This window comes from Battus philenor, unplaced genomic scaffold, assembly GCF_028537555.1.
Source record: "Battus philenor isolate CCGP_79_NKW_IND1 unplaced genomic scaffold, ilBatPhil1.0.hap1 SCAF_1, whole genome shotgun sequence".
Classification (NCBI taxonomy): Eukaryota; Metazoa; Arthropoda; class Insecta; order Lepidoptera; family Papilionidae; genus Battus; species Battus philenor.
The window spans coordinates 6,971,508-7,043,596 of record NW_027181661.1 but is presented as its reverse complement, the minus strand read 5'-3'; the positions used below and the strand labels follow the sequence as shown (position 1 = coordinate 7,043,596).

Genomic DNA, 72,089 nt, shown 5'->3' with positions numbered 1-72,089 from the left:
GCTTCATATTGAATATTAAAAATATTGCTTACATTATCAATTTTGTTATAAGAAATTCTAAGAATATGGAAATAAATTTAAGATTTGTAGTTGAACATCATTACAAAAATGTATTTCTTGTGAAACCACATGAAAGGAGTCGTAATTATTTTTTTAAAAGGTTCAAATTGAACTACATCAATTAATTACCGATTTTAAAATTCGAAATTGTAAGGAACGAAACGGTTCTAGAATTTTTCTGAATCTAACACTCTATTATGCACGGTATTAAAAATTTAAGCAAGTCAGTTTTTATTCAAATATTTTAAATAATATTGACCTTTAATTAACTCCCGTAAATTATCAAAATAAAAATAACAATCCAAACGATATCGAAAATGGTAATAAAATTTTAACATCTACAAAAAAATAATAAAAATATCATAAATGATCAAAGATAGACAATGAAAACAATAATGGCGTCGCGGCAATATGGCGGCATTGCCGAGTTTGCGCGATGCAACTGCGCTAAATCGATTGGCAAGCCCCGGGAAACTAAAATGGCTCCTGTTGCGTTGTACATATATAAACACAACACGGAGAACACAAAGGGTAACAATCCTTACCGTAGTTGGTACCATAACCCTTACCGTACTAACCCCATAAACTACAAACATTTATGTTTCATTCATCACTCCATTAAAACTGGAATTTACTAATGATGTTCTGTTTTTCCATCATGGGAAGCACTATCCCTATTTCTTATAGAGGGCCTTTTTCATGGCGGAACCTTCCTCCTCCATCTATATCAAACTGATCGATACGGTACATCCCTAGCCAGAAGAAAATTTGTAGAGAGAACATATGTAATAATATTGGAATTAACTACATATATAGGGTGGAAGTTTACATATATATGTGTGTGTTTGAAAGAGATCAATGTTTATATTTATCAGCAAAAAAAACTTGATTGCTTTTACACCTATTTTCAATCGTCCTAAAAGTGAACTCTCTGGAATATATTGCATCATTTTATATTGGAATTCGACAGTCAAAAAACTTCTGACAGTACAGTCGACAGGTAGTCAAAAAAATTAATTTTTATATGTATTGATGCAAATTTCTAATACACTTTTTCTCAACCATTGATTTTGGGATAGGCTATGCCATATGTTAATTAACATCAAATAAGCTTTTTGATTTACATTCACCCCTTTATAGCTTTTAGACCTATAGCTAATCACTCTATATTGTAACCGTGTTATTATTGTTTACTATTATACTTGGTAACAAAATCAATAAATGCTGTAAAAATTTGTATACATTTTTTAATTCATAAATAATTATTTATAGAAATCGTACTACACACCCCTGCTTTACTTATTTGAACACATATGTTAAATCATCGCTATAGCGATGGCAATTGCATATAATTAGCATTCCCAATATTTTATAACGCTTTATGGTACATCAACTATGCATAACCATTAATACCATGCGCATTAAAATAAAGTTCTGATTTTTCATTATTAAAGCCAATTAATTAAATACTTTCAGTAATTATGGGTTAATTAAATCAATAATCATAAAAATAATTATTTAATTAAATAATTATTCATAAAAAAAAATTCATGATGACATCAATTAAATTATATCAACTGACTTGCCACGCCCATTAATGAAAAAATAATTCCATTTGGTTAATATGAACAATTACTAATCTGTTATATTACAGCTTCCAGCCGATGCTAATGAGGAGGTCCAGCAGTGAACGTCCTGTGACTAAAATGATGATGAATTCTTCATATAATCCCGAAAGTTAAAACTAGCACTAACCTGAAGGCAAAATGTTAACACACACCGGCAACAGAGACTGACTATTTGACGAGATGTTAATCACGTAGCGATGGAGGGACGAATGCAGCGCGAGATCAAATCATTTGCCCTACCCCCGCTCTAGAGCCCCCGCCGCAGGACCCCCGGCCACTCCCTACTCTACCGTCCAACAAGGACCTACATCTAGCAGCTGCGCTAAAATATTGATTCGATCCCAAGCCCTAGGTAACATGAAACATGGAGTGGGTAATATGGAGAATATATAATAATTACGGGCATTATTTCATACTATAAATTTAATTACATATTTATTTAGTAATAATTTTAATACATTAAAAGTTGCCAAATAAATAATTATTCTCTGATTTCTTCCTATATATGTGACACAACATTTAAAATTTACTATATACATACATTATAAAAGGGAAAAAACTACAAGTTAAAAGATAATAACACTAATAATATTAATAACCTATAATATGAGTAAAAAGATACAAAAAGATAAAATTTTATTAGGGGATAAGCTTGGCGATTATGGTATAGTCCCCCATAGATGTCTTTGGGGGAGGCCTGTGCCTTGCATAGAGCGTCTATAGGCTGATACGGTGACGATAGTGTAAAGGATTTTTGCGATAATAAAACTTGTAAAATGATTGCTCTACTATTGTACTAAATGTGAGACTAAAAAAAGATCCCTCTGTAGTTTATTGTGGGCTCTTCGTAGATCATGGCTTGTTTGGAGCCCACAAAGTTTTATGTTGACTGATGCTAATACAGAAGAGCTTAGTCTGATTCTAGGTGGTAATTAAGGTTCTTATAGCATTCTTAGTAGTATAAATAAATGTAATTCAAGCGTAAAAACTCGAGAGACTTTACATCAGATCTCTTTTTAGACAATTTTTTTTTAGCGCTTATCTCTTATACCCATATTTTTGATTAGGTAAATATTTTTTTTTGATGTAGCATCTGGTCGCAAGAAAATAATCGCTTATTTTTAAAAATTATTAAAAATTCTTTGTACGAACTATAGAAACACTTCCGAATTTTGTAGAATTTCTAAAAAGGGTTAATGCATTTTAACAAAAGAAACTAAGTTTAATTTTTGAAAGACGGCTAAATCTTTTGTAAAATAGCACAGCACATTTAACATTTTTATTTATTATTAGTAATTTTTTTATGAAAATCTATATTTGAAGTGAACATGCAAGAATACAGGATTGTATATTAAGACGGTTTTTTTGTGTGAAATTTTGTTGTTGTAAGTTTTTAAATTATGTTTTAAGTTTTGCTAAATGGGAAGAATGTGTCACCATAAGTTAAAGGGATTTGGTATAAGATATTAAAACCGGGGCCACTTCATATGCCATGGTTAGCTGATTTAAAGGGCGGTAGACATATAGTGAAACTTACTTTAAGGCTGAAATCAATCAAATTTTCTTATGTGATGCAAAAGACTTTTCTAATTGTAGCTTATGTGGTTAATTCGTAGGATGTTAACAACTCGAATATATTTTGGCCACAGGTCAAGGACGCTCAGCATCCAGGAGGCTCTTGGGCTAAAGAGCAAGGTAGTAACGCTGTCCGTCAAACAATAGACACCCTTTGGCTTGTATTACAGTGGTAACGATAACACGTCACACAAACACGTGCGTATATCACACGGACGAAACTCAAGATGCGATCGCAAGATTCATCGATAGCAACCGCCACACAAATACTGCCGTACAACCTGAAGATGGCATTAGGAAGAGAGGAAGATGAAGTGGTCGCACGAAACGTAATCTTAAAAACTGATCAATGTTAGGGCGTCTTTGAATTAAATGAAGAGACTTACTTTTTAACTCGACATGAGTAAAAAAACGGAAATAATAAAGGTAAATGTAAAACAGACACACAGACACTAATATCTGTGGAGCTTAACAATAAATAAAAATCTGTTTTGCCGGAACCTAAGTCGGATGCTGCTAATATTATATTTTAGATTGTTGTAATGGCAAATATTCATGATGAGTGCATTGGGCTAAACATTTCCAACATGTCTAAAATTAAAGATAGAAAAAATCTATATTTGCATTAAAAATACGAGTACATGTGTTTGTTTTAACGCAAAATTATGGATCAAATATAACTTTTAGTAAGCAATAACGCTTAATGTCTTTTTATGATTATACATTGGAGATAAACATTTACTAACTCGATGCGCTATGCCTCTTTAAAGTTAATGTCAATGTATATGCAACGAATATTTTTTTACATAAACTATATATATTGATATTATATGACAAAGATACAATATATGTGTATTGAAGTTAGATATAATGGCACACTTACATGACAACACTCCTTATAGTATTTAAGATGCCGGTTGGTTAATTATGATCTGTGTTTGGATTTCTCTAATTTTTTGGTTGAATAATTATTATTATTATTATTCACACAAGTAATTTGTTTTGATTTCAATTTATATAAATTTAAATATTGAAATAATTCGACAATTAATCGGAGTCAAAAATAATCGTTTGAGGAGCCGCATGTGACACGGGAGCCGAAGTTTGGCCACCCCTGTTTTATAGTATGTATACAACTATTTAATGTTACAAAATAATAAAAAATGTTATTAAAAATTTATTCTTTAATCCTATTTTGACTAGCTAAAAATATGAAACATGTAGGACGCGCATTGTTTTAAAATTTTATAAATGTGAGATTCTCTTGTTTAAGGACAGATTTGGGCGTTGCTAGGAGCATTACCTTAAGTTTAGAAGCACGCAGTGTCATTTGTGTACACTGTTTATGGCTCACAATATACTCGAAATATCTTAAATAATCGTTTGTGAAGTTTTAAACTCGTTAGTCATTTGTTGAAAGCCTACAGATAGAAATTTCGTTTTTGCCGCTGTACAACTAAAAAAACTGTGTTGGCCATAACTCTTGATCATTATCACTCATCATCAATCTCAAAGGCGAATAGGTTGCTAAACTTTAATATTAAATTTATCCACTAACCGCAGACACCGCTTTGTATAGTAATCGTCTATTGGTTTATGATTGTGACAGTCGTTACAAGGTTAACCACTCGAAACCCTTGTAAATGATCAACTAAATTTCAATGTCACCAGCCTATTGATAATACGACAATTTTTTGTGTGTAACTTGGTCCCGCAACATAATGTTTGAATGGATGCTCAGAAATGCAAGCTCTTGTGGTGAACTTTGAACGTACAAAGGTTTGGATTGAATGAAACTCTTTCTATAACAGAAGACAAACCCGAAACAGTTAGGGGTAAAATAACGAAAGAACAGTACCGGTATTACAAATTTATTTCACAAAATTTTGATTTAAGAATATTAAATATCAGATAATGAGGTTAAATAAAAACTCGCCGAAAATTTATTTTAAATATTGATTTATTCATTACTTACACTAGCTGTCGCCTCCTCGCTTAGCGAACTTAACGAACGCCCACTTAAGCATACTTTGGGGCGGAATCGAAATATCTTCAAAAAGTTATTTAACTTTAACTTGCTATGAGTAACATTTGTAGCAAATTTCAAGTCTCTATATCTTATGATTTCAGGGATATTATGATGAGTCTTTACATACATAGGTGGAATTTTTTATCTGTATTTTGATTATGATACTCCAATTTCTAGAAATTCTACAAGAGAGTTCACAAACGCGTAAAATACTCATGAAGTTTCCACACATCTCTATAATTGTAAGCCTTTAGTTGTTCACTCTAAGGTTCAATAAGCCTCACAAAAATTCAGAGACATTAGACTGAATCTAGAAGCTGAGATAAAAATTTTTAAAAGCATACTTATATGCAGTGGACAGCCAACATAGCGCGCATTTGCATGAAGATTGCAAGTGTCGAATTGTGTTCACAACTCGTATTTAAAGGTGCAATTACTGTACATATTAAATTGTACATATTTAAAATGTTATTATTAATAAGTTTGCTACGTATACGCGAATATTGATGTTTAATACTTTTAACGAAACTTTAAGCAGATATTTGAAAGGCCGTCTGTTTATTCTAAGTTGAAACATCTTGGGTTAAGCCAGCTATTTGAATGGTGGACATCATATAAAAACTTTACTAGAAGCATGAAATTGTAGCTTACATGGAGTTCTAAGCAAGAATATAATTTTTATTACTGAAAATAAAATAGTTTTTAGCTAAATTGTCAACTTTATATTGCCATCATTAACTATTTGAATATACGTCTTTAATAACATGTTATTTTTACGTCATAATTTAAATACTTATATGATAATAGTGTCGGAGGCATGATAAATAAAAGAAATAATAATAACCTTGCAACTAAGAAATTTTATCTTAAAAACCTTAACAAATCATTGGGTCTGGGTGTACGCATGTATATGTAATTAAGTTCTACAGCGTATTTCAGACCTTTATTTCTTAATTTTAAATGTTAAGTTAAAATTATATTTTCTAATGAATGTTTTTAAAGCATTTAAGTTTTTTAATAACCAAAATGTATGGAATTTGGTTAGTTGACTCGTTTACATTACAGATATTGCAATGTTTACATTAACCCCATGTCAATTTTATTTAAAAAGAACAAATGTTGAGATTTTGGCCGGCTTTTCTCAGCAGATTAGCATTCCGAGCCGGTAGTAGCTTATTAATTATAATGTTAAAATAATTAACGATTCAAACTTTCTTATATAAATGCCTATTTAAATAATACATTTTTTTTACTTTCTTTGATTATGTCTGTTTATAACTGTTTAATTAATAAATGAATATGAACATATTTAATGTCATATTTAAATTAATAATAAGAAATGACTGGCAAAGGTTAAGTCATCGTGGATGGCAATGAAAATCCTCGTTGGGGACGGGGACGTCAAATAACGGGTCGTTAAACATGAACTTGAACTTCCTTGCTATAGCGACCTTCCTCAACGTCGGCTTGCTTGAGTATCATAGGCGCTTTTCATGCTGGTTTTTTCGAATTAAATAGTGCGCTTTTACATAACGTACCCACTAGTTTTTATTTCTTTTAACTATGACATTTATATATTTATCTATCTTATCAGATATAATTAAAAATCTTTACGCGGTTATAACATAATGCTTTTACATCTATAACTTATCACTGTTACTTATCACAATTAATTCCATTTAAATTATGGTAAACTATGTGATTGATCTCAATAGTTTTTCTTGGTAAATGATTGTTTTGTTTTTTATATCATGACATGAAAACGTAAACAAAGTAAGTGATACCCATAGTTATATTGTTTTTAAAACTATAAAAAACGCTGTAGACTGTAAGTTTTGTAAGGTGGAATATATATATATATATATATGATGCCTACTACAAGGCATATATGATATTGTGGTATACAGAGAACTCTGCTGCCCATCCTCTGGTAATTTATTAGCAATCCTATACAATTAATGCACAAACTGCGAAATATGTATATAAGACTGTTATCTAGTTATCTAGTTGTCAAAACGGGCAAAAGTGCGTAAATTTGTTACGAGTGAATTTTCATTTCTTTTTCTTTGTCAAAATGAGTGCATCTAATAGAGACATTCGTTACATTTTAAAATTTAACTACGGAAAAAACATCGCATTCCGCGAAAAAAAAATAAACGTTTATGAATCTAACGCAGTATCAGTAAGAGTGATGCAAAGAATTTAGCATTTTCAATCCGTGAATTTTAATGTCAAAAATGTACCACGCTTTGCTCGCTCAGCAACGAATAAACGCTATTTTAGAAAAATATGTGTCTATATAAAAATCGAATATTCGAGAAATGCGTACCATTCGTCATTCTTTATTGAGACGTAATGGCGTCGAACTGTTTTTGAAGAGATCGATTACTAGTTAATAAAAGTGAAACACGTGTATAACAATAATGTACTAAAAAAGTCGCAGTCGAAGATCGATTAGGCTTCACAGAATGTGACAATAGCCGGGTTTACTCTCAATAAGGAGAAGCAATTATTCAAAGCTAAAAAAGCCTTTAAAGCCACCGTTTCGTCTTTTTACTGCCAACAACTGATAAAACTAGAGTAGCAAATGACTGGAATTAATTATTAGAATGGGTGTGGTCTTTAATACTGAAAACACTAGATCACACATATCTTTAATCTTTCAGTAAAAATTAAAGAGAGTTTGTCTAGGAAGTAATAATGCATCTACCATATAGCCTAGACGTTTCTTCGGGATTCAACAGGCAGTGCCAGATTAACATCAAAAGTGAGCTGGCAAAACTACTTATAAATTTTTATCTATCGAAAGTCCCAAAATTTCTCCTACAACGGTATCACGTCTACTACTATTTGGTCAAAAAGGTCAAACTAAGTGGCACCATATACTAAAGCCAATTGTCTCCAAATTTCATAAAAAATGCAAAAGAGGATAAATACTCTAACTTTGTTATTGAGCTTATCAGGATGGTAGAGATGCGCTATTTTTTAACAATACAACTTACTTGGTATCAAAGCAGAGAGGAGGTCGCCAGGACATGTCCGACCTGGTGCGACGCCGGAACGGAAAAGGAACTTTTATAGGATACCTCTCCCGTCCTAGAGGGGGGATCCCTGTCTGCACCTGCGTGAACTTATTGATCGTATCTCGAAGCAAATACTATAGCTTATATCCTATATCCTATCCAGGAAACCTACAGATAATGAAAAATCTGAGTTACATCTTTTATAGACAAACATTATAGTTTTTTACATTTAATTTTTAAATTTTATAATTTTTATCATAGTGTTATCTATAAAGGAACAAAAAGTACATACTCTTACGGCAACCTGAACGGTATTTTTACTTGTATGTATTAATTACATTTTATTAATTACATACTAATTAATAGAAATTATTAAAGTCGGATTTCAAGACTATGTTATAACCGCTAATTATATATTTAATAATTCCCTGTAATATAGTAATATCAGTTGTGGTCACACATTTCTTAATTTAAGTTATTCAAAGTTATAAAAATTTTAAAAACAGTCAAACACTACTCATTATGATTGTGATTTATTATCGATTATTTGCGCATAAAATCCCTTAGAGGGGGTATTAGTTTTTTAGTTAAATATTGAAATGAAAAATATAATGTGCCAAATATATTGTACTTATTACAATATATATCCTTATTAAAATAACGGGTGTGTCTATCTGAGATTTAGGACAATTTTTCTTAAATGTTCATATTCTGTCCCCTAGGGTTACTGAAAACAAGCCATAAAACGTAAAATTTTATAGGATATATAAGACTGTTAGTAATTATTCGTTGTAAATATTAATTAGCGAATATTAACAATAATAATGTAGTATAAGTCGATTCTTAAATAACCACACTAGCATAAATATAAGATAACATCATATTTAATTGGAATTTCTATTTGTCATGAGTATCCGTTGAGAAAGAAAGATTTATAATTAATATGATGGTTAGAGACTGGACTCAGCGGGCTATGAAAGGCTGAGTGCGCGAGAGTGGAAATAATAATTAGGTAGAATTCATGCTGATTTTACGACGTTTTAAAAAAAAACAGGAAGCATAAATGAAAAGGAATTCAAATACGTGATGTGTAATATGAAATCTACTACTACTGCTGCTATCTAAGATGTGGTTCATTAATTCTGACGGGGTGGGAAGGTTCACGATCTTGTACCAGAACTTGACATTTCCAGTTCTTGTATAAGACCATCCTCAACTGTTCCAGTAGAGTCACTACCCTACTGGAAGAGTTAAGGAGAGTATGAGAAAGATGAGAGAGAAACGGTTTGCGCGATTTAATGTAAAAATCTAATTTTTACAATACAAGAAAACATTGTAACAATATAGTTGTATGATAGTAACATTATTAACAATTTTTTTATATAGGTATAAGTTTTGTAGTTTTGCTATAGGCTATACAATTCATAGTGACAGTTCATACGCCCAAAATATTTAATTCGACAATTTTATTATTAGGGCACTCTTGGACTAAATAAAGTTCTTATTTCAAATTAAAACAACATTTTCCAAATGTCAATTTTTCCGTACATGAATGCAATTTTACATTGTTTTAGTAAAACACAGATAGCACTGGATCGTATTTAGCTTTCACAACTTGGGTAACTCATAGAAAACGTCGCCGTCACATAACAGGTGTATTATCAGCGTTTAATCGCTTTTCGTGCTTTTAGTGACTGTGTATTATAACATTTTGATTTATATTTATATTTCACGCTGGGCATTATAAAAATAAAGGTTTTACACTTGTATAAGGGACCGTCAACGTTGTACAATGATATAAACTATATTGCTTAGAGGATACTAAAAGGTAATTTTAACCCAAAAATAGTCTTATCAAGAATCATTTCTTCTTGCAGTTCAGGATTAGATAAGGAGCACTCAATAATGGCTTCCGTTCTAGGAGTGATAAGGTATGCTGGGTTGTGAAAGTATAATTTTTATGAGAAATTCCTATTAAGCAGTAAATTTTTATCATAATCTATTTTAACAAGTAAGGAAAGCTATGTGGATTTTGTCATGGAGATTGTGTTATAGTACAATTAGGGAGATTCAATTTTAATTGGAAATAGCCACGAGTTTAATAGACTTGATGCTCTTCAATGTGTTTCCTTTATTACCTCTGGTTGCGTCGTTACGCTCGAATGTTTCAATAAACTTACACAGGACCAAGAATCGACTTATAACGATATAGTTATGTCGCATATAAGAGATTGTATAAAAATGTAAGGTAGGAGCATCTTTGTTGGAACTTGAGTTATATTTAAACAGATCAACCGTATTTTATAGTTGCATGACTTTGGTTGGATTATGCAAGTCAGCTTTATTTCTTTTCTGCATGGATTTAGAAGATTTAGGCCTGTTATGTAGGGACTGGATTTTGAATTAATAATGCGACATTCATGTATCGGAGCTAGAATAAAGTGTTTAACTTTTAATGGAAAGTCATAAGTTTTTATGAGTTTTAATAATACAGATAAATATAGTTCAGTCATTCATCCATACTATTTAAATAAAACACCGGATAATTAATACATATATAACAGCCACTTATCGCTTAACACACCCTTTTACACTAACTATAACTTTGACAACATAATACGCGAACGGAATTTTTTACTGAACAGAGAAATACCGGGAATATTTATTTGAAATCGCTTATCGCTGCCACCAAACTAAAAAGATATGAATTTTAAAATAATGGCTTTTTTTAATAAATGAAAGAATTGGAAATAAAAGGGCAACCATTTGGTGCGTATGATGGATAGACACCGCCCAGTGGGGCGGTTGCGTTACCGAGTGGATAGGAAACGCTCAATGCGCAAGAGTATGTGTGAAGTAGATAGGATTTTAGCTGGATGAAACAGTTTCGTGCTTTTCTTCCATTCTTTTTTTTCACGTTGGCGTTAAAATTAAATTACGTGTATATATTCTCTTTTTGGTTCCTTAAAGTTAATGTCGTTAAATCTTTTACATCAATATTTATTATGAAGGATCAATTAAGATTCCAAATTTTATTGATATAAAAAAAACTTTCAGATCTTCGAATTAGTTATTTTATTAATGACGCGTCTTGAACGCCGTTTGTGTAGTCCATCTGCAATTATCTGTGTTCAAGAAATTAAAAAAGTTCATCTAGAAAGCGCACTTGATCTTGAATTTTTATTTCGAAAATCTATTAGCGGGGCCTATGGCCAGCTATTTGCCCCGTTGCACCTGCAATTATGTGATAATGAAATGAACTCATTTTTAATTAACCTTCACAACTTATTGTGTTATTATTGTAAAATAAAATGTATAAATTTTTGTAATTAAAGATTTTTTGCTTTATTTGAACTAAAAAGTTGTGGATCCAGGATTTGGAACCTTATCATAAGAGAATGTAGCTTTCCAAGGTTAAGGGTTTGATCTCAATAAAATGCTTAAATTGTAAAGAAAATCGTTAAGACGAAGCTAGTATATTCGCAAGCAGGCGTGCATCCTAACAATAACTAAATATTAGATTAGAATATTAAAATTTAAAACATTAATGTAAAAATTATTGAAGAAAATTAAAAATTTAGACAAGGTGAAAAAGTAAAACACCATTTTGCACGTACATTTATTAGATAAAAATACCCACAATTCGAAACACAGTAACGTAAAATAGTATCATAAAATAACACGATGTAAAAAGATTTAAATTAAAAAAGTTGAGGTTCCTGTGAGACCATATCATTTCACCTTCCGCCTTTCACCTATCTCTTTGTGCCCTCGAAATATTCTTAGAGAATTGAGAAGGAAAAATCATTAATCCCAGAAGCTCGTCTCGACGCATGGGTATTTCATCCCACGGACTAAATTACCATCGATTATAAGTTATCACAACATCAACTCGGCTTAACAGCGACCATCCTACGCGGTGCGTACATCTTAGCACCTAGACATGTGTTGAGGTGACTGTCAAAAATGCGCTTCGGTGTTTATGTTGTTTTAAAATTTTGTAACCCGCTTATCGCTGCCCGACAGCCGCACACAGAGAAAGGTAGTAGCGCTGTGATGAAGAGATAAATAATATAACGTGTGATGGCCTACCCTCCAAGCTCTGCACTTTTACAAAGTTAGCCAAGTTAAGTAATAAGCCAAATTTCAATAAATTTCTCCAAAAAGTACCCTTTTCTAATACCCCAATTTTTTTTATTCTACCCCTACCCAATTTAAGTGCAGAGCACGGCCCGGGTGGTCTCACCCCCCGGGTCGCCAAACTCGCTATCACACATATTAAAATCTTGTATATCGAATACATATTTACTTAAAGTTTACATAAATTAGCTAATACGAGAAGGACGTTTTATATCTTAAATATACATATTAGGAAATTTGTAAAATACATATCATTGCAGTCTGTGTTAAAAATTGAATTTGATTGATTTATGTGAATACATACATTTTTCATAACAAATTGTCCGAATACATACTGAACATAATATAAACAATTGTAGTATGATAAATAAAATGGCTCGCGATAGATCTGAAGTAGTATACACACAAATAGGAACATTAAATAGTGTTCAATAAGTATACTGCCAGAGCAGGGCCGCGGTAATCTAACACGTATTCTGAGCGCCAACGGACGACGGCATAGAAATTCTCATCTAGAGAGAGAGAGACAAATAAATGATGAAGTGGCTATAGCCGCCACCGAGCTGATCCGCCGTCCATATCAACTAATTCTAAGCTAATTTTTTTTTGTCCCGAAACCATACGTTACACGCGACTATAGTAGGCGTTCAATAAAAACCTGGGCTTCGGGACATTTTTTTCAATTTATTCTTAATCTACAATAATATGACAATAAATGCATTAAAACTACACCATGTAATTAGGCCGACGGCCAATAGTAAATAGGAATAAATATAATTAAATTCTTATCACGTACATTAAATCTAAACATCACATCGAATACCATATAATATATCTTAGAATTAAATTACGATTATATAAAGCCATACTAATTATAGTTAAATAAACAATAGACCATTCAGTGTTCTAAAGTTGAGAGCTGAGATTGTAATTAGATGCCTAAAATTATAAAAGTCTGAGTATAATGAGAAACAAAATCAAAAGATATACAAGAGAGTTCGCATATGACAGCGAGTACCACGCACGCAATGTGTATTATCTTATATTCATGTTTTATATTAAGTTCGGCTAGCGGTGAACGCCCTTGTCTGAAGTAATTCAGACAAAATATATCATCAAAAAAAGTCCGAATCACGACTTACAAACTTCGATTGCTTAATCTATTGAGGCAAGTCATTGATCTTTGTAAGCCATCGATACCGACTATATTAACAAATTCAATCCAATCTAAAAAGGATTATATAGAAGCTATTAACTGTTAATATATATATATCCTTCAGTTTTTATAACAACTTCATAAAAGGTGGTAATAATAAGAGTAAATTAAGAAATGATACATACCAAAATAAATTACTAATGACAAATATATGGAACCAAATCTAACCTTAATGAAAAAAAATACCTAAATTATTTCAAAGGTATAAAAATATTTCCAAATTAAAAACGCTGATGTAAAAAATGGCAATAAATTATATAATCAACGTTTGAAAATTAAATAAATAAGATTGTTACAATATTTAAATTTAGGAGTTTATCTAAAAATCTAAAGAGTAAATTTTTGCTAGAGCCGAATTCCAATTTACTGTAAAATGTCGAAAAATTACAATTTCGAATATTATTTAAATATTTCATTCACAAGTAAAACACGAAATTTAAAAAAAATTTTTTACTCGTATAAATTTAATAATTTGTTAAATAATTAGAGCAATGATTAATGCGACTTTAAATTTACGAATGTAATGGAGAATAATAAACTTTTTTAAAGTGACATGGATTATACAATTTAAAATAATTATTATAGTTTGGGAAGTTGCGAACCATAATTTAAATCAATCGTCTACATCACAAATTAAGAAAGCATTTGTAAATAAAGTTAAAATATTACGATTATGGTTAAAATTATCGGTTTCAACAAATATACGCCGTCAAAAACAGTTCAATGAATGGTCCATACAAAACAACTAAAATGGTAATACTTATAGGAATTTGGATCTGGTTTACGTTAGAATTTATTAATTACATTAATAGTGACGGCACTTCGACCTCCGATCGCGTATAACAACGTCGGTCGTAGTTCGTAGGCCAATGTAAATTTAAATATTCTTAACAGTAACTTCAACTTCAACAATAAACTCTGTAGTATCAAAGATGGAGACTATGAAAACGTTAAACTTAACAACAACGCACAGAACGATGCGGCAAGACTGAACTAGACGGGGCAACAAGATGACAACTTATCGTCTTTTTTATTTAAATTGCGCGCAAAATTTTCGTCTGTAGGTCTGCAGTTTTTTTTTTTTAAAAATGGGGAGATATATCGTGTACTTCTCAAAAATATACATTCAAATGTTTAAAACTGTGGACACATTCTAAAGAAACGGATTGATACTCCTAGATTAGAATAGGCCCTTTAGGCAGAGATCGAAAAACGCTTCAGTTTAAATAAATACGTTAAGGGTAATAAGAATACAATACTTCAATATATAATAATTAGAAATTAAAAAAAAGGGATAACGAAAACGGGTCTCCGGTGACCTCCACTTACCACATAGTTCTCAGCAGCTGCGAACTTCTGAGACCAGTGGTATTCTGTGAAGGCGTGGTCCTTCCCCGGTCGAGCCGACCCATCCGTGATACTGTGGCTCTACCACGTAAAATTTAGATAATTAAAAATAAACATCTTTCATTGAAAAAGGGAAAGGGGGTAGGCAATATAGTTACAAAGTTATCACCTACATTCATTGTTTAACGAAAAGATGGTTGGTATATGTATGTATGTAAAATTCCATTGACATTGATGGAATATTCTAAAAGCTTTTACTGTAGCACCTACGGCCAAATAATACAGTGCGTGATCTACGAAAAATTCTGTGACTTTCAACGTGACTTGAACATGGCATTACCTATTATCATATAATTTTTTTTTTATTAAGCGCGGATTCTTAAATATAAATAATAATATAGCCTAAAAGAAATTGCATAACGATTTTCAAAATGTGAAAAATTAAATAATTTACGCATACAAAAATTGAAAAGGTTTTATAGATAACGATTTTGTACAATAAAACAGTAATATGAACTAAATGAAAATATACTTTAAATTCGGAAAATTAAATATGTGAAAATAGGTGTGATGTTTATTTCCAATTCTTATTTTCGGATATCGAGAAAAACTTAATGAACTGCCAACGTACAAAAAAACTTAAATGTTTTTTTTAAATTTATATAAAATTAAGGAAAATTTGAGATTACATAACTTGAAACCAAAAACAGTTCCAGAAAAAAATATTATACCGGTCTTTTGTTTAACGGAACATTTCATAAAATCCACAGTTGTGCTCGGTAAACATTTTACGTAATTTTTCTCTGCGATAAAAATATTCTTAGGTTATTATTCATGTACATGATAACGTTTAAATCGTTAATTGGTTGACACAAAATCTTTATGTCATTTAGATAGTGTCAATCAAAGGCAAACGAACATTATATCATTTAAAGATGGTGAATAAATATAAATAACATTTATGATAATGAAAGAACAATCTCAGAGAATTTGATTGTAAAATATTTTAGGTCTATAGAAACGAAACAAATCGAAAATTATAAATAACATAATTAGTTGGCTTTAATATATTAATATGCGAATTGACGAACATCAAACTGTTACTACGTATGCAATGATTAAATACGGTTAAATATGTCTTAGTCTACGCAACATACATTAACATTCAAAGCTGTTTATAATACTATGCGAGAGAAGTCCGCCGCGTAATATTTATTATAGATATTATAAAGATGCATTTCCTATAAGCCCCCCTTCCCTTCCATCTTTACAATAATCTGTCCACAAGGTAAAACCAGCTCTCCCCAGGAAGAAATTGAAATGTATATCCAATATACAGGTTGCCCTTTAAATCGCGTCAAGCCAAATCGAGTCATTATCATCTGTAGAATGTTTATTACAGGAAATAGGCCCCTTGTTAGATTTGCAATGGTACCGGATGACAGCGGCTTGCATCTAGGGTGTTTTTTTATAAGGTTGTCTATCCATTTTGAGGGTGGACGTTCCACGCTGCTTTTGCTGGTACGTGGTTTAAGCTCCAGAACCTTAAGACTCCAGCGATCATAGGCTACGTGGCCTGCTGGTAGGCGTATGTGCCATTTCTCCTTACTTGTTCGTGGGCTGTGTCAGTTAACTGTAGTCATCTACGAAACACCTCATTTATAATTCGATCTCGTAGATTAACCCCTAGCATAACTCTCACCATGGCTCTTTGAGTGACTTTGTCTTTGCCAATGAGGCCCGAAGTGAGAGACCATTAGTGCCAGCGTTAACTTCTGCAAATGCATAATTTTCAACCGAAATCGGGCGCTGAAGTGGCTAATTCAATAAAAAAGCGTGCGGTATTTTTTCATGTCTCTTTCCATTTTTTAACACAACAAGGCCAATGAAGTATTATAGAATAATATATAAATTATAGAATAATAAATAAATTATAGAATAGATTTTTATCTGTTTTTTTTTTACGAAATGATTACTAACATAAGACAGAAAAAGTAAAAAAATTACGGGAAAGTGAAGATTCGTAGGTATCGTAACAGAAAAAAACGTTAAGCAATTAATAAAATAAATAATTTTTCATGGCAAACAAATTTTAAAACACCTAACAATGGTTTTTTTATCTTATTTTCTGGAGTTATTAACCTATCATCCGATTTCGGCTCAACGTTGATATATGGGACAACCTGTATATGCGCAGCTAGACAAAAATGTGATCCGTTCGGAATTTTTTTAAACTATAACGCATCAAAAACATGAATTTAATGAGACTCGATTTAGGCAACCGCTTGAGGATGTTCTGCCCTTCCAGGCTGCCGCGATGGTGGGCGGGCGAAATCAGGAGAATCTTTGGAGCCACCAGGTGTTGGAGGATTTTCACGCACGATCTGAAGCTTGGAGTGTATGCGGAACAGCAGACGTGACTCTAGCGAGTAGTTGGAATAGCGCTTTCTGCAAACAACAAATTTCAAATTTAGCTTTCAGCTCATAGAAAATTGGCGGTCATCATACAGATATATCAAAAAAAATGATTTTTTACCTGGTATCTTGCAGAATATTTACTGCACGGTCAACCTCGCCGAGCGAATGGTGGCACATGGCTGCTTCCACGAGAGCGTATGGAACCAGAAACGAGTCCTCTTTGATCTTCTCCTTCAGTCTGAAACAATATTAAAAATATAATCAAATCCATTGAAATCACAGAACTCTCATGGACAGAGTCGTAATGCATTAAATACTACAAGAACGTGGCTATTGATTTTATTGAGTAATTAGTTATGAGTGAAAAAGCTTTATGAGGTTAAACCACGTACAAAATGTGGTTCAACAACATAAAACTGTGTGTATTTTGAAACATGTTAAATTAATTAATTATGTCATTAATTCCTGGTTGTAGGAAGTCTACAGGAGGACTGATATGGAGTTAGCCGAACTTTTTAAACGTTTTTTATTACTATTATTACGTTATTTACCACTTCTGAAACCATTGATTATTGGATAAGGTGTATTATACATTAATTCATTCCTTTAAAGCTTCTAGATTCTAGAAACCAATTACCCTGGATAATTTTAGCAATAAATACATATAAATTTGATTTTTACTTGAGAAAGACAACTATATATTTTTCTTTCCAAGTGCTTTTCCTGGTCACCCAATTTCTCCAAATAATACTGGTTAAATGGAAAAAATTGAAGTTAATATTACTGAATAAATTTTCAGGTTTAATAGTTGCTTCTATTAGAAAAAAAAGTTGCGTGTGTTTCTTTATTTTGCATGTGTTTCTTTTCTTTGTCTTACCTGACGACGTGATCGAGATGGTGCAAAGCTAAGCGCGGCACTCCAAGTACGACTAAACAACATCCGCGCAAGTATGCAAGTAAGGCGCGATTGTCCCCCTCCAATGCTGATGGCCAAAGATTCTCCTCGCGGTCCAGACGTTCGTCTGTGACCTCAATTTGCTAAGCATAAAATACATGATTATTAACAAGCAATACAAAATACAAATTCAAAAATTTGGCAAGCTATTGACCATTTTCTCGCTTCAGCGTTTTTAAGTTTTGTTAGGCTCTTCGTTCTTGGTGAAACTTCAGAGCGGAGTGAGATTGCGAACCCGAAATCGTGGTATGGGACGTCCACACACAAGGTGGACAGATAATCTTGTTAACGTCGTCGTACAATGCCGGATGTAACTTTCTAATTGAAAATATGGAGGAGGCTTATATCCAGAATGGCGTTTTACGGCTAAAATGATGGTGGATAAGTATTGACACACTTTTATCCATTCTTATAGGCCATGATAAAAAATAAACTTATTCCGATTGAACTCATGGCGAAATCTCAATAGAGGTACATTAGGGCTGCGTTTTAATGTGATAATTCTAGCTGTAATTGAGTTTATTATAACATACGAGTACACAAGGAGATAGCTTTAAATTTTGTATCGTTGGCAGTAAGTAACATAATTGAATAGAATCAGTTAATAATCAAAAACGTTTTTATACCTTAAGCATAGAATGTACCGCGGCGGCGTCGCCGGACAGTGCCGGCAACATGTTCCACAGGCACAATAGCTCTATTGCGGGCAGCAGCAGCCGTCCTCCTTGAACGGCGTAGCGCTCGCACCGGCGGCTCACCCATTTCTCCATTGGCAACGATTTGCCTGCGATTCTCTGCCGGTACAGGGGAGCGGCTCTGGAAAACGACACTCGTCAAAACTTGAACGCATATTTTTTTTTCTCTTTACTCCCTTTGCATATGCCTACATGTCTATCTAAATGATCCGAATATATATTAACATCATCCAGGATGACACTACAACGTGCATGTTGTCCGCATCACCGCACATTGCAATAAATAATAATATAACAGTACTTCATACAACAGTGAGTACGGAGTGGGTTCGCAATGCGTGCGCGCGAACTCGTCGTTGATTCCAATCTACGTGAACACGTTCGCCGCTTACTTGAGCAAATCAGCGGCCTGACGGCGTTCGGCGGGGGTTCCCTTCTCCCCGAGTTGCAGAAGCAATGCTGCTTTTGCATAGGAGTACACCGTGCGAGACCATGAACTCTCTTCAATCAGACGACCAGCGAATCCAGCCGCTCCGCGCCAATCCATCATCATGCTACACAAAACGTTTATAAATTAAACACATGCAAGACGAAAACTATAAAAATAAATAATAATAAATTAAATATGAAATTTAAATTAAAGAAATAAAATAACGAACTGAAATAACACAGAGTTTACGATTGACATTTAAATCCCCAATAAGAACACATTGAGAGAAAGAAAAAATTACGAAACACTGAAACTTTAAAACTAACTTTTTGAATAACATTTCTGTAAACAGAAGTATTTTTATACAAATACAATAATATTAATGTTGGGCAGAATATATTATATTTCTTGTCCCTTTTTTACAAGTAGGTGAGTCAGTTATGGTTCAATCCATATGGGTCTTTTCCAAATTTGAATTATGTCTGTCAACTGTTTAATAACGTCAACAATACATTGCACTTTAAACATTGCCCTGGTTTATTTTGCTTTATCACGAAAACTAATGGAAGAGTTTCGATGCCATTTGCTCTGTTGTGATTCGATAAAAAATAAGAAAAAATAATAACAATCGTGCAGTTCACCTTAAAATTAAATTAAATTAAATTGAAAGAACTAAAATTATATACAGACAGACGGAAATCTAAGGTGTTCATTATACAGAAAGCAACAACAATAGCACTGCCAAAGCACATTTTATTACAACATGTCGATTTTATAGTATAAGTTAAGCAGTTACGATGAAATGATTTTGAAATTATGAAAACACGTGCACTTTTTTGTTAAACATAAGCACATAATATAAGAATTCGCATACGCAAAAGATAGTCGATAGTTATGAAAATGTATATAATGATATATAGAAGTGAAACCTAGCCCGTCCTCTTCGACTAAATTATTAGCTTGGTTTTCAATCTTACATTCAAGACAAATACAACAAACAAAGAGAACATCTTGCTTAAATTTTTAGCTTCAAAAAGACTTTGGACAAAATTTATTTATAGTTACAACTTGTAAATATCGTATACGTTGGCAAGTACATATAATATAAATTCGTAGGTATGAGCAATAGTTCCACTTCTATATTTGTGAGCATCGCTAATGCATAAAATGGCGCAGAGATGAAATGAAACAATTGCAGAATCGATTAATGATTACGAAGTGATTGTTATATTATTTTTATTGATATTTTTTTAATTTACGTGCAGTAACAGCGGGAATGTATGCACATAATTTTTTTCTTTTCTTATCGATGAACTACTATCGGTACATGGTTCAATATGTTGTTTAATTATGAATATAAATAATGCATTATGGTTTGTGTATTGTATTAATAATGATTTAATGACATTAAATGCTGCCATTTAACAGTTATAAAGAAACTTGACCTAGTTCTTATAATATCAAGTTACACGAAACAAATAAGGAGGGTATGTATACTATATTAAACTTTTTTAATCTGTGGTTTGATATTTAATAATAAAAAAGGTCTTATAATCTAAGTAAGAGTAATAACTGAATTTCTGTGTTAGTTATTAATCTAATTAGTTCGTTTTAAAACATGTATCGTTAGCTGTACAAATTCTACGGTACTATAATAAATTTGAACGTTGTATATAAAGTTTAATACATAAATAATTATCATACGTGGGACAAATAATGGTGCGTAGAGATTCAATAAATAGGAAATACAATAAAATGCATATCTATGATTTTTATCATCTCCGCACTATTTAATTTCTATCATCACCTGTAAGAATAGTTTTATTCCATTCCTGCAAATACCTTAAGTACATAAAGAATAATTATTAAACTAAAATATATTAAATACGGCCTTCTCGTCCGTTGTTTTTGTACCTTGCTTACCCAGGAAAAACTTTTCACCAGACCATCGGAATATAATAAGTCTATTTACTAAAAGAAAGCGTAATCCTATTATAGTCAAGAAGCGTCGCAATGTGCGATCGTAAAATACATAAGCTATGTTATTTGTCTTGAAAGCGTCGAAGATGTATAAGTAAACATATTAAATTTACTTCATACGGTGTGACCCGACCACCACCTAAAATAGAAACGTGTTTGTTTTCATGCTTACGCGTTCGCCCACATCAGCTCCCAGTAGCATAAGTGGCGGAGCTGGCGCCATAAGTGCGGGGTGTCTGCCGCCCGTAGGTAGGTCGCCGCTGCTAAGGCGCACCGACCACGAAGGAGTTGTAAACGTCCCTCGAAAAGGAGGAACCAAACCCCCTCCGGGTATACCTGTCGTAAAATTAACCACATATCAGACTAGCTGTTCCTCGCCTGCTTAGCGAACCCAATGAACTTTAACCAGAAGCACATGGTAAGTTAAAATAACACTCACCTTCAACTGCGTCTCCAGAATGCGCTGACACAGATCGAAGTCCGGTGTAGCTCCAGCGAAATGGCTCACCACGAGATGGTAGGCCAGCAAGGTCAGCTCGCAGAGCACTCCACGGAGACCAGGCTCCCGAGCTCCAGCTTGCAGCTCTGCCAACCCAGCCTCCTGTAAACAAAAGTGTTTCGATGTGTCCTTACCTAAAAAACTACAGAAGTCTACAAATCGTCCATGCTGTTAACTGTACTTGCCTTAATTATGGCGATATTGATACCGTGGACACGAAATAATATTCTTTTTCATGATATTGTGCCATCTGTTCTTCTTTGGCAGGGCAGTAAGAATGTTGGTGTCAAAGAACGAGCAGGAATGGGTCTACCAATGCCAAATTAATTCACTACGACGTCTCGAACGTGTTTAAAGATTCGTGTTAAGTTTTTATTATAAAAGCTTACAAATATTTATGGCGATCTTTTTAGTCAGGTCTCGCAGCGTGCAGAAGGCATTTCATTAATTTCTATATAACGTCTGAGTGAACAAACAATGAGCCTTAATATGGTTGCAGTTGTAATAATATTTTTGAGATTCCTTAATCCACTATTGAGTAGCCGATTCAATGAAATTACTAATTTTTAGTAATTATTCGAATTATTGGACCAGGATATAGTAATAGGAGAGAGCTGACACTTTAATGAAATTTGTAAAGGAGAATTTTTTCTTACCTTGTCCCCGGAAAAGCCTACGAACTCTAGAAGAGTTACGAGCCGGGGGGGGAGCATCGCTATCATGATGCTGAACGTGGCGAGTCCTAAGCGAACGCCGCTTTGGAAGTGCATCCGCGACATCTCGCTCTCCCACGGCTTTTTCTCTAGTATGCGTGAGCACTCCCTATGTAACAAACAAATAAACATATTGCTTACCTTTTCGTCTTACAACACTTAAAAAGGATTAAATAAATGCATTGTCAAATAAGTTATTGGTAATTCTTATAGTCAGCACAAGTGCGGTTATCGTGGCGATCTTTGAGGAGGCCTAGGCTTTGCAGTGGCTATCGGCAGTCATGATGATTTCATCGTTGGAGGTGGTACGTATTATGGTATTTCTAATTAAAATTCAAGGTGTATATGAATTAGTTATAAATTACAAAAATACCATGAACTATGATTGTAACCTGTATTTGATTTATAAAGACTACTTATCTTACGCTTTCGGATCACACGTGCCATATTGACTTAAGTTATAAATCCGTGATGTTTCTTATAGATGGTTCATAATATATTATTAAAAAAGTAAATAAGGCTTTATTTTGATGTTATGTTGATATCAACATCAATATATAACAATATATAATCAAAACTATCAATATATATTGATAGTTATGATTTTTTACGTCAAATCAGGATCACTAAATCTATCAATTCAAATGCACGTAGTTGAAAAGTGTATCTAGTAAATTAGAAGTATTTTAATGAATATGCCCGGCACATTATCCTAAACCTCAAGACATTTAACGGTCTGTAACACGGGCAGCGACTTGAAATAAAATAATGTACCAACATGTGTATAATTGAGTAAAATTTCCAAATTGTATTGTTAATATGTATCAATTTTAGCTGCATTTATTTTGTTTGTAAATAATGGAAAATCGTTGTCGTGCCTCGCAGCTGGGGAAATAAAGATCCGTATCAAATAGCGGCAACCCTCTCTCAACTATCTGCGTTTAATAAAAGCGAAAAAAAAATTTTGTGAAAAAAACAATGGCGACACAAATTAGAATTGATAAAAAAAATAAAGTTTAATTCAGGTCCATTAAGCAAAAAACAATTGACCTTACATGTGACGGGTGAATGTATAGTTTATTTGACAGCAAAAAGCCTAAAGCTTTTTAATCTATTTCTATTAACCTTGTGTAAAGCTATCGCTCAGATATAAGTAACATTAATTTATTTTTCCTATTGGAATGTGACAAGTCAATAACTTTTTACAGTAAAAAAATTGCATGTTCATTATTCAACGGTTTTATTGGATCTTTATATAAGTCATTTATTTTTTGTTGTCCCATATGGAATCCTCATACATCATATTATCTATTGGAAATGTTTATTCTTGAAAATAGAGGTACTTCAAAACTCATGTCAATTGCCTTTGAACCAACAACAAGTTTTCAAGAGTCATATCGTCCATTTGATAGCCTGTGTCCTCAAAAAATGGAAGAAACAAAAATAGACAAATGTTTGTCACTAAAAACAAATTTAACTTACTTGTAGATGTTGTAGGAACTCTTGATTTTGATGGTAGCACGAAGAAAGCCCGCAAGATCTTCGCCATCCAAAATGCATAACGCAGCCTGGAGAAGAGTTGACTCGGCGGAGCACAGCTCTGCGTGGGCTTGCTCGTCTGACATGCTCATGTAGTTCGTCTGTTAAAATAATACACGTTATACAACCAGAGTGTAGACAGCATTTAATTAATACAAAATTACTTACCATAGAGTAACGCGATGCATCGTTTTTGCAAAATAAATGGTGGGCTATAAGATAATTCAAGCTTCAACAGCTTAATCAGTCTATGACTTTCTTCAATCAAGACGGGGGCATTTGTCATATATCTAATGCCAGCGTGTAGGTCGTTTCCAAAGAAAGTTTAGCGAGGCGAGGTGGCCACCACGAAATCGAGAATTGTCATCTTGTGTTTTTTTTTTATGTAGTTACATCACAAGAACAGAATTTCTCGTGAAATTTGTTCAATTTATAGACGTAGACATTAGTTGAATTAAAGCAAAACATTCTTTATAAAAATGGCAGCAATTCCAATGCTTTAAACTAAAAGATGTTTTTTTTTTCAAAACTATCAGTGACGTTTGGAAGAATATCTTCCAAGGTCTGGCGGAGATTCTGTTTATTTCAATATATATATATATATATATATATATATATATATGTATGTCAAGAAACAACATTTATTTTTTCATTACTTTTCCAGAAGTGAAATTTAATGTAGCCAACCCTTGATAATTAATTAGTAAAATACTAACGAATTTTAATACCAATAGATAAAATTACTGAGATAAAGCTATGGTTCTATCAGAAGCCGATTTAGATTAAAACGAAAATTCCTCTCGTCTAGGAAAACTCAAAAGTTTTCTAGACCAGTGTCAATAACAATTTATCCAAAAAAATAATATAATTCGTACTATCTCCTAACAATTTCATAAGTTAAATAAAAACTGAACTTGTAGTAAATTTGCAATCAATGATTAAATTCCCGATCGCAATTTTTATTTCGAAGATATACGAATTTGCAAAATATCGACTGTATTGCCTCGGTTTAAAATATAGCATCATAATATGTAATCTTTACGACGTTGAAACGTGGTCTCTTACAGGATCATAATCCTCATTGGCAAGTCTACAGTTGCTCAAAGAGAAACGAGATGGATTTAAAAATGGGGAGATTTGTAAACAAAAAAAAGTAGACAGGACAGGACAGGAGGCAGTAGACAGGACACATGTCCGCCTATGCGCCTACGAGCAAACACGCGTAGAATTTTGACCCAAAAGGCGGACAGCCGATCCTATTAAGGTCTTTGGAAAATGCTGAATGCAGGTCTGCTTCCAACAGGTCTATTGGAAATTTAGGGCGGAGGTCTATGTCCAGCAGTTAACATCTTAAGGCTGCAATATTGACTTTGTTATTTAATCGAAGATACAAATGACATCGAACAAACAAATATAAACAACTGTTTTAATGTTATCTTTGACAATCGTACTCTGTCTTGAAGAGCATCAAATTATACATTTCACAGCTTATCAGAAAATGTTTGTTTTTTTTTTTTATTAAACAATTCGTAAATTTGTCGCATCTATTTAAAAAAAAACATCAAAAATTACGTAAGGAACAGATATAAAAAACAACCACATATAACACGACAACAAACTAATCGTACTTACGACTCGTTAGTTGGATGCTAGATATTCTGAATACGATCCCTTGATGAAACATTGCTTCAAATAAAATAAATAGTCTTCATGATTGGAATTTTTCACAAAATTAATTACAAGACAACTTTTAATAAACTTCAAGGTGTGCTAACCTTACAAATGTTCGGCGCATTGTAATGATGTTGTTGAACTAATTCCGGCGCGTACTTTTTTTGGACTGGATTGCACTGTTTTCTAAGTGGTACATTCTATTTCCGCAGACTCGAGACAGTGCAGGCAGGGCGCAGAAGGCGCTTAATCTAAATCTCATTTATAGGTAAAATCTTCGGCGGCTCAAGCCGGGACTCCCGAAGGAGCCATATTTTTACTGTGTTAACAGATTAACCTCCTGCTCGTGTTACCATTTTTATAAATGCTACTAAAAGAATCGAAACGGAAAACTAAATCATATTAAGGTTCAACGAGTGACGGTCACGTGCCGGTAGAGGCGGCGTGGGTATGTTCCAGGTGATCGTTGTTGCGGAAAATCGTTAGTTGCCGATAACACATCGTGGCAATCTATGGGAGAGGCCTGTGCCTTGCAGTGGGCGTCTATCGGCTGATATGATGATGATGATAAGCATAAAGGCAAATAAAATTTATGTACATAGCGCATGATAAACAATTTCACAATCAGTTGTGAGCAACAGCCGTCTAAGGAACTGAAAGTTTTCACGATAAAATTAACGACGCAAAAAGAAACAGTTGTGGTGATGAATATAAACCAAGCAATGACGAACTCACACTATTCCAATATAGGTAAAGGGGTCCATGACAATCATGATTCGCAAGTTTATAAAATCAACAATTTGTATTGATGATTAACTTTGTCTGTATTCAATATAGTTTAATTATTATATTATCGTAGGGTTATTAATATAGTGTGGCAAGAATTTGTCATCAATTCCGTCAAGCCCTTTCAACACCGACACGACGTTTACAAATGAAAAGACGGGTGAGAAAAATACAGTAGGAATTTCTGGACAATTACTATATAAAAGTTGCCGAATGAATTAATTCATTTTTAATTTTATGTATTAAACTCAAATTAAGAAGGGTAATTCTTTTAAGTTTTTGGCATTTTTTTCTCCAACGACAACACCTTTAAGTATTACTTTTTAAAATTTGTTATGAAATATTGTACCCAATTTGATGATCTATTTCAGGAATGCATAAAAATTTTTATTTCTTGTTACAGTAGATTCGATAATTCCATGTAAATAGTTGCATGTTATACAAATTTAAGCGAGGAAATAAAAAGTGTGAAAACATAAGAATGAAACTGAATGATTGATAATAATATTCTTTTCTACCTACCTTGCGCATCATGGTTCCCAGAGCTTCCACCAGCGTGTACGTCCGGCGGCGGTGTTGGCACAGAGTCTGCGTTTGCTTCAGGGCTGCCATGGCGCGAGCTACCTGAGCCGAATCCAGGGTTAGAACCGCTGGAATGAACTCGAATATGGATACGCCAAGGCTGTGGTACAGCGAAGTACTGCTCCTGGTAGGTAAATTAAAAGTCAATGGCCTAGTACGACGATGAGGATCATATTGTCCTCATCGTCTGCGACCATTCGTTTTCAAACCACACTGCAACTAACTGGCTTCTCTACAACTGGCTCATTTCGTCCGCGGGAACACCAGGGCATCCATGAATACTACTATTAACTTATTATATTATATTTAGTTTTTTACATTTTTGATCATATTACATTCGTTTTCAAACAGCAGTACGACTTCAGCATTTAATGATAAATCACTTGTCATCGTGTGAACTGTGTACATCCACTAGTTACCTATCAGATATCTGTCTCAAAGTGACTAGCGCCATAATAAAAATAAAAGATAAAGTGCATTGTGGGAATGTGTAGTTTTTAAGTTAAGTGTCTTATTCTGCTTTCTATATAAAATCGTATTTCTGTTTTACAGTTATGTATTTGTAGTTTTTATATAATTTAATGATGAAATTGCCAGTGTAATCCACGTGTTTAATATTAATATTACATGAAAATTAGTGTTGGTTATGTTCGTTTAGAGAGGACGTGTGAGGTGGGGTGGTGTTTGATTAATAATATCAACGCTACCCACCAAACTTTCATAACTCCCATGGCTCCTTCGAGGTCGTTGTTGAAGAACCTCCTGATCGCCAACTGGCAGTCAGCCAAAGCCATCTGCAAATCTCTGTGGGCCCTACGAAGAGAGTAAAGTGATTCACGCTGTGAATGTATCGAACTAACTTTTTATATGTAAACTGTTATAACTTGGATAGGGTGAAATCACCTTCTTTTTTGTTACAAATAAATCAATACTTACTCGGGCGGCTCTTCAGTAGCGTCCTCGAAGTTATCCTGCCGTAAAAAAAAATTATAATTAACATAGAATTACTGATTATATACTAAACTAGATTAGTACTACTTAAGGATTGTAAGTTAAAGTGTCTGAAATGCATCTGTCACACTAATACTCGTAAAAATATACGGAATATTTCACTCTGTTAAAATTTTTAAATAATACATTATTGATGTTGAACATATGTGAAAACTTTAAAGGGTTAGACATTTCTCATTAACTGTGCATTAATGTATAAATCCAAATCGCCCCAAAAATTAACAGTTTTAGAAATAACAATTAACGTAATGATAATATACAAAAGCGTTTTTTAAAATAGGATTACTGAATATTAAATTAATTATTATCTATGTCTGCAAAAAGTAATGCCAGGTGTTATTGGCCAATCGCCATCAAATAGAAAAAATAAATTAATATAGCATGTTTCATTATAATCGCTTCATACAGGGCGACGGGAAATGTAACAGCTTTAAAAAAAAATTCCCATTCATCCACCGACTAAAATCTTTTATAACCAATCATACTGTGTATACGGGTTGAGCCCATGTACTTTATTTGACTATGCGTATATTCATCATGCATTTTTGTTCAGAGTAATAACGGCGAACTTATTTTAACACCGTGTTACTGATAAACGAATTAAATTTGAAAGAAACTTGCATCGTCTTCGACGAGGTGCTCTCTGAAGTCACGCGGCAGCGTGGCTAGTGGGCCGGATCCTTGCTCCTGGGCCATGGCCGCGCAAGTCTGTCGCCGAGTGCGGCGACGACTGCGGCCCTCGTTGTTCGTCAGGGTTTCGTTATTGGAATACTTCTCGAGATCCAAGAGAAGAAACTCTAACAAAACACGCAGCTAGAACAAAAGAAAAAGAATGTTATGATTAATTTTAAATAATTCGGTATTTTTCATCATAAAATTTGTTACTATTTTAATGAACAACTATGTACAACGTTTCAATAGACGTCCATGTATTCTACTTAAATTTACGTGATATAAATTTATTAAGTTCAATCAACAAAAACTTGTAAAAAATAGTTTAAAGGCTGAAGAATTTTTAAATGAGCTAAAGCTTGTGAAAGGATGATTTAAAAGTGACGATAAAAATTGTCTGAGTTTGTTGTGGAATCCTTTAAGTTGAAGAATGTAAATAAGGGAGTTAAATCTATTTAAAATTTCTATGAAGTTGGGTCCATATTGCATTCTTCTCATCATATACATAGGTGATTACTGTAAATTGTCGCATACAGATAATTACATATCTATGTAAATATGTCAATAAACACTATTAGTACTCTAGTATCTCTGGGTAAATCTAGTCTGGCGAAGCTGATCTATATTAACCTTTTTAAATACTCAACAACTATTTTTATAAGAAATTTTATTTATCATTATTAAGACATGTGTATTCTTCTATACAAATACTTTAAAAGATTATTTGATATTGTGTATTATTGAATCTAGACATGGTATAGTTATACTGATAAAAATTTATATTTAAACAAGGATCAATAAATTTAAATAATCTACCATCACTCGAAATTTAAAAATTATATCAATTAAAAAAAATTACCTGAAATAATATTAATGAAAGTATTAAACAGGTCTCCTAAATCCAAGTAGAAGTATGTAACTATTCTTATTTTTGTAACAACGATGTGATGTCTTACCGCTCCATTATATATAACTTCCACAAACTAACAGGTAAACTATGAGTCGTTACAGCTCTGAATTGATAAAAATTAACAAATTCGGAATCCCAAATAAAGTTATTGGTATTAATTAAAACTAAAGAATTCACGAAACATGCAATCATTCAATGTAAAATTAGTTCAAAACACAATTAAATTTTCAAAATATAAACTAAGTTCTACATATATATATATATATATATATATATATATATATATCTTAAGCTTCCTTTACAGGAATTACTTCTTATCTTTCGTCCGGAATAAAAAGCAAAGTCGAGAGACGCCATTTTTGGAACAAAAGAAAATTATGTTCAATTAAGTACATGATCGCCTACGCCCGCCCTCGTATATCAAATCACTGTCTACCTGTTGCTCATGCGCGCAAATAACGATTTTATGAAACAATGATGCAGCCTCAACAAATCTAAAAATGAAATATTTAGAAAGTTCGATGTTTTATTACCCAAACAACCCTTGTTTATTGACGTTCTATATACAAGACTGTGACTTTTTAAATTTAAGATAAAAATTGTTTCGCACCATGTTTTTTTTTTTTTAATAAACGTGTAATCATTTTTTGTTTTCACTTTTAAAGAACTTGTAATATAATAAAAATATTCAACTAAAATAATACTTAAAGAGCACAACTTAAGTTTGAAGATTAAAATCTAAACCTTTTAAAAAGCTTTACGTATTTTTACACATTGTTTTCCAAAATTAAATAATGTAAATTTAATAGCTTCAGTAGATACTGCAGCAAACGCTAGACCTAGAGACAGAATATTGAAAAGTGTATTAAATTATGTAATATCGTATCTACGCCTCAAATCTTACGCCCATTACCGCCATCTCTCCCTTTGACCTCTACCTCAACTCAATTAGAAGCTGTTATCGACTCATCATAAATTTCAGACAATTCTTAGTAAAAAATAACATCTTGAACAAATTAAAAAAATGGTTCAAAGTGAATTATCCATATATTATTATATAATAATATTTGAAAATACATAAAGATAAATCTACAGTGAGCTAGAAGCAATTGAATTTCACTAGTAAGCTTATGAATCCATAAGGTTCATATTTAAACAGTTTCATAATAATAAACAAAAGAGTACAATGGGCGAACTTATTACACAAGGCGATCTCTTACAGACAACTATAGTATGTAAAAGTATAGATAAAGAAGTTAACATACAAAACAAAAATCTAAAACATATAAGACGTAATTAAGACAAATAAGTGTTAAGCTATTAAAATTTCAAAGAATTTATAAATGTTAGACCCTTCATTATTGTTCAAGCCACACGGTATTAAATCAATACTGTCAATTTTAGAGAATTGTTGATATTTGTGTACTAACTAAATATCAAGATAGTATAATATTAAATTAGCAAGAGCTTTGAAAAAGACTTTATGGGTATTCCAATTATCTACCATACACTAATACACCTGGGAGGCGATAACGATACAATGGATCAAAGAAATAACTCAAAATATGGCACCTCATCAGCATGTATGAAATATGTATACAATAAATTCAAAATCTAATATATAAATATCTATTTAAAGTTTTGTACTAACAAATAATACAGCCCAATCAAATAGTAATTAACACTTTAACTTTTATGACAATCATAAAGATCAACCATTGAACATAATAATTAAAAGAAAAAGCAATGGAGATTTCATTCAGTACCAGCTTACCCAAAGTATTATCTTACAGGCACAGGCAATATCACTATGTTCCGTAATTTGTTTTATAATGCAATTAGTACTATCAAAAATAAAATTAATTAAAAAAATCCACGAATGTAATTTTCGTAGAGGATAAAAATGATGCATATAATTACTGACACAAATGAATAAGCTCTGCTGAATTGGCATAGCAGTATAAACAAGATAAGAAATTTTTCTAACAGCATTGTTAACGAAAAATTCTAAAATGTCAACACTGAAAACTACCGAAGGTTTAAGTCAAACTAATATTCACGACTTGATTAGTAATTAATTTCTAACGAAACACGTCCACCTCGCGCAACGGTGATACTAACAAGAGAAATGCAATACACAAGATGCTCTTATAAGAACACTACAATCACCACCCTAGAACAACCCTCCACCCACAACACCCACTATCTCCCTGTCCTTCGACTCACACATCTAATGAAATTCCTTCCCCACTTGCCCCTCCTCTTGTTATTTAAATCCCCTTTATCTGACCTCTGCTATCCTATTTGCTTGAATATTTTATTTCTCTAGACTGCACGATCTCTTTATTAAAGAGATTTAGACGAAATAATAAATAAGACCATGAACAGCAAATTACACTTTGAGATAAGTACAAAACTGAATTGGACGTGCTATGAACGCCCTCCCAACATTGCAAACTGTCTCTACACTTACACCCTAGACGAACGGTAATTAACACGAAAGATAATTTAAGATTTAAGATAAAATAAACTAAGTGATGAGATGAAATAACAATTGACAAGCTATAAATTAAAATAAAAAAAACTTACCCATGGTCACTAATCATTTATTTATTACTAAAATATTTAATTAATATCCATAGCCCGCAAATCTAACGAAATATGAAATAAATCATACAATTAACGATCACTGACATCACGGAAAAGACTATGCTAGCTAAGCAGAGCACAACCAACAAATAAAGAAAGTTTCCCAACATCTTGAAAAGTTAATAAATATTAAATATTAATTGAGCAACAACGAACACCTCGTTAGAAAGCGGCAGTAAAACTAACATCCAACTGGAGATTAATACTCCAAACTCGGACGGCTGCTGATATCCCACTCAGCCTCACTCAATGCCCACGTCCTTTAAAACTCAATACGCCCTCCCGCCCAACTCCCCATCTTCCCCGCCTACCTGTTTTCATTGCACTTGCGCAATCGATCGTCTCGAAACTTCTACAATTCTAATAATTACAAATAAGTAAAAACAAAAAACATTCCTTACAAAAGGCTTATTATAACTTCCATTTAGGTCATAAATTGAAATATCGTTAGAAACTTAAACATTCTTTTCACATTATAATATATTTATGTCGGCGAAATCTACTTGACAAACTTGAAAAACCAATAACAGGACATTACAAAAGACAACAGTAACAAGACAAGTAGTAATTTTCGTTTATATCCTTTAAGTAATAACTCAATGTTTATTTTGCATTTTTAATTGCGGGCTTAAGACACTGAAATGTATTCTTATGAAGATTATTTAATGTATATCAAATACACATTGCATCATTATAATAAGAAAACAAAGAGTCTAGACTTGGGTGGGGCTCAAGATCTGTTTTGCGCATGTCCACTTAAGAATTGCGAAAGTTTGCGCATGTGCCCCGATATCGATCCGGAGCTTTTTCGAACCGAGCGAGCTTTTTAGCTGCCGCCATGTTGCCGGGGAAAATCGGCATTCATGTTAAATTTATTTATCTAAACACTTAGAGCATATGTCCTATCTAGGTAAAAAGATCAAGTAGTAAATAAAGTATATAAAAAATGTATAAAGTTAAGAGTGAGTATCAAAAAACCTAATTTTACTAATATGTAACTAGATTTTTATTTTAATAAACCAGAAAATGGCAAAAATTATATATAGAGAAAGAAAGACTAGCTATTTAAGGTTTAAAAAATTTTGCTTTAACTCCTATTACCAACCAACATAAGCTACTTTTTGTGTTAAATTAATTAAAAAAGCTAATGGGCCCACTTTCGTCGATTTTTTTTTAATGAACCGCTGATTCTTTAATTGACAATGGTCAGTCAACTTCAAAACAACTGTTTGTCTTTAATACTTTGAGTTAATAAAACTATTGCAAATTCAAAATGCAAAAAAAAATAACATTAATTTTAGATTCAGAACTACTTACATCAGCAAGTTCTAAAGCTTCACAGTACGCATCGTTGTAAAGTCAGTAACGTAATATGTATAGACAAATAGTTCAGTGTGCACCGCCATGCGACGCGTCATTATAGCGCAATGGCGGAAGTAACACTGCAGCTTGTGCAGGGCGGAGGCTGACCTCCACAACTCACAGCGCTTGGACCCCCTCACCCTCAGCTTACCGCCCGGGACCTCAAGTTAAAGCACATGCGCGCGAATATCGAGCCAAAATTTTTGCTTTGCCCGGGTATTCACAAACCAGCTATGAAGAAAATTTTATTTGTGGCTATATATACATTTTCATATTATTGATTTGTAACAAAACGATATTAAATTATATCTTTAAGGTAGAAAAAAGAACGCATTTTTTAAACAAAAATTTACTCTACATTCTGCAAAATGTACTTAAGCGGTGATAAAAAATATTTTGCTAGTTAAAGCCACTACACATAAAAGTATTTACCTACAAATAAACATGAAAAATCATTTTGAAAAATACGGTTTAATAATAGATTGTGTAATTAAATTAAAAAACGTTTTTAGTACTCCTTACGAACAATGCAATCAACAAACAAAATATTTGAAAATATGTTCCAATCAAAGTTTATGCTTATAATTCACATGAATTATCATTTACAATAAAAGAAGACTTTTATCAAAATCGTACACGTTATCACCTATGTGAACTATGAAAACTATAACTAAGTATGCGAAGAATACAATAAGTCGGTGATAAAGATTCTCTAGTGTTCTATTTATATTAGGTTTATTTTCATACTAATCGACAAATAGCTATTAAAAAACTCGAATAATAATAACAGCATTTCGCAAATCTCACCGTCAAAAGTGAATCTATCTAAGATATGATGTTCATTTTATTTTATTATTACGAGAAGAAAAAATTCAAAAACTACAAAAAATAATTCGTTCGTTCTTTTGTTTTAGCTCATAGACCTGCACTGCAAGTCGTAGGCCACACCCACAGATATCTATAGGGATATATCATAAGCTCCACGCTTGGCAGCCGAGTTGGCAAACGTAGTTTTGTATTATGGTTCGTAGAGGACGATGCTACCCATGCTTTAAAAACTTGTTTGTTAACGGTAGCAATTCCGTATCATTAAAGTACGAAGTGTGAGTTATAAAATATTGTTTTCCGGGAATCGAACCTGTGACCTACGTTCACACGTCTCAGTCCCTTACCGCAGGCCTCCACTGCTCAAAGAAATAAGTTTATGCATTTTTCAGTCCGTGTAAGTTAGATCCCAATAAGAATTGAAGTGGATATCGATTGAAAAAGATGATTAAAAAAGAAGAAAGATCAATATATTTATAAGTACTCAATAGTTCAGATTTTTTTTAAAATATATAAATTAAAAATAAAAGATAGTTCTGTTTTTGGTGCATTCGATAAGAAGAAACCTAAAAAAACCATTCTTAGCTAACTTTTCTTAGCGAAAGTAAAATTCCAAGAAAATTTTATGTGTCTATCCCTTTTTTTTAAAATATATCGAGATGAATAAGCATACAGGTCGTTCTCTTAAGTGTAGATGTAAATTGATAGGACAAAATTCATATGTCTCACATTAAAATAGATCAAAAGAGTGTTTTTCCATATTAAGCTGTCCCTCAAATATTTTAAGGACTTGGTTGGCGCATCTACAATATATTTCTAATGTTGATATATATCACATTGATGATCATACCGTTTTATTTCCAGAATTTTTTTGGTTCTTATCGCACGATGATTGTCAAAACTAATTGTCTTAGTTCTTTGCTGTAAGTACTTTGCTGAATGTCTTACGGCTGCCTTGATTAGTAATCTTAAAATGGAGATAATGTCATTACTAAAACATTTAATCTAATTACTTGAAAATCGCAACAAATCACCAGATTAAATTGGCATGTATTTATGTAATAACAAAATGTAAAGAAAAATATAAAATAAATTGAATTTAGTAAAGTAAATTGAAAAAAAAAAGTTTCTCTAAATATTCAAGTGTATTCTGTTTAATCTAGAAAAACAAAAATCGAAATATAAAACTCGCCAAAGAAATTAACAACGTAAAAAAGAGGAAGACGTAAGTTGAAAGGTACATGTACAAAAAAGATAACCGTACCTTTTTCGTCAGGTCCCGCTGGTATATTGTCTCGGCGAGTCTAGGTTCCGGCGGGGAACATAAATTCGGGGGAAGCATGACTGAAGCGGTGCTTTTAAGAATCGTGTCGCGGTGGACGAAGTTCGGCGTTAAAACGGTCTAGACAGTACAGCCACAAATAAATCAATAATCCCAGCGAAATAAGTAGACTCACGATGTTTAGAAAATTGTTTGGCATTGTATCACGAACAGCTAATTATGCAGTGCTCAACGGCGCAGGACCCCGCCCTTGTGGTAGTTGGTCGCCGGGCTCGCGCCGCACTGTCTTTGCACTTGCGCGTGGATATCGACCATATATACGTTTCAGCTTAACAAAGACGCTCTTACTAGAATTTAAAAAAAAAAAATACGCATCTAATAAAGATGTACGACTACTTCGTTTGTTTTAATATTCGTTAATAATATTTGAAGAAAATAAATTTATTTTAATGATAAAAAGCTATTATTTAAGAGCTGCATCTACCAGTGGCCGTACGTACGGTTACCAAAGCCCTGGTTATATAATAACTTTTTACAAGTATTTTCAACAAGTTAGTGATTTTAAAATACCGCTTACTATTCATAAAATTTACATTAGAATTTTTTAAAAATCACGATTCATCTGTATAAATTTTTTCAAGAAAATACTAAGTTATTGAGTATATACTTTGATGTAACTATTATTAATTTGTTGTTAAATTATTAATTTACATTGTTAGTTAATTAATTTAATCGGGAATGATCGGGAATCCGCGTTCTTGGCTAAGAAGGAGTGTAAAAAGATTTATTACAACTACTCTAGTTTAAAATGGCATTTAAGTACAGCATTATTAATAGTAGTATTTATGGAATCTCAAAAAAATATTTAGAATTGAAGTCATAGTTTTCTTTTTAATTATATTCATAGATGTTTAAAAATGAGAATAACTCACAAACTAACATTAAATCAAAGCTACGTGATCAACTTCGCGAGATGTACTGCGATTGCGGTAACTAGAAACCGGGACCTCGGGGGACCCCCACCACCCTGGGCTGGACCTTATGATTCAATGCACATGCGCGCGGTTATTGATTATTGCATCCTCGCCCGGGAGCGCGGCCATATTGGAAAATTTAAAAGATTATCATTTCGCCAAACGGAGCCAAGAAAATTAAAACTAAGATAATTACTGCTACACTTTTCAAAGACTATCGATGATTAAATATATAACCGAAAGATTTTACCGATAGTATTAAGACAAAGAGATTGCACACACGAAATCGCGCGATTTGATCTCGCGACAGCGGAAACACGAATGCGGTTACCACAGAATTTGGGACCCCGAATTGGATATTCTTTGCGCATGCCGCCCCGGACCCGGCGATTGCCCGGGTCTCAGCTTTTGCAGCTGCCCGAAGCTATTGATCGATAGCATTGCCCGGGACCTCGGCCATAACGGTATATTACTAAATTAACACATTCAACGGTAACAATGCAGATTAACATTATTAAGCTATTTTTATGCTAATTGGACGAAGAACTTATTTTTTTAAGAGATTAAATATCGTTATTAAGCCGACATAAGTAATATGCATAAAACATAAATATTGATGCATAAATATTGATATATTGATTGAAACATTCTCCTACGAAACTTGACATTTTTTCAAATCCATGTAGAGTATTTTTTTAAAAAAAAATTGTAAATAAAAAAGTATACATATTGGATATTAGTTTGACAGTGACGATGTTTATGTTAGTTTATTCTTACACAGCTCTCTTGATATAGCAAATTCGAAATCAGCCTGCTATCAAAGTGATAAACTGTATTTTGTACAAAATGGCGAACCATCCACTGCACAGATATAGCAAACCACGTGACTTTGAAATAATCTAATGCATACGTTTACATAATCTGTTACCGCAAATGTCAAGGTTTTACGCTACATATATCATCTCTAACGCCGAAGGTTACAGAAGAAATCAATTAATGACTTAAAATAGTAAATTCGCGTAAGACATATTGTAAAAAACTAGAGTTAAATTAAAAAAATATCAAATTACACCTTAATTTTTTTTACTTTAAATAATAATACGAGATTAGCACGAATAAAAAAAATTTCAATTAAACTTCTATGGTCTTTTTTAGTATTCTGTTCATTTAGGAGATTATTATTATACCATTCTACAAATGACTATTTAAAAACAGAAAAATAAAGTAAATATTTCTATATTTATCTCTATCTCTTACATTAAACTTATTTATTTTTTTCCTATCAACAGAACAGCGTCGAACCATTTCCATGTCATTTATATATTATTCTACATATTTTCAATTGAGGAATCGTGGGTTCATTTGCGTTTCTTTTGATATTGTATACAATATTATTAATAATTCAGGCAGTAAATAATATTAAACTACGACTTAAAATCTCTTTTATAAATTATAACGTACGGAACTACGAGAATATTGGTCTTACATTTCCCTTTTATTTACGGCAATTAATCAACTTTTACTAACACAGAACTGATAATAAATATCATACATGACATGTATCTATATTGAAACTAAAAATAGCTTACCGAACAGATAATGCAAAAAAAAACCACTAAACAAATATCACGTCATAAAAAAACCGCTAAACAAATATCACGTCATAATCTCACAACAAATGTACCACGAATGCGTTAACTACAGGTCGGCGGTAGGAACATATTACTGTCAAGCCGCGTAATAACGTGAGCTTGGCTATTGGATAATTATATTAGCCTCGAGAACTCTATTTTGTCGCGTCTACGAACAAGGGCAAGTTCATGGTAACAGTCAACCTTCCATATTAAGATTTACAAAAAAAGACGAGACCATTCGTTTATTTCTATTCTCTATAAAATGAACAGACGTATAGTGTCGTTCAAGTATAGACAACATAGAGATTTTATAGATAGTCTTAATGTAGTCGTCATTGTAAAATTCAGGTGGGCATTAATATGTAAGACGACTACTAAAACTGTATCATTGTTCCATATAAAACTTTTTATTATCAAACAAAAAGTAAATATCGTTATATAGAAAGCCATGCGACATGCTAATACAATTAAAAGCATTTCTTAATATTTCTATATACAAGAGATTTCTACTTATGTATCACAATATCAATAGACAAATAGGCTTGTAATTTGGTACAAATACTCCTCTAGCCGAGTAAATGTTAGCTAAGAACGTATACTAGAAAATCCTACTCGAAATAAAAAGGCTTTTATTAAGTTCTCGGAGGAGGTGGGCGACAGCTAGTCAGTACATAATAATATTAAGTTAGCTACATAATAAATAATACTCATCAATAAATATCTTTTGATCATTTTCCAAAGTTAATTTTTAACATTAACTGTCGTCTTTAATCTTTATTATTAACTTACATTAATTATTAAAAAAATATATTTAAACAAAACACTTTATCTCGTCAACAACTCTGTGCAATTTTTTTTAATTAAGTCAATGAAAATTAAAAATATAACTTTGGGGGCTCGCGTACAGGCATTGTTGTGTTATAAATCCGGGACTGCATATATATATTTGATACTTTAATAGATAAATTTCTTTTATATTTTTCGATTTTTTATATATATTCTAGAAGTGATAGAGGAGGATATTTTAAAGGAATTTTTCGGTAACAAGGTATTTACATTACTCAGTATCACATTTAATATAAAGATTAAATCAGCTTTTATAAATATTGGAATTACATATCCTATTACGCCATATATTTTTATAAGTATAAAAAATAATCTTACGAATAATATACCGAATTCAGCGGGTCAAATATATCGTATGCGCAACAGCGATGTAAATATATAAAGCTTTTGAATATGAACTACATAGATCTGGAATAAGCGAGCAAAAAACATTCGCTATGCGTCTCGCTTAGTTTTTTTTAAGATTCCCTATTACGCCCTTTAATTTAAATGATTTTTGCTTTCCATTGTTATGCATTTCATTTTTGTTTAACAAAAATTATTTTTAACTGTATTTATTAAGCACTAAGCTGTTAGACAATAATTTTCGGTTAAAAGGTAAGACGAATAATTTATAAAAATAAAAAATTAAATAAAATATAAACATTATACACGAAAATCGAAGAAAATTGTAGAAAGCATATATAATGTTATAGTTTAAGTGATGTAAATTGTGATTTATAGAAAATAAAAAAATAGACATAGAATGAAGTGACTGAGGAGGGGATGAAAGGTGATGGAAAAAAGGAATAAAGAAAATGGATAAAATGTAATAGTATAAACGTAAAAGAATAAAAGATGATAAAACAAAGATTGTAAATAAATAAAGGAAACTGAAAACATTTTGCACCCAAAAATTCCAGTTCCCAACTAAATAGGGGTGGAACGAAAGGTCCACAAAGACGGGGCTATTAAAAATAAGTATTAAGCTGACACCGCGGTCACCTTGCGATTATTATTTTTCCCAGAACCTTCCTCTCTGTAATGACAGAAGGTGACAACCCTCCGAATTAAGACGAACGACGCTCGGAGAAAGAGGAATTAAATATCGTTAACAAATAAGTTCATATAAAATACTAACAATGATTTACTACCAAAAAAAAAGCAAATTCAACGGAATGGATGAATCGTGTACAATTACTTTTTTATACAGTGGCATCGTAAAATTGCTAACGCATAATCATATGAATATTATAAAAAGTTATAATAACGAATTAAAAATGCAAATTTTTTTCCTCCCCGCTTTTTATTTCGACAAGCCTTTACGACACCGCTTAAAAAACGGTGTACGGCTGTTAAATTGTTAAAAATTGCTTTACAAAAGGCGCAGTTAGTAACTCAAAAGAATAATAAAACTTAAACGGTTTTCATAAATACACATCTAAAGAGGACAACTATCGATACAGATTTACGAAAAGAGGTTGTGATGATGTGTTATTCTAAATTTAAATGTCGATATTAAACCTCTTTCTTTTTATAAATATTTATGATTTCAGTCTATCATTTGTTACCTCTAAAAAAATATTTATTTTTAATAGTACCAAATGATATAAGTATGTCTATTCTTACCTATTGTATTCTTTTGGCTTGGATATTCAAATTTATTGGGCGTACGAGTCGTATATAAATAAATAAATATTAACTGCGTTTAAAATTCTTGCCGCGGTGTAACATAATTAGCGAGAAGTCGGTCCAAACACAATTTCCACAAGTAAATAATCAGGCCAAGTGCTGTAAGAAAGCACAGAACACGCAACAGACGAGGCGTCATTGTTACGCGGCAGTAAGACTCCGAATACTGTATAGCCTGCGGGACCTCTTACTAGTACTAGCGAACCCCCTGGAACGCGTCCAAATACGGCATCTGCACACATGCGCGTAATTATCGATCCAGTCTTATAGTTAATAACGCATTAATATATTTTTTCATACCAAATTGTTATCAAAATAAAAAAAAATAATTAATATGTTATATAATATCAAAAATGTTTGTGACCCATGTAAGAAAAATCAATTACGATTTTACTGTAAAATCTGTCTTTGAATGCAAAATCGATAATGGATAATTAAAATCCTTATTAAATTCTCCCTTTTTCATTAAAGTTTGGTAGATAACCTAAATTTACTTTGTTTATACTTAATAAAGTATACATATCTAATCAAAAAGCGCAGGGTAAGAGACATCTGCATTGCGGCTACGCGTCGGCGCTTTGGAGGCGAGCTTGTGTCACATTGCACATGCGCAAGGATATTGATTCAACGCGTATCCCACCCGGTCCAGGTTTAACGGATCAATTAATTAACGAAACAATTTTTTCAACTCTATAATCATAATATGTAGTTTAACTAACAAGACAAAGCCTAAAAATAAATATCTAAATGCGTTATAATTCATAATTTTTTTTAAAAGAAATACAACGCAAAACAGACTTTATATTTCAGTTAAAAATCAGAATTATCTGATAATCAATTAAATATCAGGTTAAGTAAACTCAAAGATATCGACTGGATACTATTTATTGCGCGTTAACATCTATGTCAATTAGTTCTAACGATTTATATACACCAGTCTACATCTAACTCTATATCTAATATTTGTTAGAGTATTTTGTTAGCATGAATGCGTCCAATTATGTCTTCTTGTCTTTCTTTATGATTTTAAATAATTTGTTACGACCTGTCAATCTTTTAACACTAAATATACCATAATGGGTAAAAATTACCCATTTTAAACTTTTGCATTGAAAATACAGGGTTCTTCTTATTGGTTTTGCAAATTTTGATAACTTTTTGTTACTAATAATCTACAGCTAAATTTAATTAAAACTAAATTTAATTTTTATTTCCTTTCTAACAACCATATTTCAGATATTCAAGCCGGAAACATAAAATCAGGTCATTTCACCCATTATGGTAGAAATAGGAACCTAATAAGTGTTAGTGTGATTTTTGGAAAGGTTTCACTATATTTTCATCAGTATAAGCTTTTACACCTATTTGCAAACACTTTACGTGAAAATAATTGTAAAATGGCAAGAATCTAATGTTATCTTCAAACTTAAGTTATTATTGATATAATAAAATAAAATGCCTTAGATATATACTTTTCGTTTAATACTGGAAAATTTAAACTAAATTTCGTTGTAAACAATCGTTTTTGTGCAACAGGAGTAACTGACCATGTAGGGGCGATTGCCATCTTCGGTTCAATTCGGGTCGCAGATACCGTGACTCACGATCTTAAATAACAAAGGTTACATCGGCTAAGTCTCTATTTGTCCTTACATTAAAATTTTAGGAAATATTTGGAAAATTAAATTTAATAATAAAGGAAAGAATAATTTAGCTTTCCACCGAATTAATATGAATTTAAAAGAAACGATCGAGAAATAGTTTCCACAGATAAATGGACACTGTGAATACAAATGTCAAGTAGCACACACGGAAAATTAGCCGACGCGTCATAGTGACAGCGGAGCGAAACAAACAATGCGGTGACTTCCAGGAACCTAAAGTATGTATATATGGAGTATGCTTTGCGCATGTCTAACTTTTTCTTTTTGTCCAATACCTTCACAAAGCCCATGCGCTAGGCTATCGATCATAACTTTCAAATTTTGAACACATATTAAGTTCCAAACGAACCGTTATTTAAAAATCAACAGCATATCACATTGGAGACACTCAAAAGTTGGCGCAGCTGGAAGGCACAGTCGCCCACGCCTACGTTAAGGGCCATTTAGAACACAATTCAAATCTCATTAAATATAAAATACTGACTTACTATATCTTGTTAATAATATTTAAAAACAACTAAATTTTTTAATAAGTTAAAAAAGTTATAATTAATCAATTTAAAATAATTAATAACTTTAACATATTTGATCGAATTATTTTGTTAGGTACTAATTACTAATTATGCCAATTAAAATTTAAGGAAAATTATACATTTCCAAACCGTAGAGAAGACATAAACAAAGTTTCTGGTATAAAATATTACAGGTCCGCAATCAAACTAAGCTTAAATCATCGTAATTCATATAAAAATATATTTAACGATTATAATTAGACCAAAAAATTCTGTCTATGCTTATAAAATCGACTTATTAAAATTAATACTAAATGTACAATTAATAATTCTATTTTAACAAAATAAAGGGTGGAACGCTTTATTCTTTAATGAATAAAAACAAATAAATATTCAACATAAGGAGGCAAGGAATGTATGAAATATTTATGTGTGAGATGAAATAACATTCAGATAACAGAGGGCGCTGCACTACGTTTCATACAACGACGCGCAAGATCTCGGGATCTCAGAATGTTTGCCAGTGCACTGATATCGATCCAAATTTCTCGTTGCAAGATTTTATTTTAACCTTATAATTCATAAACTATAAGTTTTGCCTGATTAATTAACAAAATTATAAAGTTAAACAAAAAATACAGCCTGATTTTGAAAAAGTTCATTTTATTCAAAATTTAAATCATTTGACATCTAGAATCTTTCAATCGTCAAGAAAACAGAGTGTACGCTACAATTCCGCGAAAGCCTACAACTCCATTTCCAGAGATCAAGGTGGTCATCATGTCATCAGAGATAGTGTGGTTAGTAATCTCATGGTTTTGTAAAGGAGCGTACATTTCTGTCAGAAGAAAGCAAAAACCAGCCCCTAAGTTTATCAAGACACGGTTTAGGAAGGTATTGTAAAACCTGACCCATACGATAAACCACTGTTGGTATAACACTAACAGTTCTCTGCGCAGGCGCACAAGATTAAGACTACCCAAGCTCGTTTTAAACCACAACTTATTCATTTCATCAAACATCGATATATGCCCTAAAAGGCTGAAGGAATGTTTCAAAAATAGAGATAGACAATTCAAATTGACTTTAATTAATCTTATGTTGATACGTATACTAGTAAAATAGGGCCTTAATTTTAGTTACATAGGTACACCCTTGTACAACAGTATATACCAGGGGAGGCCTAACTGCGGCTCGCGACCCACATGCGGCTTCTTGACGGATTATTTTTGGCTCCGATTTATGGTCGAAGTAATTCAATATTTAAATTTATATAACCTATGTCAGCTCCTAGGAAATCGAAACAAATTACTGGTGTGAATAATAATTGTTATTATTCCACCATAAAATTAGCGAAAACCAAACACCGATCATAATTAACCAACCGGCATCGTCATTCAAGAGTGCTGTCATATAAGTGTTCCATTAACTTCAATATACATATATTGCACCTTTGTCATATAATTTCGATAAATAAAATTTATGTACAAAAATATTCGTTTGCGTGTTTTAAATGTGTCTTAAATTGCAGTTCGCGGAAAATTTTAAATTTTTAGCAATAGGTCTAACCATCAAAGAGGTTGGCCACCCCTGGTATGTATTACATTTACACTTGCGTATTTAAACGTCAAATTAAAGATCGAATCAGAAATAAGAAGACCCGCAGAAGAATCAAAGTCCAGTGACTTTTAATTGTTTCTTAAATCAGATCAACACATATAAAATTAGCTTTTTACAACAATTTTCACATTAATTTGTAGTTCGAAGAATTGCTCATTTGAAGTGAAGGCAGTGGCTGCAGCGGATATCGCTCGTGGCAACCACGCGATAGCAGACGCGGCATGGATAGCCTCAGCACAATGGGGACCGACGACTTAATAAAAGTTGCGGGGAGTCGCAGGATACGAGCAGCACAAGACTGGTCAATGTAGCAATCTTTAGAGGATTTAGTTGCAGTGGCCGTCTACCGGCTGACATGAATGAGTGAAAGAATTTAAAGACCGACTAATTTATTCATTCTTTAAAATTGCGCAATTTATGCATCTTAAACTAAATTCATTGACATTCGCTTAAATCTGGATTATATCGTGACAGAAGGCATGATAACTGATAAGAGTAAACCCTCTCTACAGATCGATTGTCTGTTTGGATAATTGAGTATTTTTAATATTTTTTTATTTTTTTAATTAGCTTAGATAGCTGTACGCGATTTATCTTTTCAAATTTCAATTTTATTGTGGCAGACCAAGATCACCCAAGGTGCTACCGACAAAAAACTTTTAAAAATTGAATTTTATTTTATAAATAAATAATTATAAAAAGGATTCCATGTTTTTTAACATTGCTATATTACAAATTGTTATAACAAGTCAATTGTGAATGTCATAATTGTTAAATCATTTCATTTAACAATAACAGTAAATTCGTCTTTCAAATTGATAAAAGATGGTGTCGTTCGTACGTATATTGTTCGTGGCGGGCGAATTAAGAACATGTTCAATTTTTTTTAAAAATTATTGTACATTTTACTTATATCATACTCACCTAATTACTTGTGTTTTCGGTAGAGTCGATTAAGGATGAGTTTCCACAAATAAAAGAATAAAACGAACAACAAAATGACGAAAGTCGCACGAAAGACAATGCGGCGTGTCATCGTTTTAGATCAGCAAATCTATAAAGCAGTTATTTTAGAGTGAAGGTTTTTTAGTAACAAAGCAAAACGCAAGCTCTATCCCGGATTTCATCCTATGCGTGCTGCACCTGCGCGAATCTATTGATTAAATGCATCATATACTGCGATGTACCATCTCGATATTAGCAGCGGAACTGGTTTTAAACTAAGTACTACATTTTTATTTCCACAAATTTATAATCGAAATGGTTTGTAAGATTTTTATAAATTAATATTATTGCATATTAAGAACTAATGTCTTATCGAGAAAATTCTACTCCGCGCATTACGACAAGCAGTTAAATAGATAAACCAATTAATTATTAATCAATCGGTTATGAAGATCGATAGAATTCCAATAACTTTAAACTAATCTCATTATTAGAACAGAATAGTTTTATTAACAATATTGCTATATAAAGATATTTCATATTTGAACTCAGTAATTATTGACTGTTTTAGATATATTGATAATACGAAGTTAATCTGTGAAATTGAAAAAGTATATCATAGTGTTATTTTACATCAAAGAAACAATTACTGAATACGGTATGTAATCCATCCAATTTATCAATTATTATTTATTGTTTCTATACTTTAATCAATACAATTATATTCATTTAAAAAAAATCTCGTTAATGTTTATAAACAGAAGGAATCTTTTATCGACTGTCATTGTCTGATAAATATAAATTAGCTTTGACCTAAGATCAAAATAATTACTGATTGTTATATATAAATATTAATAAAAAGAGTCTGTGTAACATCGAAATGTATACACAAATATTTATTAAAAATCTTTTAGTATAGTATAGTTTCACTTATATAATGTTTTTAACATCACAAGTAAAACGTTTACTTAAAAGAATGTTGGAATATTCGAGAACATGATTAGATATTTAATTAATAATAAAGACAGAGTTATATATCTCGCAATATAAAAATAAGTAAATGAAAGATACCTGTGAAAGTATACAAAGCTTATTGACAGTATCTTTTTGCAGAACATGTTAAGGCAAAACAGATAACTTCATAAAAAAACTTTCAATAGATTTTAATATAGCCTGCACGGCGGTTATATTTGTTCTAGTTTGCATTTACAAACTGATATATATTGAAGCTAAGTAATACGGGATAATGCTACAAATACAACAAAGCTATTTCGCACACTGCTATGATGCTCACAATTCGTTAGAATGATTCAGATAAAATTTTCCAAATGTTCTCAGCCGTTACATTAGCTCAATTAGTAATATAGTAATCATACACGCGGAAACGAAATGAAATCATTTTACAATAACAATTAAATTTAACATTGTACCTGTTCTTATGATTTATGTCGATTTAAAATTAAATGATGTTAATCAATAAATCAATAATATATCAATAAAGGTACAAAAGAATTGAAATTAATCTCAAGAAATAAAGAATAAGATATTTTAACAAAATAAACAGAGAGAGTTCGAGTCGCTGAAGGTTTCAAAATTAGCAATTAATGAAGCAAGTTTCCAAAGATAAAATGTAAACATGAACAAGACAGTCAGAAAGATCACGCGAACGAAAACGCGGCGCGTCATTTTCGCGCAACGGTAAATCGACTAAAGCTCCTGATGCAGGGCGGTACAGACACCGCAGTAGTGCATTGCGCATGCACGTTCCCGGCCGTCCATTTCGGACCTCTGCGCGACATTATCGATTTCATGCACGGGAATTGCACATTTTACTCAAAATGCGGTCATTTCAAGAAAAATTTCAATTCCCGGTTTCCTTAATCCATGTTTTTGACAGAAAGAGAGAGAGAGTATTTAAATAAAAGAGTCATTACGAGTTGATGATTGCCCAGAGAAAACAAATGTATGTCCTTTAGCTAGAATGTATTTTTTATTGTATTTCCTAAATTAAGGCTGCGTTATATTCGACTCTTGTTACCGATCATCTATAACAAGAAATTATTTTTTGATATCTGAAAATGTCTGTATTGTCATAAGAAGCATTTGAACGCAATGGTACATATTGACTCTCTTAAAGAAAAGTTTAGTGATGAAAATATAATGTACCGTACATAGTCGATATTTTTACATATGACAATCTCGTAAAATAGCAGTATACAAAAATGAGGACGAGAAATAAAAATAAGCTTGTGAAACGATTCTCTAGGCATGAATAAGTATACTAGAATTTTTTTACAATAAAATTTCCAATAACCTATTCCTAGTGCTAGTTTTCAAAAAAATAAGTTAAATCATGTAAAATAAATAAACGCCTTAATTTTTTTGATTTAACAATAATAAAATGGTTTTATTTAAAATTTCTTAAGTTAAAAACTTCAATTGACAAATAATAACAATGCAATATACCAGGTTTTTAACGAGCTACCTATTTTTTAATAAAAGGGCTATAGATAATTAGAGAATTGATCACAAGATATAATTTAATGGATAACACAAGAGATAATATTTAAGAAAAAATATTATCTCTTTTGAATGTATAGTTTAATATGTAGTATCGTGAATCGTGTTATGGTGAAGGCAAATAATACGTTTATAACGTTAATATTATTTTTTACTAAATAATCTGCTTTGCCCTTTTAACTACTGCCCTTCTTGCAGATTCTATTTCTTTTATTATTCTTTTACCTTTCAAAGTGTCCTACTTTGGAATAAACTCTACCTCTAAATTGTAGTCAGTAAATCGTTAAAATGCAGCTTGACATTTATCACTACCCAGACTTATCGTTTTTGAATAATTTAAAGAGAGAAACTTTATTTAAAAATCTTGAGTGAATGGAGAAAAATGGAGTTTTTATAACGCATAAACTACTTTAATGATTTATTTAAGCATTATTGAACATTATCGTTATGTTAAAGCTATATTTACATAAGTATGTATGTATAAATATTTCTAAAAGGAAATGTTAAATAAGAAATTAAATTTGGTTAACAGAAAATCAAAAATTTCAATTCTGCTAGAATTATTTAGTTATGAGCAGTGCTCAGCGGTAAAGGACTGATACTTGAGATTGTAGGTGGCTAGTACGATTCCTGTGATAATATCTAATATAAGCAATGACAGAAGATAGGTAGTAGCGTCGCATTCACCTAACTGTGTCTATGGGCTGAAACAACGACAATTATTTAATTATTGAAGCACGTTAATTTAAATTTAATGCACTATAATATAACATTAAGCGATAATATATATATTGTGGTCTCGCTTATTATATTTAAATCAATTAAAACCACAAGAACATAATCATTAACTAAAGTATATCATCGTGCAATAATAACCCTGCCAGACCTCAAGAGTGCAATAAAAATAAATAACTGATAATAAATAACAATTTTCATAATTCCATTGGCGATAACAGAATCTTAATTGTTAAGAATGTCAACCTACTGCTATACGTTTACATAAGTGTAACGCTATGCTGCCATGTTACAATATTTACATCTACGAAAGCTCATCGTGTAATATAATAGCTGTTCCCGCCGGCTATGCGTGGCACGAATTGTCCAATGTGGGTATAATCTCAAAAAGTCATTGTCCGAAAATCATACTATATCGAACAAAAATCATTCAGTTTTTTATTTATGTTTAATACCCCAAAAAGATTTTTTTATAAACGCCGAAACCCACATTACAGATGGAATTTCGTATTATCGTAATATTCATACATAAGTGTATAGAACAAATAATAAAAAAAATATTTGAGAGAGAGGAAGAGAGAGAGAGATGGATTTGACAGTGAGACGATGGCTAAAACAAACCACGCTCATAACATGCTCATAGCATCATATTATTGGTAAAGAAATTTGGAAAAGAAAAATGGGATTGTCGTCTTTGTTCATTTTTACAAATTACATACACCAGATAAAAGCAACTTTGCTAATGAAGAGAATACAATGTGATATAATAAAAAATAAAGGAAGAAAATTAGAGAGGCAAATGTCAGACGGGAATCCCCGGATTGATCAAATGAGGTTGCATAAAATGTACGCTCCTACGTCTAGATTATAAAGATCGGAGATATAGATAAGAGGTATCGCTTACCGTATCACGTGCAAGTCGCTCACAGAGACGAAAAATCTATATCGCTTTCATCCACAATTATGTCAGAATGAATAATTATTTGACGCGTCATTTTAACGCTATATCGGACCCAACAATGCAGTAATTCCATGACGTAAAAAGTAATATTAATACAGCCTTGCGCATACACGCCCCACCTTCGACCACGCCCGAGCTCTATCTACTGCACATGCGCCTAAAACCTAAATAATTATTAGTACTTCAATAGAACAGTAAAATGTTACAACTATACATACGTAATTTTCTTTAACTAAGAATAAATAAATCATAATTAATCACACTACTAAGATTCCTAAGCATTCTCTATTTATTTTTACAGAACCTAAACCTTAGTTTTTATAAATCGTTTCTTTAGCGATTTATAGTCAATTCAAAAATCTAAATTAATTCTGTATAGTTCATTCGTCAGCAAAAATCTTAAAGGTTTTTATCGTATCGACTATATTTATTTTTCTTGCAATAAAATTATTTAAAATTACTATGACAATTAATTTAGGTTGATTGTATAACTATAAACTATATTACATAAATGTATTTAATATTTTTCATTCAAGTTTTTTTATTAAATACGATAGGCTAATAATTTCTAACAATGCGAAATCTGTAATGCTGTAGTGATAGATATATAATTCGAATATCGCAAACGCTTCTTTTTTGTCGTGTAATATTTCTGAAACTATAATTTTTTATATAGGTTGTTAACATAATTGACGGGAAATGAGCAATACATTTTAAAGCCTTTACACCTATACCCGATCACCATGTGTATTGAAGAATTAACTGAATTGATTTTTTATAATCTATTTACACTCCGATTGAGCACTGTTTTTAATTTTAATTCGTCAATATCTGTACAGCAAATAATAAAGTTAAACTTACCACTTATCACGTGCCTTCTGTAACTGAAAAGCTATCGTAATGAGCGATATATAAAGGAAGGCCTAAAATAGAATAATGTACGCGTGCAGTCCTTGCTCTTTGTACGTTAGTTATTAAGATAACAGAACAAAGACACAGTTAAATATTGACGGTTGCCGAAATACAATAAGATGCTATCACTATACACGATACAAAAGAGCTGTTAAAACTTTTATAAACACGTGTAAACTTTACCGAAAATGAGCTACTGTCAAAAATGTATCTATGATCTAAATACTGGTTCCTTTTCACAATATTTTAATGAAGTATTTAAAAATTTAAAAATATGTACGCGTGTATTAACGCCAATTTAGTTAAGATATAATCTCAGAGATTTGGATACAATGGTTTATAAATTTTGAATGCTCTAGCTCCTTAGAACGTGCAGGTACGTTTGAGTTAAACGCATGCGTGGAACTAACCACGCGTACGGTAAATTGTTATTTAAACACGAACAATGGGTTCAGCTACATTAAATTTAACATCAGAAATAATCATTCAATAAATTTCCTTAAACGTCGTTATGGAACTTCGATCAAAATTTATCGACGACAGTCAATCTTTATCTTTTTATGGAATTGAAAATAGATAAAACTAGAAATCAATTTGTTAATCCGTGATTTAAAAAAAAAACTGAGTTCAAAAGTAAATAAGTATGAGCACGTAAAAATACAATAAACTCTTAATTCTCTATGTACGTAAATTCTTTTTATTAATAAAACAATTATTACAAACGAGTCTCTGGATACGGGTAGCGCAAAACCAGTCGACGATCCTCAGCGAAGATCTTACCCTTGCTGTAGGATTCTACTGGCTCACTGGATATCGATGAAGATGACAAGTAAGTTCAATATTGTCATTATTACTGAATCTTTTTTTTAATTAGTAGTTGATAACGTACTATTTCAATTCAAGACTCATTGTCTAAATACTGTGACCAATGATACTGAAACGTTCTCACACACTTATGGCCTCATTAGTAAGCACACAGTCGCCATTTCCCCAAGAGTTCGATATAGATTTGAAGAGATCCATAGAAGAAAGAAGAAAGTAACTGACGCAGCCCATAGGCTTATCAAGTTCAACAGGCATAGGGCAGGCAACATAGCGCACAGAACAGATTACCGCGGAGTTCTCAAGATTCTGCAGTGGGGAGCAAAGACTGACAAGCACCAATTCAAACAGCTATGATACGGTCTTCGAAAAACACCGGATGCAAGTTGTTAATATTCTGTCTTTTTTGTAAATCTATGGTAAAAGCCTTTTTCAAACCGTAGACGTCATATAATTGAAACCATTGATATCTACGCGATTCTAAATAAAAATAACGTCATAATTAAAAATATATGAAACTGCGATAAAGGTAAGCTATATTATACACAGATGCTTTTATGTAACCAAGCTAAGAGTACGGTTATAAACATGTAATTGCATTTCACCGTCTTTAAGTACAAGGATGGTTGATTGTACAAGCAATCATAAAAGTAGACGGGTAATTTTTTAAAATAAGCCTTGTCACCTTGTAATAAATCACACAGTCAAGTCATTTCCTGTACTTACAGTTGAGCAGTAAAGTCTTTCGTGTCACTACAATCGAATAATATAATATAGTAAGTTATGCAATTTCGACACTACCCATGTAAATTTATTAATTTTATTTAACCCCATAAAACTAAAATCCAAATTTATTTAATTTTTTTAAATTAATAATTGGCGACAGGATAGATATTACCTAAACTAATTATGTGGTTATTTAGACAGCCCCCAATAATATTTTTCTTAAGCTGCGGAGGTTCTCTGTATATATTTCAAATTCTAGATAATGCTTTGGAAATTTATTGCACCATACAATAGACTTTTTCGCTTCGAGATCTAATAAGACGTCGACTTAGTCGACGATTAGTGCCAAACACAGAGTGCAATGGCACTAATCGGTGTAACATAACTCCTGAAGATGCCCCGTGGAGGGCAAAACACGTGTTGAGTGGTTTAACGGTGGCAGTTGTGTAATTCGCATTGTTTGCCGCATATGCATTCATCAGCGGACTGGCGGGCGGTGCACTTTGTTGCACGACTACCACTGCATGTGCGGAAGTGGCTAAATATTGGTCCTTTTCTTACTTAGGATGGACTTCCGCAAGGTAACGCCTGATTCCATTAATTATTATTTTATTGGCTAATTAATATTAGATATTTACAGCCATCAGAAGAAAGCATAGAACTCATATCTGATGATCTTCATCTGTTTTAAGGCGTGCACTGCTGTTGGACATAACGGAGAGCATTATATGGAGATATTGATAGAAGAAAAGCAAAAAGGAAAAAATAAATAAATTGTCTATGATAAAGCATTTTATGACAGACATATGCGCTATGGAACATATTAACCAAAGAGTAGGTACCAGATGGGCAAAGCAAAATTTCATACGTGTATGGAATTTTTTTGCAGACTACCTAATTTGCAGAAGAATTGACGTAAAGGTTTTTAACGCAATCACAACCAATATATAATAACCTTACTGAGGTTTTAAGTCAAATAAAGGTAACTCTTATTGCATGTTTAACAATAAAAAGCCTTTATTAAAATCTTCGTTTTTTTTTTTCAGATTCAGACCTACTTTTATTGGCATTTACAGGTACCGCGGGCTTGAAAGGGTAGAGCGCGGAAAGAGTTTACTTCAAAACTCGTTTACGGAACTTGCTTTGATGGCTCCTTCGGGAACTTCGACTTCGGCGGACTGATCTGGTGCAGGTGCCAACGATAGGGGACTTTAACTTGGGCTATGCTTAAAATTGTTAAAAAACGCGGGCTAGATACTCTTCTTTAAATGCGTTAATTTAAGTAAGTAAAAGTACTTATATGTAATATAAATAAACATTTATTTTAACAAAGTAATGCAATGAAAGGCTAATAAGCCGAGACGTAAAGAGCTAAGTGGTTTTACTAGTCTGACGACCTAGATACGCTAAATCGCACAAATTACAACACGGCCAGCCCTTTAAAAAGTACGAACTGTTTTAACATTCGAACGATAATAATAAGTTAAATTAGAAGCTTAAGCAATACTTGCTTATCGTTCTAATAACAAATATTGAATTTCAGAAACACGTGAATTTATTTGGAAATCTTACAAGAACGTGATTTTTAAGCAAACAAATTTTAATAAAGGTAAACAAAATTTCAACATAGATTTCTTCATTATGCTATTAATGAAATAGTACAGCAAATTGTGGTACAACAACGTGAAGTTGAAACTCAGTACAATGTAGCATCCCACACTAAGGCTCTTGTGTTAGCCCTGGATACGAATAAAAGATGTTCAGACTGCCACCACGAAACCGCGAGAACTTCAAATGCTTCTTAGGTAACTATGTTTTTCAGAAAATAAAGTGATGAATTATATCTACATATTTGAAAATGATTCCAATAAATCTGTACATAGGTCAAATTATTTTCGTGAACCGTATGCATTTTGAAGCTTGTGTCCAATTTGTTTTTTTAGACCTTGTCCTGTCAATAATTTTGAATCGCTAAATTGTAACGATTGGCTTTCAATTGTTATGTTAGGTACCAGTTAAACTAAAAAATGAAAATGAAAAATACATAAATTGATAAATATTTATTTTAATGACAATTATTTCTTAACCACTATAGCTTGCAGCATTACTATGATCAGAAAGTGAGGTGAAATTGTCATTTCAAACTCCCGAGCATTAAAAAGACAGGTAAATTTTTCCTAGGTTGTTAGAGCTGTCTATAGCATTTGCCAAGCTACTCTTTGTCAAAAGGCCTAATTATGTCGGAGTTACGCATGTTTTTGTGAAATTTTCCGACTTTGTCAAACGCGCTGTCTCGGATGGTGCAAAAATCGGTAATCATTATGTAACAAAAAACCGATTCATGACGTTCCACAATCACCGTATTTGCCTGATTTGGCTCCGTGCGACTTCTGTCAATTTAGCAAACTCAAAGCTAATGCGGGGGCGCTATTTTGGCAGGACAGAGGAGATAAAACCGATTGGAAGAAGGTCTTGAAAGCCATACCGGAAAAAGACTACTCCGACTGTTCGAGGACTGGAAAAGGCTTTGCAAAAGTGCGTTTGACAGGGATTACTTTGAAGGGAATGAAATTGATTCGAAGTTTAAATAGACATCGTACTTTTTGATTACAGTGTTATATATACAACATCTAGAGAAAGAACGAAAGCCGGATATTCGAATATTTGTATCATATGGTGTCATACCTCATCGTTTGCGTCATTCTTGTGGGAACAAGTATATTATGCACGAACTTCTTTTTATTTCTTTATATTATTTCCAAACACATTTTTATCGTATAAGGTGTCTCAAAATAAAATTTATATTTGTTTAACTTACTAAGTAAAAAATAAACTTAATAGATGTGTCGGGTATGTCAGTCAGTAAACTGATGCCTGGGAATTTAGTCGCCATGAAACCTTTTTCAAGAGCGGACAGCGCATTGTTTATGTTTAAATTAATTCGTTCTCTTAAGATGCATGGATTGTTCATCATGCTACAGATTTAGTACCTTTGATGACACATCTGCTTATTTACATTATAATTATTTTATTTTTATTATTAAAACCTTTTTCAAGAGCGGACGGCGCAGTGTCCATGTTTAAATTAATACGTTCTCTTAAGATGCATGGATTGTTCATCATGCTACAGATTTAGTACAGTCCTTTGATGACACATCTGCTTATTTATATTATAATTATTTTATTTTTATTATTAAAACGGTCTACGTAAACCAGAAGTTGATAATTTATTATAATAATGTTAACTTTTTGAAGCGAGACTCAAAACTATGCGCACAAAGAAATATATAGATAGACGATGCTCTTTATCTATTGCTTACTAAATTTATAGATAGGACCTCAGAATAATATTGATAACACATAAAAACCTGTACATATATAGATTATGCAAAAGATGAAAGATGTTTTGTTTTTATGTATCGACTCGCCTAGCAGAATTATAACGACAATTATGAAACAATTTTTAATGCCACTAAAAAATTCCATTATTTATGCCTCGATTAAATTCTTTTTTATAATTAAAAATGAATTAGCAGTGGGTAACTAATAAAAAAGATGAAGAAAGATAAAATAATAACGAATATGAAGCATTACAAAAAGTTTCCTCGTTGTGATATGAACATGAATACAAGAAACAAAACCAGTAAATGACAGGTGTAAAATACACAAACGTATCAATACTATTCGCCAGCAGAATATTTAACAAGTTTATTTGTTTTCGCTTAATCAAAAACTAAAAATTAGGGTCGCTGTAAAATTACTTTAGTTTGGTTGATCTATGACTTTAATATAGTAAGAATAGACAAATATAAAACTCTTTGTAATTGTGATCAAAGATTTTGTAAGAAAATATAAATTTATAAATAATGATGGAGATTAAAAATTAAGGTTCAATGTGTCAATTTAACATATATTAAATAAAAAATATATATTTTTAAACTAGTTATTTGACTATCTATAAAGAAATATTTTTCAACATCTTTTACGTATAGAAATACTCTCTGGTGGAAAAGTCTATTGATAAATACATAGCGATGAAGCGTAAAGAAATTGATATCATAATGAAATACGATTCCTTTATTATCGTATTTCTATAAATAAAATCATGACAATGATATTCTACGTTACCTAACGATTAAATAGTATATGGGACTCGTATCTTCTTTATACATAAACCACACAAAAAAATAGCAAACTTCGCCTCAGTACATTGGGATAATAAAAAAGAGAAGACAAAAATGAAAGGGGTAATAGAGTTTCTTGTTATAAAATTTAAACAGGCTTTTAAAAAAAAGTAAAACATTATTACATTTCTTTACAACTCTACTCCTTGGAAAAAAAATAAAGTTTTCTATCCATAATTACTTTTGACAATAATTAGTTGAAGTTTGTATCTATTTCTTAAATTATAGTAATTTTATGTGTACTATGTTACTTTTTTCATATAATTGTGTATAATTTTCGAAAGATAATAGAATACAAAAAGGTAAGACATCTATTTGACCGATTAAAAATCTATTAAGGTTTAAACGGCCTATAGTAAGTTAAAAACAAGGATTTTGGGAAAAATAACTTTTACGTTGAAACTTTAAAGTTCAAAATGGAACAACATGTATTACAGGTCATAAATTATTTCGCATGGCAGTAAAAAAATATTCGCTTTGCATGTTGTTAGTTAAATTTTTGACGTATTGATGAGACCTGTTCATATGCCATAATAAATGATCATTACTATATTTCTGTAATGTAATGCTGACGATTTTATTATTGTTAGTTAAATGCAGTGCTGAAGTGGTTATACGATTGTTGATACGTGTTATCATGAGGTCAATGAAAGTGCGCAATTTTGCTTTCATCGCACATTAAAAAGAATAAAAAAAATATTATTATCTCTTTGTGCACACAATACCTTTGTACTACCGCCGTCGTGTTTTTTGATTAATTTTTTTTTTTTTTTTTTTATTAGTATCAAAACTTCAGGATGTATTATGATTCAAAAGATTTATACGCTTTATATGTCTCCAGAAATTAATAAATAAAAACATGCCACGTGACATAGACTTTTTTGGTTGAACCGATGATACAAAGTACTAATAATATTGGGTTTTCGTTTCAACTCATAGACACCCACTGCAAGGTATAAACCTCTTTCAAAAATATCTATGTGGGGATATACCGTAATCGCTACGATTAGCACGCGGTTTGGCAATCGCAATGTGGTATTATGGTAAGCAAAGAGCACTGCTGCTCATCCCCTGTAAATTTATTCCTGTGCATTGTAATTAATGCACAGAGTGTCGATTTTGTAAGCTTTTATCCCGGGAATCGAATTAGCGACCTACGATTGTAAATCTTCCCCTCCGTCTACCGCTCGGCTACTACTGCACAATATAAAATGAAATATCATTATAAATATTTAAAACGTTGCTTTTAATTTTTTTTTTTTAATTAGCCCGATTGTTGCATAGATTTTCGTCAGTCATTTAGAAAAGAGTTACTACAAGAGATTATTATTTTGTATGATTGTTATTGTTTTATATTGTTATTATATTGATTGTTATTTTTATTTGAATGTTAGTTATTTTTAAAATACGTGACATAGATTTTTTTATCAATTTTTTGGGGTGCAGATTACCTACCCTATCATCCGATCTAAACTTGACGTTAACTACGTTGCTGTGGCGAAAAGGATTAAAAGATGTCTAACGCCTAGATGGAGTTGATTTTAGACTCTACTTATTAGTTTTTGGGATATGTTTAGTATTTTTATGATACATATGACATTCGTCGAGCCAGTTATAATATATTCACTTGTTGTACCTGAGGCCAAAACTATTAAGCATCTATATTAACTTATAGGAGGGGTTTTATAGTTAAATAAAAGATTATTTGCAAATAACATTAAATATTATTGGCTATTTCAAAAAAAATTCTTGACATATTATATATATACATGCATCATTAACATCTTGTGTAAATATTTCATAACAATGTTTAAAAAATAGTTAATAATAAATGCTATTCTTTTCCTTGACTGCTTCTTCGAATCTCGACTCACTTCCATTTACTTGTGGTTTCCGTCCCCACCTTATCAGGGAAATTGTCTTCATTCTTCCTTATTTTCTTCATTTTATCTACAATAAATAAGAAAAACTATTAAACTAGTTGTAAATATCTCATAATATATGATTATTAATAAATAATTTGACAATAAACCACATATACAAATGTATGTTGTACATACCTTGGGGTTGATTAGTAGACGATGTTCAGGTGTTCTTTTTTTCACTTCGATTTTAGGGATTAGCCTCTAATAGGCTAGAATCAACTACTAGTATAAATAAATTCTTCAAATTTCAAACAAGAAGACAAGGCAAAAAAACAACAGAAGCAGCAGTGCTACAAAAAGAGCGGAACAGGTAGCTCGGGAGGTTCTGGATTTGATTTGGTGTAATTAATATTACGCTGCTAGCCTATTTAAGCTTTGTACAGCTTTATCTAAATAAAGCTCACAGAAACAGAGTCCCGCGAAAGAGACCACGGATTGGCGAACGTAGCGTAAGACGTCCGTCCTCAAACATAACAGGCGACTTAGGAAAATCGTTCGAAAAATAGATCGTATGAAGACGCTAGATGCAGACCACATTGTACCTGTCTTATTGGAGAGAAGGCTGGACACAGCAATAGCATTCTATGGCTGAAGTTAAGATAATCTGATGGAAACCACAGAGGGTATTAGAGACTTCTTTCATTTCTTATCTTCGCTCAGTAATGGTTATCACAAGGATGCATTAATCATTGATGAAATTATAGGCTGTTAACCTTTACGACTTATAAAACTTCATCGTTTCACCAGACTTAAAAGTATTTTGATTATTCGTAGCTCGCAACTGAACTGACTTTCATCACTGCATATGGTCAAAAACGAAGAATTTTACTCAGGAAATAAAAACAGACTTTAACGTGTCTCTGTATTTATTTATAAACATTGTATACGTTTTACGTTTGTAAAATTAATTTAGCTAATATTTTTGGCCCAAGGTATACAAGTGTAAAGTAATATCGTGTTTTTATCATATATAATAGACAAATTAGAATTTAATGTTTAATTAAATTATCAATTTTAATTAGGAAGAAATAATAGTGAAAAACAAAGCTGTTGATTGACAATAGAGACAGATAAAAACACGATATATACGATCTTAAATTCTAAACCTACCGTGTCAGTTTTTTCACACTCTCAGCAACGAAGATGATAAAGTCGAAAAACAAAACGCACTGTACGTAAAATACGCGCGATAACGCGACGAATTGAGGGGACAGTGTTAGAGGAGCCAAGTTGGCAAGGCAGCCATTTACATCGCATGCGCTCAACCGTTTTCCGACAAAGTTCGCTGCAATACACATGCGTCGAATTATTGAACCCATCCGCCCAACAAACTGCAGGCAAAACGCTAAGGTTTACGTAAACAACCCCTGCCCCCTCGCATACCCCTTAATTAAGAACTATTCTAGAATCTTCGAAACCTAAACAATAATACATATATACTAGGTAGTCTACAGCTAGTGAATCCGCCCACTACAACCCCGTCTCCCCACGACACCCCTCCTCTCCTTACTTGCGATGCTAAGGGAATTTTCCACGATGTCCTTATTGCTAAGCTATACAACGCATGTGCAAACCTCCCGCCTCCCACGCAAGCGACCCTTCTAGAATATTCGATGCTGACCTTTCTGAAGAGCTGTAGAACGCATGTGCAAGTCTTGGGAGACTGGGGGTGTTAGGTCACCCCCACAAGCGAAGCTTCTAGAATGCTCGATGCTGACCTATTTGCAAAGCTGTAAAACGCATGTGCAAACCTCGCAAGTTCCAAGGTGACCTTTTCGTAGAGCTATACAGCGCATGTGCCGACATCTCACCACCCCACAAGCGAAGCGTCTAGAAAATTCCATGCCCTAGATAACCTGAGTCTAGCGATCAATAAAAACCTTCTTCGTTGCCCGAACGAACCAGGCCTCAAGAATTATGCAAAAGCCGTATGCGGGAATACAAAAGAGTATTTTGTAATTTAACTCCACTTTTTATTTGATGATTATTATTAAAATTAATCCGTTATAGAGTTAATAAATTTCGGAATTTTAAAATCTGTAATCTTTATGTAAATCAATCTTGAAAAAAAATGTCATTTTTAAAATATTAAAATTCTAAATTGAAAATACATATCAATGATGGTTTATTACCAGCTAAATTAACATGAATTTTATGCAGTCTTAGTATTAACAGTGATATTTCATATGGAAATAAAATGTACCTACAGTTTAACATGTATGTTTTACATTTGAAGTCGATTGCTTGTTCTAATAATAAAACAGTGCGAGTATTCAGCATATCAATACTAACAATAATTGTAGCGAAATAGGGAAAATTTATTTTAATAATCATTAATATTTTATATTTGTAAATGTTAAATAATATACCTATATTACTAATGAATATTTACTATACTTTAGTGTCTTTCTACACAGTAGTAATACAAAAAATAACTTTAAGCGGTTTTTTACATTTATTCTACAAGTTATAATTCATCATCATTATTTCGTGATCTCCACTCTTAAACAGTAAGGCCCCAACGGCTTTGTTCTGCACGCTATATGACCTGCCTTAATGTCATTTACTTTGCGTTTGAAACATGGTATTGTCAATTATCACTTAATTCTAGCCAAACATTTATATAATTTATATTGTAATAAAGAGCCGTATTCACGGAGAACAAGTCATATTTTTATATTAACTATGCATGTATATATTATAACTCCAGTTACGAACTCCTCTTCTACTCTCAAAAAAATTAATAAATCTCTGTATAGTGAATTTCTATGGTAATTTTTTAAATAGCAATACTTTTTATTTTATTATTTTCGAAAAACTAATAGATAAAATAAATTACAATAAAAAGCCATAAATATAATAAAGCCGTTTAAAAGTTGACATAAATATATATGTATGAAATATGACATAATATTTATGTATGAAAAATATATAAACAGCTGTACTGTCGCACTGATCGCCAATCCGCATGCCAAAAGTGGCGATTGTGGTATATTTTTCCATAGATATCTTTGGGGCAGGCCTATACCTATACAGTGGACGTTATTGGGCACTTAACCATAAAACAGAAAAAAAAACGTCTGAGTTTATTGTAGGCACTTCGTAGATACCGCGTTTGCAGCCATCGGCATCATGCATTATAGGGATATTTAATTTGAATCCAGTATTTACTACAATAAGAGCTGTACAGCCATTTTGTCGCATATAATTATTATAAATTATTCTAAGGGGACAATAATATGTATAAACAAATTACTGTTACTTTGTGTACGAAAAGATCTAACAGCAAGTTGCCTGAGAGAACTTCAAAGGTTACTGTAGGAGTGGTTAGCAAATAATGAGCGTTATAGGATCTTCTTTGTCTTTGTTCAAGTAACAATAGCTCTATGTACGATCAGAAATGAGAATGCCTAAAATAGACACTAGTAATGAAAATGTTTTTGCCTATATAGTTTTTATTTTACATATCTATAGTATCGTCTTATTAGAAAGCTGGATTTAAAAAATCAAATCACTTTGTAACTCCAAAATCTTATTATGATTATTTTGTTGATATATCTTCTATAAATGAAAATCAAAATATTCTTCATAATAATAGGCTGGTAAAAGCACTTTCGTATCTTCATTTAACATAAAATATCAGCTTTATAGTCCCTACATGAAGCTACCACAGGCATAGAAGGCAATTCTGCCGAGCACAGCCGACGAGAAACTCAACAGGTGCCTTTTACAAATTTAGTTTTATACAGAGTGGTTGGCAATAATTAACTTCCTGGATGAGTATCAACAACATTATTAATTCCCAACGTAAACATCAGTATAGTATCCTTGAATAAAATAATATACTATTTTTCAATAACATTTTTTTTTTAAATTGGTTATGTATTCTTCAGTGGCAGATCTGAAATTGATTGTGAAACTTTATGAACATATGTATACTTTGTGCCATAAACGATTTATTAAAATTTTTGAAGACGAAAACTATGAGTGTACAGTTTATTTTAATTCATTTAGTTTTTTTTAAATAATTTCTAGTGTTTGCGGATAAACAAATCAATATCATACATATATTGCGACGCAACCATAAGAATTTTCTTTATTGAAAACTTCTCCTAAAGAATCCCGGGCTCCCTAGTAGTACATGGCCCGTAATGCTCTTTCTTGGATTACAAATATTGATTTAATATCTGCCGCGGTGCCTCAGAGTAATATCCCACAGGACAATATGCCATGAAAGTAGCTAAAATAAACAAGCCTGGCTGTTTCAGCGTACTAAAGCCGTCTGACTTTTCGAACAGCGTAAGCAGCGAATCTCAGTTTACTAAAAAGAAAGACAAGTGGGTGCCCCACAGAAGTTTCGAGTCTAGGGTTATTCCAAAAAATACCGCGGAGGCTTCTATCTTTTCGCAATTAACAATTCAATACATTCAGTTTTCTTTACAATTAGTACCAAGTTACTCGCAGTATACCATAGAAGTATTTGTGACATTGCACCATTTACTTCATCATAATTATTCTTATTACGATCTACTTTAAAAATTGAAGAAGTATGAACACTACAATATCGCATTACTTGTTCATGTAATAAGGGTTATATATAAAAATACCGTTTATGTATAAAAAAAATTAGAAATGGTCCCGGTCGCGATGCACACAAAATGCATACTCCGGCCCCATCAAATGAACATAAATTTATCTTTACATATATCGAAGATGTGACTTCTATCGGTCTCAATGTGTTTACTGTAGCTAAATCTTGTGGTTCTGTAGTTTATCTTAAAAAATATATATAAATAATAGAGAATTTTAAGTCGCCATGTAATTACGTCGTAGTTGGGAGAAGGTGGAATCTCTCACACCTGTACTAAAAAAACCACCCACTCCCACTTGCGTCCGCCGGACTTTATTGCGCAGCAAAATCAAAGCGATGCACCTCCACCTCCCCATGACCTAAAAGACCTGGAATATTCTAGAATGTTGAATGCGATTGCGCGAACTATTGATTTATTGCACAACAAATTCTGTTTCGACACTATCTGTCGAGGACTTTAAGTTCTTTGTTTGTTTAATGCCTCGACCTATATATTCCGAAAAAATTGCGAAAAAGCTTTTGAAAATTTCATAAACGGGTTTAATTCATTGGTGACGCTGTAAAGTTTTAGAACTAGCCAATAAAATAATTATATTAAAATTCTAAAATAAAATGCTCGACAAAAGTAATTTTTTCATGTATTTTCATAAGTTTACAGCTACTTCTAAATAACGCTTCAACATCTTTATGATTTTTACAAGTTAAGAATTTTGTTCAAGATTTTTTTAATTTACTTGCTGTCTCTGTCAGCAACGAAAACGCGATTAACTTCGGATAGCATTTGGTGATGAAGTTCTTCTGCTATTTACACTTAATTTCACGATTTTAAACGTGACCGTAATCTCAGTAATGATCGGCGTGAGGGACGTCCTTCACCAAAGGCTACTGAAATTAATTTCGAATTTATGTTGCAAATGACAGAAAGAGTGATGAAAGAGAATAGCATTTTTTTGCTTGTTGTTTTAGTAAGTGTCCAACAACAATGTTCGCACAGTAAAGACTTCCTTTATCAAATAATGCATCAGCACTTTTTGAATGATCCTCTTTACAGTCCCGCCTTGCATCTTTATGTAAAAATTAAAAAAAAAAACATCATGACGCCGAAAAAGCGGTGGCTGTTTTCGTTTTCGAAATAGACCCCTCAAAGAGAAGTGAGCACATTGCTTCTCACAATGGTTTTATAGGTTACTACAATGCATTCTATTTTGAAAAACGGGCAATAACTTGATAGTTAATATTTAGTCTAATTTATGGAATTCTAAAGACTTTCAGTGTCAGGACTAATAAGGTTTTTTAAATTGGTATTAATTATGGGACAGTATGATGACCATAAGCTGCTAAGCTTAAAGAACTATCGAAAAAGTCTTAAGAGAAATATTATTAATAATTGATGTATTCTGACTAATTAGTTGGAAATTAAATTAGCACTAGTTTATCTATCTTATTCATGGATATGTCACATTTGATAAGAAGCATTTTTTTTTCTATTCCAATTCTATTCTTCTTGGAAATTTTCTAAAAATTAGAATTCGAAAATTAATTTAATTAATTAATTTTTCTTTGTTTATTAAAAATCGGATAACGCCTTAAAGTCCTGTGCAACTAATGCGTCTGCGCTAAATAATTGATTTAGAATGTTCTAGGCTGACCTTTCCCTGTTTGCAGGTCGCCTAGGTAAAGCTAGATCACGCCTGCGCGAGATATCTATTGAACGCAAAATTTTTGCGACGTATGCAGTGTCCAAACCTAATATTAAAATATTAATTATTTTGACTTCTATTCAAATTTACTTACGAAAATAATTGTTCTAATTTTATTTTTACTAACATTGCTGTAAATTTTAGCTTACTACGTAACATTTACAACGCAAAAGAATAAGATGTACAAATAAAGATAGTCGTTATAATAAATTATTCAGTGTATTAAGTGCTTCTCAACATGTATGAAAATATGTCTACAATAATATCACCGAGTTTCCCAGGAACAAACTTGGTGTACCTTAAAGTCAACGAGTTTAAATCTTTTTATAGGCAATTTAAGCGTTTAGAGAATAGAATCCTTGTACAAAAAGCTTTTATTGCTAAATTTTTTTTAAAAAAATATAGAAGTTTGTGTGCTAAAAGGTTATTACACTGTAAATGGTTTCATTGAAAATTCCACACTTCGATTAAACATGTAATTACAACAGATATAAGACTCGGCTTGATGAGGATACGTCAATAAGAGATCTTTTTTGTGAATGTTGAACAAGAATTTTTCTATTTTAATTTAATTTGGAATAATAATTTTTCTATTCGGCATCTTTACCCATTTTCGTTATTTTATCATTAGATAACAATATGAAAAACAATTTAAACTCATGTTGCCAAATGTAACGATTTAACTCCCCCCAGTTGGGAGAGGAATTTTTTGGTTATACCGAATAATGATATCATCTCAAGTGGAAATTCTACAAAGCATGATCTATGATTTGAGCGTCGTCGTCGTCGTTTGAGCCCCATTGCAAGGCCAATACCTCCCCCAATGATATCCATGAGGCTATATAGCATAATCGTTACATTCGGAAGGCGGGTTGGCGACTGCAGTGTGGTATTATGGTATGCAGAGGAAGCTGCTGCTCATCCTCTGGAAACTTATTTTGTGAGCAGTTGAAATCCCATATAATGAATGCACTACGTAATTGTATAAGATTGTATCACGGGAATTTAACCCGCAACCTACGATCGCAAGTCTGTGTCCTGGTCCTGTCTGTGTGCTGCACTACCACGGTTTGCTGATTTGAGCCTATGATACTATATCTGCATTCATTCATTTCTTTAGCCATAACTCGTGCACTATTACGCCACCACCATCATATATTTCCAATAGGGTCAATTGCAAGCGGCTTGTTTCCAGCCTGCTGGAGATTCTAAGTACAGACCTTCTGCTCCGTCGCTACCACGGTTGCCATCCTCGCGAGGAATAGCAGAGCTGCCGGGGATTGAAAGCCTTGTTTTTTTGTGTATCTTCTTGGAGTTATTTGCCAATCCACACTGTAGTGCGGGTTGGCGAAGGTAGCTTTTTTATTTCAAATATTTTCGGGACATGCTACTGCTCATCGACCGTAAATATTTTTGCTTCCCCGGCTATGATATAAATTATGTGACGTATTATAAAGGTTAGTCTGAAGAAATAATTCCAAATCTCCATCTTTTCATACATTGATTCGCAACCATTGCTCAGGTCGAAACGCAGCTAAGGTTATAAACAGGGCTGCTGGGCTTATAATATGTAGCTTATCTTTCAAGCTGGCGAGCAAGTGTCTTTGTAGTGTAAGTTTACATTTTCCATCTTTCTTCGTATGTCATAAGTTAAACTAAAGTAAACTAAACTATCTACGAAATATTTAGCATGTTGTGTTTCCAAATTCTAAGCAAAGCTAAAACTATTTACAGATGAAACTTGTAATTAAAAAATAAGTATTGATATTGTAAATAAAATATACATGGCTTTTAATTTTATAAAAAAAAAATCGGATGAACGCACATCACGCGATGACGTACTCCCCACATCGCAGTCGCGAAGGTTTATTTCTCGGAGAAAGCAGCGCTGAGACGCGCCGGTTTTACTTTCACTTGCTGACGAACATTGGGTCATTTAACTGGCACTTTTGATAGCTCACTTGGGCCTCTCATAACAAAATACATGTGTAATAGACTTCGAAGCGTAACCTAATAAAATAGTGCTGGCATCAATTACAGTTATAATTTTATTTCTGAAATCGACGTCACAGCCGGTAAAATATGTGTAAGAAAATTTTAAGATATTATATAATAATTATATAATATATATTCATAAATATTAAGATATTATCATAGCGGCACCCTACGTAGAGAAATTGACGCATGAAAACCATAACATATTGATCACCACAGCAAATCATCTTTTTTGATTTCAAGAGCAGTAAGAGCGTATTAACTCGCATTATCTATAATCATCATCATCATTTCTACCATAGGATGTCCACTGCTCGACATAGGCCTGCACCATAGATTTTCATTTGTATGCCTCCTGCATCGTATATAAAACTGGTCTCTTCTCCGCCGCGCTTGCCGACCAGTGCTCTTCTCTCCGTTACACGTAATTATCATTTATATAAAATAAAGGCGGGTTTATATAAGCGATGTAATTTCACGTGAAGAGATATTTATATGACGTATTTAAAAACGACCAAAAATCACTGTTTTTTATAATACAATGCTTTAAGCATGAAAATGTGACAATATTATTTGTGAAAATCTTAAAATCGTTGATAATTCTTCGTAATGTAGTATAAGTGTTTATAATAGTGTAAGTGATTATAATAGGCAATAGAAAAGGCAAGGCTGACTATTGGTATCGGTTATGTTTACTACGTCTATCCAAAAAGTGTGCCTTGCCCCTCGCACCTGGAGAATCTGCAAATGCTGTGCAATAGTGTAAGTCATTTTAAAAGATTTCTAAGTTTGCGTTTTTTGCGACGATAAGAAAGACAACGATTAAGGAAAAATTAAATATGAGATCAATCAGATTAGTTTATCAACACTTTAGTCGTCGCTATACTTCGTCGAGAATTTGTGCTTAAGACAATTTATGTGTATAAATCATTTCTGTTCAAAAGTAGAGAAATAGCTTTCAGCATTATTATTGTAAGCTTAATAAAGGCTCCGTGATAAAATAATATTTAAATAAGACGATTGATCAATCACCTCACCGTTTCTAAACGCTTTATAATTTTACATTTGTACAGAAGATTATTATACAAAAAAAAAAGTTAAAGATCGCGGTGGTCAAAGAACAAGAGATGTTATCGAAATGATTCTTGCTAAACATCATATAAAAACTATTATGATCATGTCCAATTATTTATAAATTATTTTATGAGTTCCGCGCCTTAAATAAATTGAGGTTCAAGTATTGCTAAGACCACTTTCACTGCTTCTCTTAATCGTTAGCAAGTTTTTTAACGAAACCGCATTACACTTTGAACTTGATTACATGCATTGATATGATGCTGTTAATTATTATCTATTTTTAAATTTATGATAAAGGATAATCATAGTTATTTCCCATGATTCTAAGGTAATAATCTTATAAAATTCATTTTATATTTAAAAGGAACTTTAATGATTTGGTTACGGTGAATAAATATATAATATGGACGTAACCAAGGGCACAAGAAAAAACATAAAATTTTTATCGCAATCTGTGTATTATTCGTGCATTCGTAAAATTATCTAAGATAATTAGCAGACGTGACGAGGTAATTAATCGTCAGATACGAAGAGTACATGGTACATGCTCAAGCGTCGAACATGCGCAAAACAATTGCGCGGTCGATACAGATCTATTAAAGATAAGTTGATATGGCCACAGAATATTACCAATAAATGTAAATACTTATAATAGTCAAGGTAATTCCTAGAAATGTAAATAAATATTTATAATATAAATAAACACTTACCGCACTCAATAAAAATAGCAGAGTAAATAATTAAACTTATATTTAATAGTCGTACTAATTAATTCACGTGTATTATATTCCACTTAAATATAATTATTTAATAAAATATTCTAATGTGAGTAATCTACACATAGCCACATAGTTAACACCCAACCTCAACCGACACGGAAACAGAATGAAATCGAGAACAAGTGTATGTGAGTGAAGAAAATGTATAGTTAGCAATGCTGCCAACGGTAGTACACTACACCTTGAACCATTTTGTCAACAAAATACTGAAAACACATTTTTTCAATGGAGAATAGCTTTTTTCATATTTTTTTTTTACGTACAAGTTCACGATATTTTTATCGATGTTCATTGACGTTTACAACATAAAACCGTTGCTGTAAGAATTTAGAACTTCTGTCCTAAAAACTGCGACATGTTACTTTCCGTTTTGACAATCTTCTTTCAATGTTAACCTAATCTTTAGAATTCCTTAGGTAGTTTAAGGAATTCTAAAGATATAGAAACTACATTTCATACAGGTACTTTACTAAATATAAAAAAGTATCAAATTTTAAACTTGATGTATTATTCACAACTTCAATAACTAGGTACCGCAAACCTTTATCAATGTAGAATGTTAAGTACCCAAATCAGGTATCACGATAGTATAGCAAAGAATTCAGGTCGGCAACTGTTTCTATATTTCCCCGACTAACCAGACGCCATGACAGATTATGAATCGATGTCTGTTGCCAGTATATTTCTGTTTTCATGAATATTGTCCAGTTTTCTTTAAACTTCTATTAAGTAATCCATTTAAATCATTTCAGAATTAAACCAGACCATTTTATATGGAAAAGATAGATGACAGAACCAGGTTCATTGCCTTCTTCTCCAAAACAGAAGAAATAAATTATATATTACACATAATCGTCATACGTGAGTTGCTAGAAATCTACAGGATAGGCTTCCTCAAAATCAAACCAGACCGCTACAATAGCTGCCCTGGTGCTGCCCACATACCGCAATTTCCTGCCACCTTAAATAGGTCCACCTGATGGGGGCCTTCGCACGCCACCACTCGTGGTCGCCACTCGTTGACCTTTCGGCACCAACGGCCATCGGATGCATCAGCGATTTGCCTCGCCCTCTACCACTTCAGACTTTCCACTTCAGGTGAGGATAGTTTATCTTATTTCACCACTAATACCAAAATTTGAACTGAGTCTTCATTACAAAATAAAATGTTACAGACCCCTTAAAACTCCAAATTAACATTTAATTCAGTAAAATGAAATTCCATTGAGTATAGTAAAAATTTGAGTCAGGTTGGTATAGTCGGTCCGTTAACATTTCCCGACACTAGATCACTTTGATTTCCTTCCAATATTTGGCTGTTGCAAAAATGTGTACAGTCTAACGATGTCACGATGATCCTTAATTTGACCGCTTTCATTCGATTTATCTTCATATTTTGCACTGGTCTCATCAGATGTTTTTTTATCCCGAAATCCGTACGTCCACTCCGTAGTCTTTTTTGCAAGTTTTTACCAAGTCATCGACGTTACATCATCAACATATCAACCTTTTTTTAAATAGTTGGTTTTACATTTCGCAGATTACAACAAGAAGTTTCTTGCTGTGAACCAATGAGATAACCAATCATCTTATGTAAAGACCATTAAAAATGAATAAACCTGTGTTGTGGTCATTCTTTAGATCTTGGGCTATGCCGTAACTATTAATATACCAATCGTGTTCCACTTACTCAAAAAGGCATCAACAAATAAGTCGACCAAAGCGATCTTTATCTTTATCAACAAATCAAAATTTACCAACTTTTATGACATTTACTAACTTGCTTTGCTACTCCAGGTGACATCGCGTTCTGCACCAAGTTCCAAAGGGTCATTTTTTAACAGCTTGTGTAGAAAGTTTCTATTCTTTTAAATGGAAACTATAAAATTTACAGATTTGTTTCGTTAAAATAGTTAATTTCAATGGATTGAAATAAGGCATGAAACCATTTTACACTCACATTACATTACATACATTTGCTTAAATTGTATGTAATGAAAAAATATGTTACAAAATGTGGTAATGACCGGTTTTTACCGATTTAATTCTTCTGTTTAGCGAAGCAAAAGCCTTTCGCCAAAAAGTTGATTTTTCGGTTAAAAAGGCGCTGGCTAAAAAGGCTACAGCTAGAAAATTTGTGAGCGGTTTGTGTCACTTACAGGGTTTCCTTCATAAAATTATATATAATTTAAAAAAACTCTCTTCGAGCTAATCATTCTGTGATAAGGTATTATATTTAATGTATTTGATATACTGTTGACAGATATTAGCAAAATTGTGGATTATTCGTTGGCGAAAAAGATGTATCCGTATTATATTTACTTTTAATTCATCATCATCATTTCTACCGTAACACGTCCATTGCTGGACATTAGTTTCACCCACAGATTTCCTATAACATCGGTTAGCAAGCTTAACAAGGTCAATTGTTCACCATATAGGTGGACATCCTACGCAGCGCTTTCTGGTCCGTGGTCTCTACTTCAGAACATTTAGGTTCACTATGTGGCCTGCTCATTGCCACTTCCACTAGCCATTCCGCTGGCTTACGTCGGTTACTTTCATTGGTCTTCAAAACTCGTAGAAAAATCTCGAGCATCGATCCGAGCATAGTCATATTTGAGGACCTCCATGGCTCGTTGAACGAACATAAACTTGCCAATGGAGCCCAAAGTGGGAGAGCATATTTCTATTCCATAAGTCATTACCGGTAACAAGACATTGTGGAATATTACATAAAGTAGATGATGATGATTTAATCACTTGGTTAAATAGTAAAATGTAATAATTATAAAGTAAAATGGGTACATAATTTATTAAATGGTTAACAGTCAATTTAACTATTATTTTTTCTATTTATATTAGAACTTAATCGATGATAAAAATAATATAAATCATTATAAGATTCATAAAACATGAAATCTATTGATAAATAATGAGAGAATTAAGAAAAGATGAGAAACCAAAAAGTCTGTAATTTTGTATTAGGCAGAGCACAGATTTACGCAAAATCATTAAAACTTATAAATTTTTCCACTTGTTAGATATTTTTATTAATTCACTTTTTTCCAAAATTTTAAAATACTAAAAGAGAGGCTGTATCTTAATATAACTTTTACATATTTTACATTATGAAGCAAACTTATTAGTCTATGGTTTGTTCATCATAGTCTTTGAACAGAAATAAACAAATATTAATAATGCAGTTGTTAAGTGATAGTTTGAAGAATATTTTGTTTATATTGAACAAGAAACCATAAACTTGTGCTAATGGAAATATTTGAATTCCTTACATATTA

General features: G+C 32.3%; 2 protein-coding genes across 3 annotated transcripts in view; one reads left to right on the top strand and one right to left on the bottom strand.

Annotated features, from left to right (window-relative positions):
* Window positions 1-15,952: 15,952 nt before the first annotated feature.
* Window positions 15,953-68,862, bottom strand: LOC137933419 (tetratricopeptide repeat protein 39B-like). 2 transcript variants are annotated; one of them, XM_068777374.1, is made up of 14 exons: window positions 68,722-68,862; window positions 28,919-29,110; window positions 28,223-28,257; window positions 27,998-28,099; window positions 27,227-27,410; window positions 24,191-24,348; window positions 22,652-22,817; window positions 21,936-22,097; window positions 21,669-21,832; window positions 19,479-19,640; window positions 19,018-19,207; window positions 18,314-18,474; window positions 17,555-17,674; window positions 15,953-17,466 (listed from the first exon to the last, which is right to left on the bottom strand). In XM_068777374.1, exons 2-14 carry the CDS (start codon window positions 28,991-28,993, stop codon window positions 17,292-17,294), a joined length of 1,854 nt encoding a protein of 617 aa, XP_068633475.1. In that variant the 5' UTR covers window positions 28,994-29,110; window positions 68,722-68,862; the 3' UTR covers window positions 15,953-17,291. The 2 variants fall into 2 exon arrangements, with proteins under 2 accessions (XP_068633475.1, XP_068633481.1); XM_068777380.1 differs by lacking the exons at window positions 28,223-28,257; window positions 28,919-29,110; window positions 68,722-68,862 and having other exon boundaries at window positions 27,227-27,324; window positions 27,998-28,051.
* Window positions 68,863-72,006: 3,144 nt separating this feature from the next.
* Window positions 72,007-72,089, top strand: part of LOC137918743 (zinc finger protein ZFP2-like) — a 13,979-nt gene continuing 13,896 nt past the window's right edge. Inside the window, exon 1 of the mRNA XM_068761632.1 lies at window positions 72,007-72,089. This exon is cut by the window's right edge and continues 215 nt beyond it. The gene's annotated coding sequence lies outside the window, so the exon portion shown is untranslated.

What these genes read in the sequence shown, in the direction of transcription:
- LOC137933419 (XM_068777374.1), bottom strand. Translation starts at nt 28,993, where the DNA reads ATGGCCCAGGAGCAAGGATCCGGCCCACTAGCCACGCTGCCGCGTGAC. An exon ending in GAGCTGATGTGGGCGAACGC is followed by an intron (nt 19,641 to 21,668) that starts GTAAGCATGAAA and finishes CGTTTTGTGTAG; the next exon opens with CATGATGATGGATTGGCGCG. An exon ending in CAGGCCGCTGATTTGCTCAA is followed by an intron (nt 19,208 to 19,478) that starts GTAAGCGGCGAA and finishes GTCGTTTTCCAG; the next exon opens with AGCCGCTCCCCTGTACCGGC.